General features: G+C 33.6%; 5 protein-coding genes across 11 annotated transcripts; 4 read left to right on the forward strand and 1 right to left on the reverse strand.

The window, feature by feature from the left end:
- Window positions 1-9,824: 9,824 nt before the first annotated feature.
- On the forward strand, window positions 9,825-12,266 carry LOC105763858 (protein BPS1, chloroplastic). Of its 4 annotated transcripts, none has more exons than XM_012582236.2 (3): window positions 9,832-9,988; window positions 10,190-10,255; window positions 10,977-12,266. In XM_012582236.2, exon 3 carries the CDS (start codon window positions 10,990-10,992, stop codon window positions 12,046-12,048), a length of 1,059 nt encoding a protein of 352 aa, XP_012437690.1. In that variant the 5' UTR covers window positions 9,832-9,988; window positions 10,190-10,255; window positions 10,977-10,989; the 3' UTR covers window positions 12,049-12,266. The 4 variants fall into 4 exon arrangements, with proteins under 4 accessions (XP_012437692.1, XP_012437690.1, XP_012437691.1 ...); XM_012582237.2 differs by having other exon boundaries at window positions 9,843-9,988; window positions 10,181-10,255; XM_012582238.2 differs by lacking the exon at window positions 10,190-10,255 and having other exon boundaries at window positions 9,825-9,988.
- A 1,590-nt stretch (window positions 12,267-13,856) lies between these two features.
- On the forward strand, window positions 13,857-18,515 carry LOC105763857 (mitogen-activated protein kinase 4). 2 transcript variants are annotated; one of them, XM_012582234.2, is made up of 7 exons: window positions 13,857-14,015; window positions 14,103-14,343; window positions 16,498-16,627; window positions 17,008-17,145; window positions 17,260-17,592; window positions 17,843-18,026; window positions 18,189-18,515. In XM_012582234.2, exons 2-7 carry the CDS (start codon window positions 14,177-14,179, stop codon window positions 18,359-18,361), a joined length of 1,125 nt encoding a protein of 374 aa, XP_012437688.1. In that variant the 5' UTR covers window positions 13,857-14,015; window positions 14,103-14,176; the 3' UTR covers window positions 18,362-18,515. The 2 variants fall into 2 exon arrangements, with proteins under 2 accessions (XP_012437688.1, XP_012437689.1); XM_012582235.2 differs by lacking the exon at window positions 13,857-14,015 and having other exon boundaries at window positions 14,049-14,343.
- Window positions 18,516-21,268: 2,753 nt separating this feature from the next.
- On the reverse strand, window positions 21,269-27,312 carry LOC105763859 (mechanosensitive ion channel protein 1, mitochondrial). 3 transcript variants are annotated; one of them, XM_012582239.2, is made up of 8 exons: window positions 27,181-27,312; window positions 25,924-26,799; window positions 25,537-25,814; window positions 25,096-25,196; window positions 24,393-24,500; window positions 24,010-24,231; window positions 23,591-23,749; window positions 21,269-22,810 (listed from the first exon to the last, which is right to left on the reverse strand). In XM_012582239.2, exons 2-7 carry the CDS (start codon window positions 26,700-26,702, stop codon window positions 23,636-23,638), a joined length of 1,602 nt encoding a protein of 533 aa, XP_012437693.1. In that variant the 5' UTR covers window positions 26,703-26,799; window positions 27,181-27,312; the 3' UTR covers window positions 21,269-22,810; window positions 23,591-23,635. The 3 variants fall into 3 exon arrangements, with proteins under 3 accessions (XP_012437693.1, XP_052481433.1, XP_052481432.1); XM_052625473.1 differs by having other exon boundaries at window positions 25,924-26,707; window positions 27,181-27,301; XM_052625472.1 differs by lacking the exon at window positions 27,181-27,312 and adding an exon at window positions 26,977-27,048.
- LOC105763861 (putative UDP-rhamnose:rhamnosyltransferase 1) lies at window positions 21,455-23,028 on the forward strand. The gene has a single exon (XM_012582240.2). The coding sequence runs from the start codon at window positions 21,455-21,457 to the stop codon at window positions 22,835-22,837; it is 1,383 nt and encodes a 460-aa protein (XP_012437694.1). The 3' UTR covers window positions 22,838-23,028.
- Window positions 27,313-43,280: 15,968 nt separating the features above from the next.
- LOC105763862 (hypothetical protein) lies at window positions 43,281-49,407 on the forward strand. The gene is made up of 3 exons (XM_012582241.2): window positions 43,281-44,253; window positions 47,713-48,255; window positions 49,176-49,407. Exons 1-3 carry the CDS (start codon window positions 43,408-43,410, stop codon window positions 49,278-49,280), a joined length of 1,494 nt encoding a protein of 497 aa, XP_012437695.1. The 5' UTR covers window positions 43,281-43,407; the 3' UTR covers window positions 49,281-49,407.
- The last annotated feature ends 22,682 nt before the right edge of the window (window positions 49,408-72,089 follow it).

Here is a 72,089-nt window from a genome sequence, read left to right on the forward strand (position 1 = left end):
CTATTCAATTTAGTCCTCTATTCGAATAACCAATCTCAATTATAATAATTCAACTCAAATCATTACTTCCATCTTACCTCAATATCATACTATGCAAAATAGTACAAATATGCAACAATTTTAGTGATTCAAATCATAGAAATACAAAGTGAAGAATCGAGTTACTCACCGTCGGCTCTCGCCTTTTGTAATGGCCTAAATTTAAGATTATCGGAACAATGGTTTCGGGACCACAAATCCGATGAGGAAAATTTTATTTTTCTTATATTTTTATGGTCTATGATTTCACAAAATGATTTCATGAAAATTTCGTTCGAAAATTTTGATGTTTGGGCACTCAATTTAGTCAAAAGGACTAAATTGTAAAAAGTGCAAAAGTTGAGTTCTACATGTTAGAGGTGTCCAATTGTTATGAAACTTTAAATTGGAGGTATTTATATGGTAATTAGACCATTGGTTAAGTGTTTAGACAAAAATGGACATGAGATAAGTGAAATAGGAAATTTTTAAGTTAAGGGCAATTTGGTAATTTAGTAATTAAAATGAATTAAAAAGGAAAAAGATGGCAAATTATGCTCATGTTCTTCATTTGGACAAAATAAGCAAGGGGGGAAGCCATATTTAGGGTTTTCAAGCTTCCAAGCTCCATAGTAAGTGATCCCAAGCCCCGTTTTTAATGTTCTTTACGTTTTTAGAGTCCTAGTAGCTTAATTTAGCTTATTCTAGCAATAATTTAACCTAGGGTTTATATTTGGAAAAATACCCATAGGTTAAAAGTGTTTATTTTGATGTTTTATGATAGAATATGAAGTTATAAATTATGTTAAACAACTTTTGTTAGACGATTTTAAGCAAAAACGAGTAAGTTGACATAATCGGTAAAAATCTCTAATGAACATAAGTAAGTGTTAGAGTGAGAATTTGATGTTGTCATAGAAGAGAAAAATGTTCATCATGTCATAAAACATAAGAATATGAGATGAAGTTTAATTACAGGGCATTGGGGCAAAAATGTAATTATGCAAAAATTTAGGGGCAAAATTATAATTTTGAAAAATTTAGAGTCGAGGGCTGTTTTGATGAATGTGAGTATTAAATAAGTTAAATTTTCTATTTTAGATCAAGAAGAACGAAACTCAAGGTTAGGCAAAGGAAAGAATAAAGTTGAAGACTAAGTTAGTGAATTGGGCTATATTTGGTACTGAGGTAAGTTTACGGTAAATAAATGCAACATTTCAATATTTATTATTAATGTTTTTATTTTCCAGCAACTATGAATTTATTTCATGAATTTACTTGATGATCCAAGCATGAAATGATAGAGAATTAAAATTAAAAAGTCTCGTTGATACATAAGGATGGTACTGGATACGAATGTCATGACATTTGGGTAAAGAGGTCCCATGTAAGACCATGTCCAGGACATGGCATTGGCACCGAGATGAGAGGTCCCATGTAAGACCATGTCAGGACATGGCGTTGGCATAGAGATGAGAGGTCCCAGTAAGACCATGTCAGGACATGGCATGGGCACTGACATGAGAACATCCCATGTAAGACCATCTCTGGGACATGGCTTTGGTATGTTATTATCAGAGAGACCCGAGTATCCTTATTATTCCAATGTAGCTCAGCGGGCTAGTAAACGAATCATGTTCATGAAAGTTCAGTTATGAGCATAAATGACAAGCTCAGGTAAGTTATAAGAGTTAAGAATTTATTATATTATCAAATGATACTCAACATTTCAGTAAGGGAAGAGTAAGTTATGATCACGAGTTAACTAAGTAAACAAGCAAGAGAACTAGAATGAGATTAACTAAAGAGTAAACTAGAGATATAGACACTTGAGTTTAATTATTTGTGTTTAATGTTGTTATTTATTTGCTAGTATACTTACTAAGCTTAATGCTTACTTCTTTTATTTTTTTTCTTTCTCTTATAGTATTGCAAAGCTGCTTCAAGGATCCTAAAGAAGTCGGAGATCGTCTACACTATCAAGAACAATTTCTCTGTATTTTATGATGAAACACGTTTGAGTTATGGCATGTATAGGGACTTAGTTATTTTGCATGTTTGTAATTATGATTTTGATAAAGAATGAGGTGTAAGTATTTGATGATGAATGGTTATTAAAATGGTTAAGTATGAAGGTGTTTGTGGTTATAAGAGTCTAAGTGATAAATTATGCATGGAAATCATGAAAGGGGTAAAATTTTGCAAAGAAACAGAATTCAGGCTGCACAGTGACGTGACTTTGAAAAATCACCTAGGATAGTATATAATGAGTTAGAAGGTGAATGATATATAAATTGAAATCTTATTAAGTCTATTTTCATGGAAAAATAACGGTGTAGTAAAAGGAATTTTATATTTTAAGGTATGTGAATTTTAGTGAGACAGAGTCAGAACTGTTTTTGGAGTCCCCTGTTCTAAGTTTAGAAAATCACTAAAAATGGTTAAAAAATAGTTTTGAGTTTTACTTTATATTTATAGAATCCTTATTGAGTCTATTTTCTGTAGAAACAAGCAGTCGCACTATATGAAAATCCCACAATGAGAAATTTTATTTTTAGTGACAAGAAGTCAGGGCAGTCAATTGGTGAAATAGGGGAGACTTTAACTAATAAACTGTACTAATTGGCTAAGCCAAAAATTCTAAAAATTTTATAGTAGGAAGATATATGAGTCTAGTTTTAGGGAAAATTTACGGAGTTAAGTTTTGAGTTCCGTAGCTCGATTTATAATTAATTTAGTAACTGCTGCGTGATTGAACAGATTGCTGTAAATAGTGAAATTAATTTTCAAAACAAGTTTTTATGCTTCGAATTAGTAAGATAAGATAAGTAATGCCTCGTGCTCGACTCCGGCAACGGTCTCGGGTAAGGGGTGTTACACCTTTCCTTTCCCTCTTGATGGCCATGCGTAGTCTTTAGCTATGAATAATAATCCAATAACACAAAATATTAAATTCCAGTTCAATTCACAATCAATTACAAACTCACACATATTTTGTAATTTATTCAATTTAGTCTTTAAACCCAAGACAAACATAACTTTCAATCTAGACCTTCGGGTTAAAATTCGATTTCACATATATTCATTAGGGACCTTCTATTTTCTATTCCTACCGAAATTTCATGTTAGTTTTACATTTTTTTCAATTTAGTCTCTAATGTACGGAACTATCAATTGAGCTTTAGAATTTAGTCTTTTTCTTAAACTAAGCTTAGTTTCTATGAATTTAACACCTAAAACATCCAATTCTCAACAATGACATCTCATCAAAACTTCACTAATTGATCATTGGGTTAGCTTAATCAAGCTTCCAAGATAAAAAAAAATCTATAAAAATCAAGGAAAAATGGCTAGGGACTTACATGAAATTAAGGCCAAAAAGCATAAAGAAACAAGAATAGTGTTCTCCCTTTGTTTCGATGTTAGGCCAGTTGGAGAAAATAATTTTTCTTCTCTCTTTCCGCTAATTTACATATATATATATAATTTTAATTAGTTTAATTAATTAGTTTTTAATCTTAATTAACCTTAAATTATTTAATTTAATCCACAATCATCATTACCATCCACTAGCACATGGTTAGTAATGGTTTATTAACCATTTTGGCCATTTGAATAATTGTAATTTAGGTCCCCAAGCCATTTACCAATTAAAAGCTCATAGCGATTGGATTATACAATTTAGTCCACAAGCCTTAATTAAATAGAATTTATGCTAAATTAACTATCCAAATTTCAATTCATCTAAATATTAACTCCGTAAATATCTCTATTTAATATTTACGAACCCGACTTACAAAAATAGGGTCCCAAAATTGTATTTTCCGATATTACTGAAAATCGAGTCGTTATAGTCATTTCACATTTTACCCCCTTTACTAAAAAAGTCCACAAATTAGTCTCTATACGTTAGATCAAAGAGCAAACTGGTCATTTCTGTTAAAAATTTTAGCCATTTTTATTATTAAAAACTTGTGTGAGTGATGGAATAACTAGATAGTTACAAGTGACATGTCACGTGTACCTCATGATGACGTACAATGATCAATTTTTAACAATAAAAATAGATAGAATTTTAACTAAAGGACTAGTTTGTTCCTTAATTTAACATATATGGACTAATTTGTTCATCTTTTGAGTAGTGGGCGCAAAATACAATCTGACTCCTTGTACATGGACCTCATGGTACTATTACGCAGTTTAATACAAAAATTTTTGTCTTCCCCCACCATTTGGTTTTATCTCGATCCCCTATCACTTAATTCGTGGTTTCACTCTGTAAATAGTTCAATATCCCTTAAGTCAATCTTCAGATTATATTTTATAAATAATAAAAAAACACTGAAAGACATTATCTCCATATTAAAATTATGATCCAACTAAATTTCAAATTCAATCAAAATGGAATATAACTAGCAAACAAAAAAAAATTAAAAGGGAAAAAGTGTCATGTCACTTATAATTCTATCTTTTAAGAGATGAAAACAATGAGGACAAAATCAATTAGTGACCATCTTTTTTATTCGGAAAAGTGAAGTAAGAAAGATAACATGGCGTGTTAAAGTTTCCAAATCCAAGTGTAACCAATCACATTTAATATAGCAACTTATCAAAAACAACCGTACTCCACCTTTAGGTTTGATTGTTTATGAAGCAATTTAAAAAGTGTAATGATCATAATTACAAGTTTTTGGAGTTAAGGATGGAAATCAACTATGGAGGGTCCCATTTTATTTATTATTTTAAGTTACTTTTACTTTTTGGGGACAATAACAACATCATCATTTCTTTAAAGAATCCACATTTATAGAAAATGGGCTGAAGAAGCCCAAGAAAAATATAGCAGTTCAAAGGTCAAAGTTAATACAAAAATCTTAGTTTAAGTAGTATTGGTATTGTTATAAGAGAACGTGGGTTTAAGTGCATTTAATACGTTTTATTCTCCTATTTTGAGTTCAAGAAGATCAATAAATAATTCTAGGCATTTTATAAAAAAAATTTAGAGCAAAACTAACTGTCGTGCTGATTGAGTCTTAACTCAGTTAGCATTGACATTGTTGTCAGTGCAGGAGGATGTGGATTCGAGTATGCTAAAGTTTATTATCCTCTTTTTTAAGGGTTGGGAAGGGGCTATGGGTAGTTCTAGGCATTATATATATAAAAAAAAGGACTGAAAATCATGATGCTACACTCATAAAGGAAGTAAATACAAAAAAAAGTGTCACCTTGTTGGGGAAAGAGGGGGAGATGTCCAAAAACACAAAGCCTCGATGGCGACCAAAGGCTGGATGGTAAGTGTAACACCCCTCGCCCAGTCCGGTCACCGAACTCGAATTATGGAATGCTACCACAGTTATCAAACATATCACATTCAAATCATGATTTAAATTTCAATTACATACTAATTCATGTCATAATATCATGTATAAAGTGAAATATAAACAAATCAAGTCTAAATTGAGCTTACAAAAATTCTAAAGTTGACTTGAGCATGAAAAATGACCATATTGAAAACTTTTCAAAATCTGAGTATAGGTATCAATACCAAAATTCATTATCGATACCGATTTTACATTCTGCCAAAATTCAAAATTTGAAACAAGTAATTTTGTATTGATACCATTATTTAAATATTGATACCCATTCCCAAGGATCAATACTTTATACTAGTATAGATGCCAAATTAGCATTTTGTCGTTTTAAAATACTATTCATTTGATTAGATATTGATACTCTTATTCAATGTATCAAATGATACCTAAAATGGTGCCTTAGACACCATTATAACCTGCGCAAAACCATTTATAACACAATACATATAATCATCGAATGATCCTAAGTTCAACTAACTAATATGCCATCACCATTGAACCAGATCATGCTATTTCACACCATTCATCTATTCCTTATAACGTGACATTCCAAATATATATTCACATAATATAATGTAAACTATGAACCCGATCAAAATGTCATTATCTTAAATGTTCATATTCGTTATGATTCAAACATATTTGACATCACAATTCATTTGACACTCCTAAGTACATGTCATATATAACCAAATTCAAATGATTAAAAATCTATCGAAATAAGAGATGGATAGTATGAGCTCCTTAAATATTCAATTGGCATAATCCAAAAGACCAAATCTACAAGAAAAGAAAAGAACGGGTAAGCATTATAAAATGCTTAGTAAGCTCATATGTAAAAGATAAATAACTTACTTCAAATAACAAGTACATATGAAAAATTAACACGAATAATAAATTTTACCTAAATCACTAAAGCACAATATAACAAGGTGAGTTATATTCATATTCAAACTCACCCCAACTCATTTAATCAAAATTGACAATAGATCTCTCACTAGGATATCTTTGAGCATTTACACAATTCATCTCATTTTCATTTCACATTTCGTATTACTATATTACCCGATGAAACCTAGTAAACAACTCAATAACGCAAGCATTAATTTCATCATAGGCTCATTTGAGTTGAGCATACAATCGTGTCTAGTTACTCGTACAGTCTAAACTTTTATATTGACACATCAAATAGTTTGGCTAGAGCTATAAATACATGTAAGATTACCAATCCAGACTAAACCTTTAAAACGACAATAGATTACCAATCTAGGCTAAATCTGTGTCACATGTATCCTCGAGTTCGCAACAAATGCCGGAGCTCGGTATAATCGGAAATCAACCTATAACCATGTGTAAGATACATTTATGAAATTTCATCAGGGTAGTTTTCGTCGTACAAGTTCATATTTATCCGTTTTTAAATTAAATCCAAATCTCACCCATTTTGTACTAAATTGCAAGCAAATCAAAGTTCATTAAAATTATATATATTCACATTATAACATACATAAGGTTCAAAATATAAATATACCATATGAACTTACTTGACAAGATCAACAGTCTAATTGTACCACATAGACTAATCAGTAATTTTCCCTTTTCCTTGATTATCCTCAACTTAAGTCAAATCTTGATCCATATAGTAATTAATTTCAAACTATCAATTCCAAACATTCCACAACAACATACTATTATAATATATCAGTTCAATTTCATTTATTGAATATTTCCCAACTTTTATATTTTATTCAATTTAGTCCCTAAAACCAAATTTTGCCATAACTTTCAAAATTGAGCTTTGATTTGAAATTGATCTCAATTTCATTCTTCTACAGCCCTCTAACACTTATAATTATAGAAATTTCATGTTAGATTCAAACTTATTACATTTTAGTCTCTATGTTCAAAAGTAGCAATTTTTACTTTATAAATTAGTTCTTTTACATATCTAAGCTTAAAATTGATCAATTTAATATTAAAAGCTTCAATATTCAACAATGGCAACATTTCAATTCTTTAACAGTTTTGAAAATCAACACACAGGTTAACTAAACCGAACGATAATGATCTCAAAAACATAAAATTTACGAAAAAGAGAACAATTTAAGCTTACCATGCAAGAAAGTAAAACTTGGCCGAATATATGAAGCTTAACAATGGCTTCACTTGTTTTCTTCCCTTCCAAACGGTGGTAAAATGCAAAGTGGAAGATGATGATAATTATTTTTATGTTTTAACACTTTAATTATTAATTTAATCATAATTTTAATATAAATTATTAAAATAAAACTCAACCAACCGCCCACTCATATTAAAAAGTGGTAAATTGGCACTTTAAACCTTAAACAATTTCCTTTTAAGCCTTCTATCAATAAAAATTTATATCAATTAATTTTTCATCAGTTTTATAAATTATCCCTTATACCTTAATCACTAATCATTCAATAAAATTACTGGACTGAAATTCTATATAATCAGTATAATAGACTCATAAATATTAATAAATAATATTTATTGACTCAAATTTAAAAAACGAGATTCTGAAACTACTGTTTTTGATACCATTGAAAATAGACTACAGATGACAACCATTGAAGACAAACCTGATCCTTATCAGTCTCTCATCGTCAGCCTAAAGTTGGGCAACAAAATGAGGGAGAGGTCTTGAGGTTATTATGCCTAATGCATAAGACAAGCAAAAGGAAATAAAATGGTAAGCTAGCAGGTAGGGGTGAGCGGCTCCGATCCATAAGGCGTGCGGTTGCTCACAAAGAAGCTCACATTGCTTCAATTTCACCAATCCATGTCTACATCACCAAAAAAAAGGAAAAAGATTCTCAAAATATGGAACTAATAAAAGGCTTAATTTAAGAGGAGGTCCTTAAATTATGTCTTTTGTTTAAATTAGGTACTTAATTTTTTTTTGTGAACCGGGTACATAAATTATAATTCCATAATCAATGTTGGTCCCTATTGTTGCTCTCTGTCAGAAAAACTCATAGCAAATCAAATTGTATACATGAGCTTAAATTTGGTGTAATTATGTACGTGAAACTTTAATTGTGGTTCAAATGTATATTTGAAACTTTAAATTTGATTTAATCATATACATTTAAAGAAATAAATACATCAATTTATTTGTTATATTGGATAAACATAATTATTTATGTATACAATATATAAACATAAAACGATGTTATATTAATAATTGTGCTAATAATTTACAAGAATTTAATCAAATCAAAATTCATGTATACAATTACACATAAAATCACAGTTGATGCATAATTTTAATTTTTCTCCATAAGAAAAACTAAATAAATGTTTGAGAGATGAGAGGAGAAGATGGAAAATGGGAGGAGATATTTTTATTTTATTCAATATTAATATAATTAATTTTAATGATGTGGCATTTCTTGATTGACCGCAATAAGTTCTTTTTAACCGATATATACGGAAATAAAATTTAGCTACTTCGTTCCACTAAATTTTTAAAAACAATTGGTATAATTGAATGGCTTCCCATTTAATTAAACCTTAGAAAAGGAGAGCCAAATTTAAAATACCAATTTAGAAGAAATCAAATGGGAAATCCATTAAAATAAAATTGTTAAAAAAAGAAAATAATTATCCTACATTTATTAAAATAAAATTATTTATATCAATATAATCACAAATACTTTGGGAACGTGAAACATGCAGCTGGCATGTAGCTGGCAGCTCATTTATGACCGTTGGATTTGCGCCAAATCATGATTGATTTTTGTGCTAAATTATTAAGGGTAAACTACACCCAATGTCACTAAACTATTATTAAATTTACATTTTAGTCACTCAACTTCAAAAAGTTATAAATTAGTCAGTAAACTATTTGAAAGTTTTCATTTATTTCACCAAACTATTCAAGAGATTTTATTTAAGTCACTAGGCTGTTAAGTTTTTTTAACAAAAAATTTGATCAACAAGCTCCAAGAGACGATTCAACAATCGGTATGATAGATTAATACTCATTTAAGAGTAGAATAACATACTTTATATCCAAGTTACTTTGGCAGTTAGTGCTAAATATCAAAGAAGAAAAGCTGAAGTGTAAAAGAGAAGGATAATAAAAGCTTTTGATTGGTGCAAATCGTGCAAAAAGGAAAGACCATACAATAATAATTTTAACAGTCCAGTGGCTTAAATAAAATCTTTTGAATAATTTATTGATAATTTCATAATTTTTTGAAGTTAAGTGATTGAAACTTAAACTTACAGTGATCTAAGGTGTAGTTTACCCAAATATTAAATAGTCAAGTAAACGCCTTTTTCTTGAAGTAGGGCTGACGTCTGGTTGGCCCATTGAAAAATAATTCCCAGCCCTTTAATAATTATCAACAATTTACCTTAAAACCCCCAAAATTCTTCTATCCAATCAATGTCCTCCGCGTATACATTCTGTGACTGACATTCCGTAACAGGCAGTGATTAAATCAAACACTTCCCTGTCTTCAACTACTCCACAAAGAGGAAAATTCAACGAAGCTGAAAAATAATACACAAGTCATTTTGAAGCTTTCGCTTGAAAATTCCCAATAGCTTTACCAGTACAAAGTCAGGTACAATTTTCTATTTTTCTTTATGTTTTAATTTTTAATTTTGTTTTAAATTCGCCGATCTTCGTGCGATTCTGAAGAAATTTCGTTGTTTTCTTTTCTAAATAATTTTTGCCTTTTTAGATGAAGTTTATTAGTTGTTGAAATATTTTTTAGGTTATAATTTATGTTTTTTTTTGTTATTAATTAACAAAGTTTTAACAGATCTGTGGAGAATTTTTGTTTCTGCTTGGTTTAATCGGTCGTTTGGTTTAAGGATATAAACTTTAGGTAAGTTTTCTTGGTTTTTTGGTTTGACTTTATCTTTTTGCTTCAGGTTTATGGGATCTGCTCTAGCTTTCGTGATATCTGGGTTTTGAATTTCGATTTTTAAAGATTTATTTTTAGAGATTTGATTTTCAGGGTTTCCTTGAAATTTCTGGTTTGGAATTATTTTATTCTGTATAGAAATGACTTGGCTGTTTCTCTGTATGAAGTTTGCCCTCATGTTCATGGAGGAAATCAATCAAATCATGTAGAAGTAGAATAGGCCTAGCTAGGATGGATAACCTGAGAGAAAATAAGGCAACTAAGGAGATCTCGATGTATTTGTTATGATTTATTGTTACACCATATCTTTTGCATTTTTTTTTTATGATTTTGATGTTGAATATATGGTCTTGACTGCCATCAATCATTTGGTTGAATCTACAAAATTCAGTACTGATTTGATGCTTATCAGGTATGATGTGGTTAGATCTGTTCGGCATGGTATTGGACATGGTTTCAAGTTAATTTCTCTTTATTATCGGATGGTTGAACTAATGGTCTAATTGTTATTAGTGGGATGATATCAGTTTCAAGCTTTGCCCTTGCTTGCATGGTATAAAGATGATTACTTATGGAAACTTCAGGGTGTTTGATGTCTGTTATAACCATGGAGTTATTGACTTGATTTGGTTTATCAAGTATTATTTCATTTTGATGATTGCCTTTGTTCTTGATCTTGCAGTAAATACATCAAAATGAGCCATCCTCAAGAACCACAACGCTCTTTCTTCCATTTTGGAAATCCTTTCCGTTCACCAAAGGGTTCTCATTTGCCTTCAGGACTTCTTTCTTTATTGGATAAGTTTGAGAAAACCTTGTCAGAGAGGCTGCAGAAACTTGTGCCTAAAGACAAGAGTGACATCCTTAGCTTGTCATGGATGAAACTAGCAATGGAATCACTTTCCGAGATTCACCGTGACATAAAAAACCTGATAACTGAGCTTGAGATCCCTGTGACTGATTGGGATGAGAAATGGATAGATGTCTATCTGGACATCAGTGTAAAGTTGCTTGATATTACTATTGCTTTTACCTCTGAACTTACAAGGCTCAACCAAGGCCATCTCTTACTTCAGTGTGTCTTGCATAAGTTGGAATCCAACTCCCCGGATCAATTCCTGCGGGCTTATTCCTCACTTCATAGCTGGAGAGAGCAAATTTGCTCAAAAAATCGCAGAGTTGAAACATGTCGTCCTGTACTGGACAACCTTGTGGATTCATTGGACTTGCCGAAGGTAAGGAACTCTGCTAAGGGGAAGGTTCTGATGCGTGCAATGTACGGAGCTAAGGTGGCAACCACATATATCTGTCGTGTATTTGCCGCAGCTTTCTCTGGTTCTACTGATAGTTTGTTAGATTTGAATTTGACTGTTCCTGCTACACTGCCATGGGCACAAGTTTTCTATAATGTTCAAACAACTGTGAATACAGAAATTAAAAATATATTTTCTCGTGGAGAATTTACGGTTCTTAGAGAACTTCTTGCTGTTGATAATTGTGCCAATAAATTGTATCCTTTGCTTCAAGACGGGTTCAGTCCTGCTCAAGAGGAATCGTTCAAGCATTCCGTTTCAGATTTGAGGAAGACGGCAGAGAAACTATCGCAAGGGCTGGATAATCTTTCAAAGGTAGTAGATGACTTTTTCAAAATAGTTTTGTCTGGGCGTGATGCTTTGCTTTGTAATCTAAGAGCAGGTTGTACTTCCCCAAATTCAGTTCTGGGAAGAAACACCGACGAGCGAAGTGTGAGGTGAATCATGAATGAAGTAGAGCTAAACTCTTCTGTATACAGATGGTTTAGGTATGAGACCTTCTGTTTTCTAACTAATAGGGATATGCAACCTTGTTTGGGTAATGAAAGTATTTATTGTGCGAGTTGTAAGGTGTGTTATACTATAGTACTTGGTTGTACATGTATTTGGACCATCCTATGTCAAATGCTATATAAAAAGGGCTTATGTTTGTTTGCAAATGCTTGCTTCTTATTGTTATCAATCACCATTTCCCTAGGATATCACTTATAAATGTCTCTATTCTCATTGCAGTTCAGGCCATTTTTGACATATATAACATGTTTTCTGAAGTAAAACATTAGGTGGATGATATGTTCGGATCTGGGTTTTTTTAATTAATATATGCATTATTTTTCTTTCATCTGGATATTATTCTATTTCTTTTTCCTCAGAGTCATTCTCAAGGATGATATCTTCATTTGACAGCACACCAAGCTTAGCTCTGACCATTTTCATGATCCCTGGCTTGAGTGCTTAAGAGATCCTCAGGTTGTATCTATTATGGTAATATGAAGAGATAAAAGTAACATTTAGTCCTTGAACCTGGTAGCATTTTTCAGTTTTGGTCCATGTGATGACTCACCTAAAAATTATAACTTTTAATAAAAAAATTAGGTGATCATGTGGTATATTATCACAGGGATCAAAATTGGGAAAAGTTGTCAAGTTTCAAGTCTAATATGGAATAAAAAAAGTTTCGGGACTAATTTGAGAAAAGTAGTTAACTGGGAAGATAGTATGAATTGCATGTTTAATCAGTTGGATAGTATTGTTGCAGATGCAGCGGCTGGTGGTACTATATATACTATTCTTTGATAGAATGGTCCATGGGACTGACCACCGTCCGAGAGCCTGGTGGCTAGTGCAGATTGGCACTTGACCATGGCTTGCTGCCTTTTGGTCAAAGGACTTGGAGCCATCTTAAATGGCTCTTATTGGCCGAAAGAAAGCAAAAGCTTTAATGGCTTTTGGGGTTATGGCTATGGATTTACGAGTGGTTAGAATCGGACCAAACCGGTTTTTAAGTTAAATGGCAATAGGTGGTAGAGTTGATTTATAATTTGTCAACATTTTTTTTTATAAATTTTTAATTATTGTTGAATAAATATTTAAATAAATTGAATTAGAAATTAGTGATACAATTTTGGATACATTAATTGTTGGTTTTAGTTGATCTGATATAACATCATCTGCTATCTGCTTATCCTGGAAATGCGATGGTGGAATTATGATGCAACATTCATTAAAATTAAATAAAAAAGAAGCTGCAGTTCAGACTCATCTTATACACTAATAGTATGTAGAAATTCTTTTGGATGATTTGTTCTCGTTTAATTCTACATAAAATTATATACTGATTCTATTAATTGATATAATATAAAAATTTTGATGTTAAATCATTTCCTCAGTATCAACTTGTGCATGTGAACTCATATTTCTTAGTATCAAACTTGTAATCTTCTGTTTAACTATTCTTTATATTTAAAAGTAAAATGTAATAATTTAATTAAATTATTCGATCTAAAATTATTACATTATTATTAGTTTAATATAAAATTAAATATGTAAACCTGGATTCAAAAGAGGAGTTAATACAAAATAAAAATAAAATTTTAATTTGATTTTTCTAAAAATTAATAAAATAATCAAAATAGATTCTATAATCTCACTGGAACTTCATTACTCCAAGACGAGAATAACTTCGAGTGTGACGAGCTTTAGACAAAAATCATCTCTTTCCACAGCGATTAACCCAATGCAGAATAGAATCCAAATTTTATTACTGCGGCATTTAATCTTTAGCACCTTTAAGAATAATCCAAATGAAAAAGAAAAAAACCATCAAAATCAAATAACACAGAAAGAAGAAAACTGTGTCAGAAAGTTGAAATCTTCACGAGAAAAGCTCTTTATTTCCAGTTCAAAAGGTCCCACTCATGACTTTTATCATCTTTGGAATAATTTTGAAAATTAATAGTAAACCCTAGACGAAATTTTCTCTCTGAATTTTGCAGGAAAAATATTGTTTTTTTTTTTTGGGTGGTTGGAGTTTGGGTCCGGGTTGAGCTAAAATTCGGATCCAGAAAGCATGTCAATAGAATCAAGGTCTGGGTCAGCTGATCATGGTATCAAAGGAGTAGCAACTCATGGTGGAGGCTATATTAAGTATAATGTTTATGGTAGCCTTTTTGAAGTTTCCAGAAAATATGTTCCTCCTATTCGCCCCGTCGGTCGTGGTGCTAATGGTATTGTCTGGTAAGAAATTAAAAAAGGGGTTAATTTTGCTATTTTGATTGAGTTTTTGTTTATTTCATGATCTGGGTTTTTCTTTTATCTTGAGGTTGCATACGATAATGTTTTTTTTTTATATAGTTTCTTGATTTTAGTAAGTTATTTTTAGATTGATTGAGCTTTGCTGTTGGATTTTGGATTCTTTTGAGAGGGGTTTCGAAGTGTTGGTCATCCAGAGCTAATGGATCGTATAATGAGTCGGTATCATTTCTGAGTCAAGTCGAAGTTTTGTCTTCAGACACTAGAGAACTTGAATGCTTGAAAAAGTCGAGTGATACAGGTTCACAGAATAAGAGTGCCTTACTAGGTCGGACTTTGCGTGGTGCACAAAGCTTGACCAAGTGGTATCGCTCCTCCCTTCTAGTGACCTATATCCTATAGCTTAGGTTTAAACCTTATCATTGGCAAATGGCCACAATTTCCTTTGGGAGGTGACCATATGCCATGTACAGTTCGACCCAGTAGCAAGGCACTTTGGCTCTATAACCTATGCTCTAGACGGTCTCTTCAAGCACTTAGGCTTTCCGCAGGGTCACGAGACAAAATCTCGACTCAACCCGAGGACAATACTAGCCTATTGAGGTGTCCAATGACTTTGGACGGGCGACACTTTGAAAACTTATTTGGAAGGAGCCGGCTTTCCCTTGGCAAGCTTATTTCATGGTGAATTAATTTAATGAATTGACTGACCTTAGCCTTTGGTTACTTTCATGTAGTGTTGCCTTCTAAATGAAAAATGCATCTAAAGCTCAAGTTTTGGCTGTATTAAGGCTTGCTGTCTTTATGTTATTAATAATATGAAGCTAAGATGCCATTGTTGCTTGTTAAGTGCTCGGTAGAAATGCTAGAGAAACAAATTTACAGAGTACTATTTCAATCATTCTTTTCATACTTTCTCTTGAATGCATTGGCTATGTTTATATAGAGACTATCTTATGACTAACTGCTTATTAAACTGACTAACAGACTCTATAACAGACTAACAATTGTAACAACTTATACTACTTATACTACTGTTAACATTCACCCAACTTCTCAAGAGGTAAGACCGAAGCAAATTTTGAAATCGAGCAAACAACGAGGCATACAAAGGTTTAGTGAGAATATCTGTAACTTGATTACAGGCCGGAACCTCACCGACAATGAGAGACCCAGCAGCCACCTTTTTGCACACAAAAAACAAGTCAAGCTCCACATGCTTGAACTTAGAGTGTAATACTGGATTAGCTATAACGGCTACAACACTTGAATTATCACACCAAATTGTCAGAATGTCAGAAGAACGAACTTTTAACTCTGTCAACAGAGAAACCAACCACCGCAGCTAAACTTCGATACTCAGCTTCTGCTGTAGACCTGGAGACAACTTGCTATTTCTTAGAACACCATGACACAGGCGTATGACCAAAATACACACAAAACCCTTTAGTGGATCTTCGATCATCAAAATCAAGTCCCCAGTTGGCATCAGCATATCCAACTAACGACAATCGATCAGACGAACAAAAAACTAGCCCATGAGTGATGGTACCATGTAAATATCTCAAAATACGTTTCAACGCAACCAAGTGAACCGTAGTAGGTGCATGCATAAACTGAAAGACATGATTTACAGCGTAAGTAATATCGGGTCTCGTCAGGACAACATATTGAAGAGCTCCAGCTAGACTCCTGTATTGTAGGATCAGCAAGACGATCACCTTCATCTTTGGACAATGTTGAAGAACTAACCATTGGCTTATGCACACTCTTGGCATTAGTCAACGAACTTCGGTGAAGAAGATCTCGAATGTACTTACGCTGGCATAAATGCAGACTGCCATTAGAAGACCGACCGACTTCAACCCCTAAGAAATAATGAAGATCACCCATATCCTTTAGAGAAAACTTGCGATGTAATTGCTCAGTAGAAACACTAGAGAAACAAATTTACAGAGTACTATTTCAATTATTCTTTTCATACTTTCTCTTGAATACATTGGCTATGTTTATATAGAGACTGTCTTATGACTAACTGCTTATTAAACAGACTAACAGACTCTATAACAGACTAACAATTGTAACAACTTATACTACTTATACTACCGTTAACATTGCTCCTCTGTTTGTTCTTTTTAGTGCCGCCGTGAATTCAGAGACACGAGAGGAGGTTGCTATCAAGAAAATCGGCAATGCATTCGACAACAGGATCGATGCCAAGAGGGCATTGCGAGAGATCAAGCTTCTTCGTCACATGGATCATGAGAATGTAAGTGTACTTTTAGCTCTACAATTTAACATGCTTCACCTATTCGATGGATGTTTTGAAAATGTCGTTTAAGTCAATAAAACCGTAAACGTTATGCTCCTTGCATGCTACAAGGGGTCAGCTTTAATCTTCTTGTTGATTCAATTTCCATAGGAAGATATTCGATTTTTGAAGATAGTTTTAACTATAAAACAAGGACTAAGCTTGTAATATTATGCATGATCTAAATGTTCATATCAGAAACTTTTTCCTATCGTATTTATCGATGCACCAATGGAGGAACAGGTTTATGTTAGTTTCTTACTCCTAGGCTCGACCAAAGTGGTTAATCTCCGATTGTGGAATTTATAGTTGAAATGGTCGGTCCTTTTCTTCTTCAGGTGATCGCCATTAAAGACATCATACGGCCTCCATTAAAGGAGGACTTTAATGATGTCTACATTGTTTATGAACTTATGGACACCGATCTTCATCAAATCATACGATCTAACCAGTCGTTGACGGATGATCATTGTCGGGTTGGTACCAATATTCCTACCGTTTATTGTGTTATTTAGATAGAAACATTATTTGATTTCTGTAGGCAAATTAGAAACCGGACGATTGTTGATTATGCATTGTTAGTTTTGCAGTACTTCCTATATCAGGTTTTACGAGGGCTGAAATACGTACATTCAGCAAATGTTTTGCACCGTGATTTAAAACCGAGTAATTTGCTTCTGAATGCGAATTGTGACCTTAAAATCGGAGATTTCGGACTTGCGAGGGCAACATCTGAAACTGATTTTATGACAGAATATGTAGTTACTCGTTGGTACCGGGCACCAGAACTGCTTCTGAATTGTTCTGAATACACTGCCGCAATTGATATTTGGTCGGTGGGTTGTATTCTCGGTGAAATCATGACTACACAACCCCTCTTCCCCGGAAAAGACTATGTGCATCAGTTGAGGCTTATCACAGAGGTATGTTATCTACGATCTCCCGAGAAACTACCCGAAAGCTCTTCGGATGGTCTGTTACTAGTGGCCCCTTTATTATAAGGTTTTCAGTTCGATTTTGCTTTGCATGCAAAATGCATTATCTCGGACCTGTTTAGCTTAATTCTGTAAAATCAACATTGACTTACCTTCCTGCGTGATCGTTATTTGCTTGCTCTTTTCTAGTGCTGTTTTTTCTTTGACACTACGTAATTTCCTTTTCCTTGGAATATAGCTTATAGGTTCACCCGATGATTCTAGTCTTGGTTTCCTTCGAAGCGAGAACGCTAGAAGATATGTTAGACAGCTTCCGCAATATCCAAAGCAAAATTTTTCTGCTAGATTTCCTAACAGCTCGTCTGGTGCTGTCGATTTGCTCGAGAAGATGCTTATCTTCGATCCCCATAGGCGCATTACGGGTACTATAAATTGCTTATTTCTTTATGCTACTTCAAAATAGCACTGTTCCAAGTTTCTTTCAAGCAAAAGTTCCGATCCCATGCTTAGTTCGGAACAAGCATCGGGAAATCGAACCAAATCATCTCTTATCCTCCTTTTGCTAACATCCTTTTTCGTTGCAGTCGAAGAGGCTCTATGCCACCCGTACTTGGCACCTTTCTACGACATCAACGAAGAGCCCATTTGCCCGAGGCCGTTCAATTTTGATTTTGAGCAACCGTTGTTTACCGAAGAAATCATCAAGGAGCTCATCTATAGAGAATCTGTAAAGTTCAATACAGAACCAATTCATTGAGACTTTTGTGTGTTTGTATATGCCATTTAAGGGTAAAACTAAAATGGAGCTTTTGTACTACGAGTCATGTTATATTTTGCTTCTTTTATTAAAAAAATAAACAAATTAGTCTGTGTATCTTAAATTAAAGAACAAACCGATCCTTTCTATTAAATTTTTATCAATTTTATTGTTAAAAGCGATATAGATGACAATAATTAGACAGATTACATGTGACGTGCCATAGGTACTTTATATTAACATATAGAGACTATTTTTAACAGTAGAAATGGATGAATTTTTAATAGAAAGATCAATTTATTCTTTGATCTAACGATAAAGATTAATTTACTCATTTTTAGTATGAGACAAAATACAATTTGACTTTTAGTACAAGAACTTCTATAATACTTTTGCTATGATTTAAGTGTACTTAGTGAATTTTTTTAATTCAATACTTGGTGACTTTTGTAACATCCTCAAAACCCTTTGGTCGTAAATAATATGAGATAAAATCTTAACGAAATAAGATATAAGATCAAAACAAATGAAAGTTGCAATATATCAAAAGAGAGTTAAATTAAGAAGCATGATATAATGTATTAAGGAAGGGACTAAATTGTAAATATGCAAAAATTTCTATGGCACAAGTATGAATGTAACACCTCTAAAATTGATATATAATAAAAGTAGTAATAAATTGAATAATGTATAATTGATTTTTCGGTAAAATGAGAAAATGATATAAAGATGATAAAGAGAATATTGAAGATAATAATAATAATAATGATGATGTTGGTGATGATGATGATGATGATGATGATGATGATGATTAAGAAGTAGGTTTTAGGATATTGATTTAAAGTAAATGCTAAATTGTAAATATGTGAAAAGTTTTTGGCTCAAGTGTAAATATTTAAATTTTAGGGGATCGAAGTATAAAAATGAGAAAGTTAAAGGACCAAAAGTGAAAACAATCCAATTTACTAAGATATGGAATTGGCATGCAGGGACCAAATTGAATAGGTGAAGAATTGTGAGGGACTAAATCGTAACTTACCAAATTAAGTGATGATTCAAGGATAGAATTTTAAAATATTATAAAGGACAAAGTGGTCAATTAGCAAGAGAGAGAATTGTAGAATGTAATGATGATGTTGATGATATTTTGGTGATATTTTAATTAATTAATCAGTTAAATATTATTTTATTATTATTTTACTTAGATATTTATTATTATTTTATTTAGAAAATGGTAGAATAAAAAGAAAGGAAGGATGAAGGAAATTTATCATCCTTCCAACGTGAGTGAAAGGGTGAGAAAGGATTTTTTTTTCTTTACAATTTAGTCCTTTGCCATAAAAACTTACCTTTTTATCCAAAATTTTTGAAAATTTTAGAGAATATGTTCATCAATTTAGAAGCAATAAAATAGAAGATGAAAGTGGAGAAAATGAGAAGGAAAAGGAAGGAAAGTGGTGAAGATGAGAAATGCATGGAAATGAAAAAATTCTTGACAAAGGTAAGTTTCAAACTAAACCTACTTGTATTTCAATAGATTGAGTTAAAGATGTTTTGAGTGAGATGTACTTAATCTAAATACTAGAAATAGAAAGTATTTGATGAAGAATAGAGACTTAAAACACTAAATTGGTAAGAGAGAATGTGATTTGTATGGTGAAAAGTACTAAGATTAAGAAATGAATATGTAATCTACACATAAGCATAAGTGTCTAAATTGTATAGTAATTAAAAGTATGGCAATTATGCGTGATTGAATGAAAGATAGTACAAAAGAAAATATTTTTATTAAAACAGTTTGGATAGCAGCAGTGACTTAACTTTGAAACTTCACCAAAAATTATAGATTAGAGATTGAATTAAATATGAAATTAAAAATTATTGAGTCTAGTTTTGAGATATATTAATTTTTGTGAAACAAGGTCAGAGTGGATTCGAGTTCCCCTGTTTTGACTTTGGAAGATCATCAAAAATTGTAAAAAAAATTATTAGGGGTTTAATCAAGAATTTTCAACTAATTTTACTGGACATTTAATCAAGTTGTATATAAGTATCCTAGTAATATATATCACAAAACAATCCTAATAGAAAAAAAACAAATCTAATAATAATAACAACATCTTAAAATGAAACAAAAGGGTTAATTCAAGACTAACCCCTCATTAATAGCTAAAAATCCAATTTAATCATTAAAACAAAATCGAATTTTAATTTAGTCACAAAAATAAAAGAAATTTTAAATTGGTAAATAATTCATAGAAATGTTAAAAAAAATCTAAAATTTATCATTTCATTTAAAATTTCTGAAATAATTTATTATAAAAATAATATTTACCGATCCATCATTCTCCATTACAGGTGAGGCTGAAAAGAAGTGGTGCCCAACCGATAAAGTTAAATAAGTCCAAGGGTGACATTAATATATTAAGAAAAATCCTTTGGATCTCATTTGGATTTATTTATTCCATAATTTAACCAAAAAGGGTTTGTTGCTTACATATTTCTGCCGACAGAAAATAACCTAAAAGTTTTGTCGGCCAAATGCACTAATATTAACAGATTAAGAAATCCAACTTGCTGATACTATTATAAAACAAAAACATTTTTAGATATTTATTTATTAGTATAATTTTACCAAACCTTGAAGAATCAATTTGCAAATTCATCCTTAAAATTTAAAATATATAAATAAAATAATAAAATTAAAATATTGTTTTAAGTAAGTTTTTTCGTTAATTTAGTTATTAATTGAGGGAGTCGACTCTTTCCAGAAAAATCTTTAAAGTGCTGTCCATCGAGTAGTCAATCAATTCCCTAACAATTGAAAGTATTGTCCCTCAAAGGGTTTAGTTTTTTGTACTTTGTGGAGAGTGTATCATAGGCAACTACCCTGAGTAGATCATCAAATAAATCAATTGAACTCGATTGGAACAGTACTTTAATTAAAGAATTGGTTTGTAATGTTTTTGAAATTTAAGGACCAAAGTAAAATTGGCCAATAATTTTAAGAGGTTTGATGCAATTAACTCTTAAATTTTCCCCCTTATATCGGTGTTGGCTGGTTAGACTCAGGGTATTGCCTTGGTTACAGATATGGCTACTACACGTTTGCATATGGTGATGGTTCCATGGTCAGCTTTTGGTCACCTTATACCCTTCTTTCAACTCGCTTTACAATTAGCCAAAGCTGGTATCAAAGTCTCCTTCATATCAACTCCCGGAAACATTAAAAGACTGCCCAATGTTCCATCAAACATAGCAACCCTTTTAGACTTGTTGGTCTTTCCATTGCCAAACTTAGACGATGAGCAACAGCTGCCCGAAGGTTGTGAGGCGACTGTCGATATCCCTTTCGAGAAAATCCAGTATCTGAAGATTGCATACGATCTGCTTCGTCAACCGGTGAAGCAGTTCGTCATAGATCAAAAGCCAGATTGGATTTTGATCGATGTGATTCCTCATTGGATGGTGGAAATAGCTCAAGAACAACATATCCCTCTCATTAATTTCTCGGTTTTTTCGGCTTCAGTTTATAGTTTCTTTGTGAATCAGACGTTGACGAGGTCATCCCCGGAAAGTTTGATGTCACCGCCTGAGTGGTTTGGTTTTTCTTCTCCATTGCGTTATCCTAAATCCTTAGCTACTGCCATGCACGAAGGGTTTCATGGGGAGAATGCTTCCGGGATATCGGATGCTGACAGGGTTCACAAAATTTTACAAGCATCTAAAGCTGTTGCGTTTCGTACTTGCCCTGAATATGAAGCTGAGTACTTAAACGCATTCGAGAAGATAACCGGCAATGGCAGCAAACCAGTGTTTCCCATTGGTTTGCTACTACCAGAAAAACCCCAAGGAAGACAAACCGGTGAAATTTTTAGGTGGCTCGATGTTCAAAAGCCTAACTCAGTTGTGTTTGTAGGGTTCGGGAGCGAGTGCAAGCTAAGCAAAGAACAGACACATGAGATAGCATATGGGGTGGAACTATCGGGGTTACCGTTTTTATGGGCACTAAGGAAACCCCACTGGGCTTTCAATGAACTTGATGCGTTGCCTTGTGGTTTTCAAGAGCGTACGCGAGGGAGAGGGATGGTCTGCATCGGTTGGGCACCGCAGTTGGAGATACTAGGACACTCTTCAATAGGGGGCTCTTTGTGTCACGCCGGGTGGGGCTCGATTATCGAAACACTGCAGTTCGGACACTCTCTCGTGGTGCTACCTTTTGTGATAGACCAACCATTGAATGCAAGGCTTCTGGTAGACAAGGGTTTGGGTGTAGAGATAGAGAGAAGTGAAGACGGGTCATTTAGCCGGGATGATATAGCTAAAGCTCTGAGACTTGCAATGGTGTCCGCAGAAGGAGAGAAACTAAGAATCCAAACTAGGGAAGCAGCTCAAGTTTTCGGCAACCGAGACCTGCATGACAGTTACTTCAATAGATTTGTGGAGTACCTGAAGGAAAATGGAGCTGCAAATTAAACAAAAATGGAGGAATGAAGGATATGCTAAGTTATTTATTTCGGACAAAATGTTAGGTACCTTCCGTTTTATTTCAATGTCCACTTAAATAATTTGACTTGCCCTATATGTTGTCCCATGTTATATTACCATTTCCAATGACTGCAATGGCATGAAATTAAACGACACCAAATTCATAGTTGCCCCGATCAGTACAACATACTACTAGAGTTTCTTTCTTGAAAAACATTTTCAACTAGATTGCCGATGTATAAAATATTAGTTCACATGACTTAGAATTGTGGTTTCTAGTCCTACGGCGTGCTATTGTCTACCAAAACATATATATGCAAAGAAAATCCTTTATCAAATCATACCTAGAGGCGTTCATGGCCGGGCAGCTCGGCCAGCTTTGGGCCGGGCTTGAGTTTATGTTTTTCAACCTCAGAGACTGTGCCATACGGTTTATAAATTATAAAAATATAAAAAATAATTTTATATTAGTATTTATATATTTTTTATAATTAATTTAAATAAAAACGTTGTTTTTAAACAGTAAAATAGGCCTTTGGAGGGGCATAAGCACACCGTGCTTGGGTAAGGATTTTTTGGAACTAAGACTCAGCTCGGTCCACGAACACCTTTAGTCATACCCATTTCTTCATGAATCCATGTAAAATGGCGACCCTCCAGTCCCACAACAATGCAAAAACACGAAATCACCAAACACGATTTGTATCTCAAGATATATTCAAGTTGTGGAAGACGTCTAACCGCATAAACTGCAACTTGGGTGCAAAAGATCTCATTCTCTTAGCATCACTGACCGATAGGACATTGGAATGTGCTGCCCAATGTAGCACCATGCTTCTTGATAATCTGGACAGACTGCAGAAGAATATCTTGCTGTGTAGAGTACAATTCATCTTTGCTCTATAATTGCATATCAAAACAGCAATGTAGATATCAGTGAAATGAGAAAAGGTAAACAGAAGTCAGGCTTAAAATGATGAATTTCAGAGATGATCAAATCGCAACAAAATCATAGAATGTGAAAACAATGTTAATAAGTCGAGGTTGAAGGCTAGGTCAAGGCAAGCCAAAGCTCAAAAAAAAAAAAAAGAGTTGAGATCAATTAGGTAGACCAAGCTCATACAAGATGCATCTGAAAAGTACCGAGGATGAGAGGTTACCATATGTCTGAGATTGCATCCAACAGTTAGTTCTGCATAAGAACCTTCTACAAGAGACAGGAAACAGTAAGGGACCTCCTTTCCCAAGAAAACTTTTGAGTTTGATTTCAGCATGCTCTTGATCTCATTTGATATCTCGGGAACCTTGTCCAGATCTTCAATTTGCAAGGGAATTTTGGTCACCACTGCACGCCATCGGGCACGTGACTTGTTTACAATAACCTGAAATTTTACATAGTAAATAATACAACGATGATTTTGGCCTTTTTAGTACGACTACTGTGTGTAAATAAACAAATAAGCATATGCTCATAAGAGTTGATGAGTTGAAAACAAGGATTTCTTCTCTTTCAACAAAAGAAATGAAAAAGAAAAATACCAACCTGACTGGAGAAAAGTGAGTTCGGAACCAGAACCGGAAATCTCTCAGAGTTAAGTACTGTTGTGCTTGTCAGTCCCATTTCAACCACCTGACCTTCTATAGATCCTGCCTGCAGTAAGAACAATTTATTAGTAATCCTGCAGAAAAGAAAAATAAATAAAAGAACAAACTAAAACTTTTAAAAATCACAAGTGGAAATCAAAATTTATCTGGCTACCACCAAAACAAAGGGCATTCAGGTTATATGACAGAGTTCCCGGTATGATGAAATAAATAACTGACATCTCCGCAAAGGTCAGAATTACCCATGACCTCATATATCATGAAGCATGTATCAAATAAACCCCAATTAACTTCAGAGAATTAACTTAAGAGTCAGTAAATAGTGGAATTAGGAGGGAAAGAGCCAGTTCAGGCTAAGTTGAAAGATGATAACTGATTCAAACGGACAACTCAGAATTAGCCAGCAAGAATAATAAATTATTAAGTACAACATCCAACCAAGCAATTTTCTAAGAGAAGCTCAGTTCTTAACAATCTAGGATGAAATACAGGGTTCATCAGATACATTTAGAAATAAAGAAAAAACTATTTTTGTCTTTGTAGACTATAACTATTACAAAAGCTGAGTGGATCCATTCACACGGAAACAAAGAAAACATTTTTCCTTCACTAAAAGAAAAATACACGTTCATTTGTGTTACCTTTATTGTATCACCCAAGGAAAAGGGTTTCGAAAACTGCATGTACAATCCACTGAGCACATTTCCAAAGATGTCCCTGGCAGCAAAAGCAGTAGCCACTCCTATTAAGGAGATTGAATTAGTTATATGATTACTTTGAAGATGATAAACGAGTGACGCATACTATATCTACAAATATGAAGATTCAAGAAACAGCAATTTGGCGCCTTTCTATTTTGGCAATAAAGCACATAAAATTAGCATTTCCTAAACCATTGCATATTCTTAAAAATCATTCTAACAACAAAGATTGATGATAAAACACTAGAAGAAAAGTCTTATTTGAGTTATCACAGATAAAAGCACTTACTTTTTGTACTGTAAACTTAACCAATTGAATGATCTTATTGTTAAAATGGACTGAAACAGATGAGAACATTTGCATTTAACAGAAAAATCTACCTCCTACGCCACCAACTGTCAGAATAGATTGCACAGCTACGCCAGATGCCTCTGCTAAAGCCATAATCCCAATAACAAATAGACCAACAGATGAAAACCTGTCTATAGTTAACAACTTCTCCCTATCAAGCCCTGCTAAAGTCTTAGTAGCCAGTGCACAACCAAGTACGTTTGTTTTCCAACGATGCAAAAACCAGACAAATGAAAGTATAGCTGCACCCCTCCATGCCTGCACAATGTATTGTGATGGAACAGTACTTGGTGCCACCATCATGCAACTGCAAGTCCAGGTATCTTTATTCATTATTCATAGACCCCAAAAAAAATGTAGAAACATGTGAACAAATGGATACAAAGAGTTGAACATAGAAATCCAGAACCACCGACATTTGAGAGATTGCCATGAAGGTAATTACATATCTCACTGGATCCTCCAAAGCTCCCCACAAGCTTTTATCATATGGCACTTGATCCCCAAGCATTCTTCCAGATGGCAGGATTGAAGTTTGTATCGCATACTCATGAAATCTTCTCAAAAGCCTAGGCAAGACCACCCAAGCTAGTATGGTGAGAGTCAAAGTAAACCCAACAGGAAGAACCACATCCTTAAGATACGGATGAGTATCAAGCAACTGATTAACATGAGGCTTCAGTTCATTGGAGACTTCTTTAGCCTTCTGCCTAGTATAACCTATTGCATCCGCAGCACTATGCCAAGCATCTTTGACTTTATCACCCCAACCACTACCAATACCATCACTTTTACTAACATCTACTTCCGCTCCACCAGAAGCAGCTGAAACCTTATCTGCCTTGCTACTGAAAGACAATGACTGCGATTGATGTATCAACACTGGGCTTATCGAAACAAAAGGATACAGACTCCGGAAAGGCAAATTTGATGAAGTCAAGGATAATGCAGACATGGGATTGGATTTGTGATAACAGACCACAACTTTACTACAAATATTCATAAACTTTGCAGCACAACGAAGTTTTGTTTTGTTATAGAAACCATTCACAGAACCATAAGATGGTCTGACATAGTTTTTATAAGCAATTCCTGTAGGCTTCATTAATGAATTGTATAAAGCCGATGACGATTTTGAAGAGGAATATAGGGAAGTAGAATATAACCTCAGTCTTGAAAGCTTAATTCCAATCATTACAGCTACAAAGCAACTGAGAGTTACTCACATGGTTCAAAAAAGTGAACATCTACAAAATTTGAATAACAAACTGAATCCAGAAATAATTCTCAATCTGCAAATAACAAAATCTTCAACGAATTATTATCAAATCTAAATTCAAAAACGTCAATCACAATTTCATGATCAAGAAACTTTGTACAGAATTGAACATTGGAATAAATTTAGACACAGTTAATACAAATTCAATAATAAAAATACGAATTAACAAAAAAAAAAAGTTAGAACTAACGGTTTCCGCGAGTAGATTTCAGTCCAGTTGGTGTTAGATGATAAGTAATTCAAATTCAGATGCATAAAGGACCTAAAGTAATTCAAATTTCTAAGCGATTAGCTTCTTTTTTTTCTTGCATTTTCTCAGCAACCAAACGAAACATGGAGATTATTATAAGGAATCAATAATAAAGTAATAAAAGCTATAAGAAACTTCACTAACCTTTGACGGTAGCCTTTTAGGGTATCTTTGAGGTGAAGCTTCCAAAGAAGAACAAAAGATCAATGGAGGGCGGAAACGGAGGCTTGCCAGAGACTTGTTTAGTTCATGAAAATGTGTGTAAACTCGTTATCGTACACGTTGTTTTATGCTCGTCTGATATTGTGATGGATTATAACAATAACGATCTAACGGTTGAAATTTATCATACCTTGCCTATTCAATGGGTCATTTATAAATCCACTTAGCTATGAATGTTTACATTTTTGTTGATTTGGTCCTTATTTATTTTAGTTAAATTTAACTTTCTCAATCTTTAAAAAAAAAATTTAACTATCAATCTTTTAAAAAGAGTCAAATTATAATTTTTAACAAAATACATTAAATTTTTAAATATGATAGCCCATATGACAATCAATGTGTACTTCATACTATTTTTCAAATTTTTTTATTTTATTTTATTTTTTGGATATTTTTATAATTTTATATTATTTCTTGATGTGATATGCAAGATAAATAGTGTCATATCAACATAAATTATAAATGGATTATGTAGTGGGTTAACACACCAAAATCGTTAAAAATTTAATGTTTTAGTTAACATTTCCATTTAAAAATGATTCAACTCTTTTGAAATATTAACAACTAAATTTAACTCAAAAAAGAATAAGGGTCAAATTGACAAAAATATAAATGTTGAGGGTTAAATTTAGCATTATGCCTATAAATGGATTAATATAACTCTTTTGTCTCTAAACTAAGCAACTAGGTCCATTTTGATGAATACACTTTTTTATCCACTTTGATACTTGAACTTGATGGCTTTTCCTACTCTAGTATTTAAACTTAAATTTCGTAAAAGTGTGATGACATGGCATCATAATATTATGCTATGTCATCACATTTTTACGAAATTCAAGTTCAAATATGAAATGAGACAAAAAAAAAATACACATACCAAAATGGACTTAATTACCATGGCTAAGGGCCAAAAATTACACTAACTCATAAAATTACAAGGCCTTCCTTCCTTTCTCTCTTTTTTTTTTAATCTTAATTTTTTGCCGTAACCAAAATATCCATCGTGAACAGCAATAATTAATCTCATCACCACAAATGGTATCCGAAAAGATAAACGGTAGGTCATGAAAAATCATTTTTTTTCTTTTTATACATATTATTCACTACAAAATTGAGCAACATGAAATAGATCCAACGTTGATCATACAACATTTGTATGGGTTAGGTAATTTTGGCACCAATATTAAATCTGATCTGTTACTGGTTGGGTTACTCATTCAAGTTCGAAAATCCACTCAAAATATGAAATGATTTAAACAAATAAAAATTTAAGCTCATTTAAAATATGAGTTGAGCTCGAGCTCAACAATCAAGGCCAGAGCCCGACTTGGCCTGACCTATTTTCTAATTATCTAATGTATTGTATTATATAATTTATAACATATAAAAATTAAATCTATAGTGATAGATAACATTATAATATAACATTAAAAAATTGTTGAGTTACCTATATATAAATTTTTTAACAAATAAAAATGTATAAAATCACTAATTAACATAAATACTTTTAAAAAACTTAAAAATAAGATGGATGAGTCTAAAATGAGTTTAGATTAGTTATTTACAAATATTAGTAGATTTTGACAAAAGTTTAAATCAGTATTTTACGTCGGGCTAGACCAGACTTAGACAAATATAAATCATATTATACTTAAATCTGATACCTATACAAAAAAGTGAAACATTGTATTTCCCATATTATTCCTCCTATGTTGCACTATTCTATGCATTTTTTAGAAATTTATATTGTTGACTTTGAAAGAAATATACCAAAATTTTTAGTTAAAACATTAAAATCTTGGTATAAGTTTGTAAGTAATGCTAATAGTCAAGACTTAATGATTGGCATCAACACAATTCACTTACTAGTTTTTCATAAAAAAATCAAGTTCTTCCTTTTGTGGCATAATCATAATTGTCAACACATTTTCCTCCAATAAAGTGTTAAAGCAAAAGTTGATTGGGAAAATTGTGGTTTCACCTTTTTTAGTGTAGCACTTAATTTTTTTTCCAAATACAACTATTCATGGAATTTAATTTAAAAAACCATATTTAATATTTAATTAGTAAAATGGGTTTACTAGTCAAGTCTGTTAAGCTTAATTTTTTTTAAGTGAAGTCATGAGCAGATTTCTAGATAGGGCGAGACTGTTTTTGCCCCCCATCCTTTGACATCAACCCGGTATACCCCCAACATAACTCCATCCCAAATTAAATATTAATTACTTACCATAAAACTGACCTGAAAAATTAAAGCTATTAATTATTTTGTAGGGATAATTATACTCTTAATTTATATTGTTGTTGCTATGAAAATGGTTAAGTGCATGTTTTCTCTAATTTAGGATTGTGAGGGATTATAAGATATAAGTAGACATTGTATTAAAAAATTACGAGAGCAAATATTAATATAAATTTATTATTATATAAGGGAATTTTGATAATTATGAGGAACAAGCAGAGACAATTTTCCTAAATATCGGAAAAACCCCACTCCTTGGTTAAGTGAAAACCTATTGAAATTTATTTTTGTCGTCCCTAGGTCTAGTACAAAGAATATATTCCATTTTTATGTAATAAATTTCCAAAATAAAAATAAAAAGTAATAACATTAACATGAAACCTGAAAAATAAAATCAACACCATATATTTAAATATAGAATGATTAATAGTTTTATCATTTCTTCTTTTCCTCGCATTCTCCTTATTTTTCTTATTTATCAACCTGTAAAAAACCAAAATTTCACTTGTCAAAACCTCAAATCACAACATTTACCGTGCGTCATGTATTTACTTTTTATTAATAATTATAGATTATTATATTAATTTTTATAAAATTATTAATTATATATATTTGAAATATTATCTTAGCAACCATCAATACATAATTTAGTTTATAAATCTATATTAATCTTCTTTGTTTCACAAAGATTATAAAGGAAAACATTATTAAGTCTTTATTGATTTTTTATATAGTTTTAAATTTCAAATTTTAAGAATGTTATCCATTGTGAATTTCTATTTAACTTAGTAACTATAGTTTAGTTTAGTTTTATATTTTATTTTATTTTATTTTTGGCATAATTTAATTTGTATATTTTTATAATATTGTCGTGAGTTTAATTTGATAACACTATTAACTATATTTTTAATAATATGAGCCATTAAAGTTACATTATTATTTAACATCAAAGTAGGAGCTTTAAAAAAATTGCATGTCTGAAACTCGGTCGCCGATGGAGTTTGCGATTGGCTCGAATTCGTCGAGTTCGAATAGTGGAATTGGCCGGCCACGAAGAAGGTTAGAAGGCATGTGGATCAACCCCCAAAGTCGAAAGATCCTACGGTGGATAGAAATGGTCAAATAATACTACAGGATCGAATTCGAGGTTTTATTACAAGGAGACGCTAATGGGTGGAGGTGTTAACTTGTTTGAGCATGCTTGAATGGAGGCTGAATTTTAGCTGCAAGTCAGAGACTTTACGACGGAGATGGTGGATGGGATCCCATCAGTTAATTTTTTTTATCGTGTTCACAATTTTATAGAGAAGAAAATGGAGACCTCTTTGGTGATTAAGTTGCTTGGGAGAAATATTAGGTTCAATGCACTCTTTAACAAGGTACAAATGTTGTGGAAACCTAAAAATCTCTTTCAACTTATGGATTTAGAGAATAACTTTTACCTTGTTCGTTTTCTCAACAAGGGGGTCTAGAAAGTGTAGTTATGGGTAGAGCATAGGTGATTTACGTGCACTACTTATCTGTTCAACCATGGACTCTCTCCTTTTCCACTGATAAGGATGTGATTGATAGCCAAGTGGTTTGGATCAGATTACCTGGGTTATTAGAATTGCTTTTACTTAGAATGCCTTTTCAAGGCAATAGGACAACTTATTGGCCTAGTGGTTAAAATTGATGTGAACACTATGCAGGCAAAAAGAGAGGTTTGCTCGTATGGCTGTGAATATTAATCTAATGAGGCCATTGATTCTGAAGATTAAAGTTGAGGGATGATTACAGAGGGTGGAATACGAAGGTTTGCCTAATGTATGCTTCAGTTGCTGGGTGTATAGTCATAGGACGGAGATTTGTCGGGGAGTCCAATTGGGTTCTTCGGTGGGTGAGGTTAAATAGCAGGAACCGGAGTTGGTGAAGGTTACTGTTTAGAAGTCGGTTGAGGAGGAAAGTTTTGGGCCGTGGATGTTGGTGGAGCGCCGACAACGAGGAAGGAGAAAGGACTCAATAGATAGCCCAAAAAAGTGGCCGGAATGTTGATGTGGGTGGATCATGATTTGTTGCTCTTGATACACCGAATTTGGAAAGAAATCCCGGGATTCAAGAGGATATTACTAATGGACAGTTGGAAAATTTAATGGATTTGGCTCAAGATGTGTAGCTAGGTGTGAGGAGGGATGAAGTGGTGGCTAAGGATATGGAGGCTAGGGTTTCAGTGGGTAAAGGAAAAAGTAAAAGTAAAGGAAAGGGGATTGGTGTTGTTAGTGGGCTTAAGGTGGCTCGACAGGCTTTGAAGTCTTCTAATGGCTCTAGTAGGTCGGTGGGTAATGTTGCTTCTAAGTTGGACAATGGGAAACATAAGGCTGTCTAGCCTTTAGTTTGTGTTAATGTAGAGGGCCCAAAGGGAAGGAAAATAGGCCTTTCATTTTTTGCGGTTACGGTCTGGGTGATTTTGACCCAGAATCTTCTTTAGCTTCTAAAGTACGTTTCCAGCAGAGTAAACCACCAAATGGGGCGTTGAATAATTCGGGGAATAATATGATAGAGGTAAGAGTAGTTATGGAGGAAACTGTTGGGGCGGTTGATAGTATAGTTGCGCGCAATAATAGTGATGAACATTTGGCTTCGTGCAATAAGAAGATGGATGCAAATTGTGGAGGTAGTGTGGTTATTTCCTCATGATTTTTTTATGTCACTAATGGATGTGTTTTGGTGTTTTAGTTTATTGTTATTAGCTATGGACACAAAAATAATTTTTTGGAATTTTCAAGGAACGAGACATATTCGATTCCATAAAATTGTTGCTAAATATAGGTGGGAGTTTAATCCATATGTTTTTTATTTTTTTGAGACTCGGATAAGTAGTGTTCGAGCGGATGGGATCATTGGTAAGTTGGGATTTGATAATTCTTTTAGGATAAAAGCTTTGGGTTTTTTTGGAAGGATTTAGTTTCTCTAGAAGGATATTGTTTTAGTCGATATTATGGCTCTACACCATCAGATGATTATTATGAGAGTTTGTGACAGTGTTGGTTCAACTGAATTTCTCTGTTCAGCGGTTTATATGAGTCCACAAATATCTTCTAAGAGGTTGTTATGGGACTATTTAAGTTTATTTGCTTTAAGTATTGAGGGGCCTTGGTTGGTTGCAGGTGATTTTAATTCTATTTTGCATGCCTCAAAGAGGGTAGGAGGATTTATGATTGTGCGTAGAGGTTGTAGTTTGTTACAAAATTTTGTTTTTGATCATGGTCTTCGGGATTTATGTTGTATTGGGTCCAAGTTTACCTAGAGTAAAGCGATTTGTAATGAAGACTGAGATGCGTCTTTTCCTAATTGTAGAGTGAGGAATTTTCATCGACTTAAGTCTGATTATAGACCCATCCTTGTGACTTTGAATTTGACGATAAATAATGGTACTCGTCTATTTCGATGCCTGGATTGTTAGATGATTCATGGAGATTTTCAGTCTTTAGTAAAAAAAACTAGAAATGTGAGGATTCGATTGTGGAGAATTTGGAGAGGCTTCGGTCCATTATTATGGATTGGAATAAGAGAGTTTATGGGAATATTTTTTAACGTAAAAAATAATTCATTGTTGAACTCAAACTTGTTCAACGTATTTTGGAGTTGAGAGTTTCTGACAAACTTCGTAATAGAGAGTTGGAGCTTAGACAGGAAATTGCTGAGGTTCTGAAACATGATGGGATTTTATGGTTCCAAAAATCTCGTGCAACGTGACTTGTTAATAATGGAGATCGTAATACATAATATTTCCACAGTCGTACCTTGGCTAGACAGAAAAGCAATCTAATTGAAGGCTTTAAAATCAACGATGATGAGTGGTGCTTTGATAATGATTTGTTGAAGCACCATGTAGTGGGGTTCTTCACTAATCTTTTTCTTCAGATTATTCAATTGATAGGTGTTTTCCGTGCAGAGGTTGGTTTCCTAGTTTGTCCTTGATGGATAAAAATGCACTTGATTGAACTGTTTCGGATATTGAAATTCATAATGCTATGTTTGGTATGGCCCTTCTCAAAGCACATGGAGTGGATGGTTATCATGCTAAGTTTTACCAATTACATTGGGATGTAGTTGCTCCTTCAATATGCTTCATGGTTCGTCGAGTTTTGAAAGGTCATCTGATGAATCCTACTCTTAATCGAACCCTATTGGTGTTAATCCCGAAGGTTCTTGAACCCGAACGAATTACATAGTTTCGTCCGATCAATTTATGCACAATACTCTATAAAATTATCAGCAAGACAGTGGTCAATAGATTATGACAGTTGATGGGGCACCTTACTAGTTCTAATCATGCTAGCTTTGTGATTGGGTGAAGTGCCATTGATAATATTGTTGTTGCGCAAGAAGCAGTTCATTCTTTAAGGAATTTTAAGGGCAAGAGGTTTGTGATAGCTATGAAGATAGATTCGAAGAAGGCCTATGACTGTATCAAGTGGGACTTTCTAGAGGATACGTTATTGGAGGCGGGGCTTCCACATTTGTTAGTCAAGGTCATTATCCACTGTGTTTCTTTTTCTTCTTTTTAAGTGCTTTGGAATGGTACTCTTACAGAGGAGTTTAAGCCTTTCCGAGGAATTTGACAGGGGGATATGTTGTCACCTTACTTATTTGTACTCTGTATGGAGAGGTTGAGTCATCTTATTGAGGAATCCATGGCACAACGAAGATGGAAATGCTTTGGTTGTCTAGGAGTGGGCCATCTTTGATGCACCTATTCTTTACAGATAATCTGTTTCTTTTTGGAGAGGCTGATAGGGGGCAAGCTTGCTTAATCAATGATATTCTAAATATTTTTTTCCATTTTTGGGGGCAAAAAGTCAATAAAAGTAAGCCCCAAATTTTCTTTTCTCTTAATGTTCCAGTTGATATTGTAACTGATAATTGCAACATAATCAATTTTAAACATGTGAATAATTTGGGTATGTATTTAGGCATGTCATTGTTCTAAGGGAGAGTTGGAAAGTAGAATTTTGATTTTGTAGTGGATAAAGTTTGAATGAAGCTCAATGGATGGGACACAAAGAAGCTTTTTCTTACAGGTAGAATTACGTTAGCTAAAGTTGTTTTGTTAGCCAATTACTTTATGGGTACTGTTCATTTGCATGTCTCTATATGTCGAGAAATTGATAAGCACGCTTGAAACTTTATTTGAGGATCAACTTCATTGGATCGTAAACTGGCACTTTTAGCTTGGGAGGGCTGTTGCTGTCCTGTAGAAAGAAGGGGCCTTGGATTGCAGAATTTAGTTTATCAGACTGAATTTTTTCTTCTCAAACTAGGCTACCAGTTATTGAAAAATACAAAGGCCTTTTGGGTTTGCATTTTGCAGAAGAAGTATAATATGGATGGGGAACTACCGGTGTCTATTACAAGGACCAATTGCTTTTTTTATTTGGAGGTCTTTGTCAAAGGTATGGCCCGAGGTTCTAAAGAATATCTTATAGACCATTGGCGATAGTAGAACGACTAATTTTTGGAATGACATTTGGCTAAAGTTGCATAGATGGCTTCCTAGCTCAATTTTAAATTATATTGCAGCTGTGATTCCGCCATCACTGACAAGTGCGTCAGATCAGTTGATTTGGAAATGGATGGTAAGTGATAAGTTTTCATCCAAGGAAACGTATAAGAACCTGTACCAAATTGATTTTAATGGCTTGACTATTCGTCGAAATCTAATCTGTGGCTCATTTGGCAGAATAGGCTTCTAACTAATGGGGAACGAGTGAGAAGGCATATGTCCACTGATAGCTGTTGCCCGAGATATGAATGTGGGGTTGAAACCAGTATCCATGCGGTGATGGATTGCTCTTTTCCAAGGGCAGTTTGGATGACGTTAATGTCGAGATAGAGTTAATAATTTTTTTGTTCTCTCTACCTCTTAAGGATTGGCTGGAATGGAATTTGAAAGATGTTACTCTTTATTTGGATGATGGGATCATTTGGAATTCTTTATTTTCCATTATTTGTTGGCGACTTTGAAAGAATCGAAATTTGTTTGTTTTTTCGAATGGCCACAGTTGTGTGCAAGAAATTGTGGGTAAAGGCACAAGTTAGACGCCAAGTGTTTTATCATCGTGTTCCGAACCTTCTTATTTTCATCCAATGGCAATAGATTCATATTGGGCACGTCTAGAATAGGGTTATATTAAACTTAATATTGATGGTGTTGTATTCTCTTCAAGGGCTTGTGCCTCTGTTGGAAGCATTATTAGAGATGTTAATGGGGTGCGGCAATGTGGTTTTACAATGACGATTAGAAAAAGTACAATATTTCAGGTGGAAACAAGGGCGATGCTTGAAGGGCTTCGCTTAGCATGGGATAAAGGATTTCGGGAATTGGAGTGTGACAATACCTTGTTGATTGAGATTATTCTTACTAGAGGTGTCGTGGATAACAGGTTGACAGAACATTGAATGATACATAGCATGCTTATTTGTCATTGGAAAGTTTATGTCAGAAAAATTCCTCGGACTCAAAATACTGTGGCAGATCCATTGACAAAAAATGTAGATCCCGAGTTATTGCAATTTTATCTATTAGAGGATCCCCCGCTGTCAGTTAGGGAGCTTGTAATGACCCATTTTTAGTGAAATCGGAACAATGGTTTTGGGATCATAAATTCGAAGTCAAAAAATTTATTTTAATATTATTTTAATATCTACAGCATGATAGTATTATAGTATAAAAATTTTGTTAAGAAATTTTACCGTTTGTATGGTCAATTTGTGTGAAAGGACTAAATCGCATAAAGTGCAAAAGTTGTGTTCTATTAGCTAAAGGTGTTAAATAGCTATAGAACTTTAAAGTGGAGGTTTTTATATGGCAATTAGACCACTAAAGGTGATATTGGATGTGCATGGCTTGGCAATTTTGTTATTTTTAAAGTTAGGTAAGGTTAAAATAGTAATTAGGTAATAAATGAAAATTTAATAAAACAAAAAAAAGCCATATTTTTTCATCTTTCTCCACCTAAAATTAGAAGAGAAAAACCTCCATGAAAGCTTGAAAATTTCAGCCAAGCTATTCCCTTGCATGTAAGTGATGCTTTGTCCCGTTTTTGTTGATTTTTATGTTTTTAGAATCGTTATAGCTTAATCTAGCTAACTAGGAGACTAGTTTACAAAACTATTGAATATTTTGAGATTTCCATTGATAAAAATGCTAGGTTTTGAAGTTTAATGGAAGAAAATGAATCTTTGTTGTTAGTTAAACAACTTTTGTTAAGAGATTTTTAATGAAATTGTCAATTAGGGGTTAAATTATGAAATATGAGAATTATATGTTAAATGTGTGAATTTTTGGAATATATGGGCTGCTATAAGCACATATAAAATTCGGCTAGGCTTAGTTGTGGATGAAATTGTATGAATTTCATTTTTATGAGCCTAGGGACTAAATTATAAATAAGTCAAAAGTATAAGGGAAAAATGGTAATTTTGCCATAACATGAATTTTGGATTGAATTGAATAGAATGATGATTAAATTGGTTAAATTTTATTATTTAGATCAAGAAAAATAACGTACGGAATTAGATCGGGGGAAAGATAAAGTTGTGGATTAAATGATCGTATTTTCGTCGTACGAGTTAAGGTAAGTTCGTGTAATTATATTGCGTATTTATATGCTTGAATTGAAATATATGTGTGTGAATGGTTTAATTATTATATATAATCATCGAGCACATAACTGACGAGGTACGAAGAATACCGAGCCTCGTTTGAACCTTAAGAATTCGTAGGATACAAATGACATGTCATTAGAGTTATCGTTTTGGTTGAGGTCCTACATGTGTTGAGGACTCACCACATCTCGTATGAGCTTACCGATATTCAGCTCGGAAGAGCTTACCGTTTATCACTCGTATGAGCCTATATGTACATGAATTGACAGATTACAGTTCAGTACACCTCGTGTGTACTACGCATCTAACAAGATTTTAAATGGTTCAATGAGCATAGTATTATTATGAGATTATACAAGTTCGATACGAACTAGTACATATATTTACATGGAGATAGTTTATATATATGATATACGGATATATGGTAGAGATGTTACATGTACATGGAATTTTAATAATTGTTGAATTCATACATGATTCTCGGTTTTTATGTGTATACATGGCTAACTTGGTGAATGGTTATGTGATAGGCTTTGGCCAAATTGAATTGAGTTATGCTTTGAGTTACTTACCTAAAATTGTGGTTATATGGTAAGTTTAATTCCATGTTTTACGAACTTACTAAGCTTAATTGCTTACTCTGTTTATTTTTTTGTGTTTTATAGTGTCTCAAAGCTCGTTCGGATTGGAAGTTGTCAAGGGTCGCATCACACTATCAAACAATATTTTGGTACTTTTGACTTATATATATATTTGGGTTGGCATGTATAGGTCTTTTGGCTATTGGAAGACCATATGTTTGTTGTAACAGCCTGATTTAGGGCCTAATCAGAATACCATATGTTTGTTGTACTATCAAACAATAAGTTTCGGGATACCATAAGTTGTCAAGGGTCGCATCACACTATCAAACAATATTTTGGTACTTTTGACTTATATATATATATTTGGGTTGACATGTATAGGTCTTTTGGCTATTGGAAGACCATATGTTTGTTGTAACAGCCCGATTTAGGGCCTAATCGGAATAGTAGTTTTGAGACCACAAATCTGATAAAAAAATATTATTATCATTATATGTTTATGGTCTACAAATTTACGGAAAGATTTCGTAAAAATTTCGTTCGAAAATTTTTACGTTTGAGCACTCAATTTAGTCAAGAGGACTAAATTGTAAAAAGTGCAAAAGTTGAGTTCTATTTATTAAAGGTGTTTGATTGTTATGAAATTATAAATTGGGGGTCCTTATGTGGAAGTTAGACCATTAGTGAGTTGATGGAAAAAAATGGACATGAAATAAGTGAAATAGGATTTTTTTTAATTAGGGACATTTTAGTCATTTAGTAATTAAATGAAATAAAAAGGGAAAATAAGGTAAAAATTGTGTCCATCTTCTCCATGCTTGGCTGAATATTTCTTAGTCTCCATAGCTAGGGTTTTGACCATTTTCAAGCTTGATTGTAAGTACATCCTAGCCTCATTTTTAATGTTCTTTGCATTTTTAAGATTCTCATAGCTCGGTTTACCTATTTCTACTGTTATTTCGAGCTAGGGTTGAAATTTAAAAAATTACCCATATGTGAAATGTATGTATTTTGATGTTTTATGGTAGAATATGAAGCTATAATTTATGTTAAACAATTTTTTCTAGTCGATTTTAAGTGAAACCGAGTAAAATAACATAATCGGTAAAATACTTAATGTACATAAGTAAGTGTTAGCGTGAGAATTGGATGTTGCTATAGAAGGGAAAAGTGTTCAGCATGTTATAAAACGCAAGAATAAGTAATAAAATTTAATTTCCGAGCTTTGGGGAAAAACATAAATATGCAAAAGTTTAGGTACAAAATTGTAATTTTGACAAAAGTTGAGTTGAGGACTATTTTGATAAATGTGAATATTAAACAAGCTAAATTTGCTATTATAGATCAAGAAAGACGAGAAGTCAACCTCAATCGGGAAAAGAAAAAGATCGTGGATTAAATTACAAAAATTACAATATTTTGCACCGAGGTAAGTTTGTATGTAGATAATATATTATTTTATTTATGCTTAAGTGTCTTATTATTTTATTTAATATATGTGTTATATGTGGAACAAATTTATGGTGCAAATTATAAATTAAGATTGGTTAGAGAAGAATTGGTAAAAGATTGAAAAATAAGAATTTCTGTTTGAAACTCGGAATAGAAAAGATATGAATGGTCGTAACTAGGTCACGTGTGGTACGAACTAAGTGTAGGCCACTACGTGTACCAGATTGATAGGTCGCATATGTGGCACAAACTAAGTGCAGGCTACTATGCGTACCGATAATCTGTTATGACACAAGGGTGGCACGGACTATGTGCAGGCCATCGATATTCTGTTGTGACACAAGGGTGGCACGGATTGTGTGCAGGCCACCAATAACTTGTTAAGATACAAGGGCGGCACGGACTATGTGCAAGCCACCGAGAAATCTGTTTTTATTCCGATATGTTCAAAGGGAAATTTATTAAGTGAAATACATGATATGATGAAATGACTATGTGATTTATAAGTGCATATATGTGTGGAACTGAATTGAATATTGACTTGAAAATGGAAAAGTGAATTTTGAATGAAATAGTGATTAAAAGTAAAAGGTGAAATTATGAAAAAGTAGAATTAGCAACAAAACTGTTTTTGATAAGAATGAGTGTGACTTTGAAAAATCACAAAAATGGTGTAAATTGAATTAGAGAGTGAATAAGATATGAAATAAAATATTAATGAGTTTATTTTTACATAAAAGAAACAGATCAAGAAAAGAGTTATATATTTTGAGATATTTGAATTTTAGTGATGCAGGATCGATTGGTTTGAATCCCTATTTTGACTTTGGAAAATAATTAAAATTGTAAAAATAATTATGAGTTATAATTTATATTTTAAAATCCTTAATGAGTCTATTTTCAAAGGAAATAAACAGAAATATCATCCAAAATCTGTACAATGAGATAATGCATTTTTAGTGAAGAGAGGTCAGTGATGTTGAGTAGTGAAACAGGGGTGATTTTAAAGAATAAACTGTACTAATTTGCCAAGCCAAAAATTCTGAAAATTTTATGATAATAATATATATGAGTCTAGTTTCAAGAAAAATTTACGGATATTTATTTGGAGTCCTGTAACTCCAGATAAAAATAATTTAGTGACTGTGACGCATAAAAACAGCTTGCTGGAAATTGTGCAAATAATGAAATTATGTGTGATTTAAATTATATCATCTATGAAAACATGTTAGAAATTTGTTTATTAATCACATACTTACTTACTAAGCTATATGCTTACCCCTCTTCCTTTTTCCTTGTTTTATAGTGTTACCAGTTCAACCCGGAATTCGGAAATAGTTGGGAACTCATCAACACTATCCACATATTTTGGTATTTTGTAATCAACATTTCTAAATTATGGCATGTATAGATGACTTAAGTAGATGCTGTATGTTACAAAGTATTTAGTTTAAATGTTAGTGTATGTTATATGATAAATTATTTTTATACAATGCTAGTGATGATAGTTAAAGTGTTGTGTATAACTTGAATATAATTGAAAATATAAATGTTGGTTGGAATACTGGAATTGGTTGGATTATGATCTGAAAATGTGCAGGTGAGGTAATGTATTTATAAAGAATACTATGTCAAAATTTTTGTAAAAAAAAAAATTAATTTATCGTATTTGTGTTCTAATGATACTTCATACTTTGTTCCGACGAGGAACACGGGTAAGGGGTATTACATTTGTTGTGCTGCCATTTAATTTGGCTTGAATTTGGTTATGTATATATGTAAATAACTATAGTTTATGATCTATGGAAGTTATGTGAATGTTTTTATTTTGAATTGGTATTTTGGGTACCAAATGGTTGAGATTTATAAGTGGCTTACATGCTAAGTTTTAGGCACAAAGATTCCATATATGTGCTTGACCAATTAGGTACATTTGGATACATAGTTTGCATGATTATGAGTGGCCATTTGAGGTGCCTATATGTATCATGATGGTAGGTGATATTATTACATGTTATAAACTTGACATTGGTTGGTTTTGAATGCCTATTTATGCCATGGTTGTATGAATATTGATATGTGTAGGATGACACCAATTTGGGTGAGAAATATGACTTAGAAAATAGCCTATTTTTGTCTACAAGGGCAGAGACACGGGTGTGTGTCTCAGCCGTGTGTGACACACGGCCAGGTGACACGGTCGTGTATCCCTTGTAACTTCCTTAGAAATCAGTCAGTAGCTTCACACGATCTAGCACACAAGAGTGTGGCTTGGCCGTATGGCACAAGTCAGTATACCTTCCAGTTTTCACACGGCCTAGCACACGGTCTGGCACACGGGCGTGTGAGGCCATTTCGAAGGGTACACGGCCTAGCACACGGGAGTGTGGGTTGGCCGTGTGACCCAAGTCAGTGAGTTACATAGTGTCAGGCACGGGCTGGGACATGGCAGTGTGTCCCTATTTCGAATGCCTACACGGCCTGAGACACGAGCGTGTGTCCCTTGCACTTTGAAAATTTGCAATATTTTTCTAAAAATTTCTTAAGTACTCGATTTAGTCTCAAACCACTTTTAATATCCATTTTGGGCCTTGAGGTCTCGTATTTGGGACCATATGAATGTTTATGAATATATTTTGAATTGAATGAGAACTGTACGTGAAATGTTTGATTGATTGATTTACAAGTTCGATAATGCTCCATAACCCGATTCCGGCGTCGGATACGGGTTAGAGGTGTTACAGAGCTACTTATGGTGGATTCTAGTGTCACGGGCCGCAGTTCAAAGCCCGTGACCATCACACCAAATGCATCCAATGGAGGTCTATTGTTTAGATGGGGATCATTTAGCCCACGAGAATTGGCCCGATTCAAAGAACTATTAGAGAAGCCTGTCAGATTGAAGCTTGGTTGGCCCGATAATGAAGATATGGCAACTTAGGCTAATTTGGTAACTAATATTAGAAGATTGAGGGAATCATATCTTGTAAAGATTAAATTAGATTTGATATGGCATATCTTGTAAATCCCTAAAATAAAGGGATATGGTTAATCTCGTCCGTCGATATAAATGTATCTTAACCGTCGGTTTTGAGGGAGCTGAACTATAAATAGAGAGCCTCCTCTCATTTGTACTCACTCCATTCATTATTTCATTATTCTTTATGAATAAGAGAATATTGAGAGCATTTACTCAAACACTTTGTATGCGCTCTTTCTGTTGTTCTTTGTAGCGTCTTTTGGCATAAATCGCTTCCGCTCTTCAACTTGGTGCCTTGGAGGAGTTCTTAAGGAATCCTCACTTGAGTAAAGGCTGACTTAGGTGAGTTTGGACGAACGGATCACCTAAGGCTGCACAGATCGCAAAATGAAAGGTGTAGCCCCGTGACACTAGGCTGTCTGCTTTGAATTAAAATGCTCTTTTGCCTCGTTATTGCTATTTTTTTTACTAAAAGAAAAAACAATAATTTGTCGTCACTTAGTTAACAATGGTATTATCCTAAAAAAATATTAATTTGGATTGAATATTAATGCTATAAAATCTTTCATAAAAATATTATAGAAATGAAAGATAAAATTATGTCAAACTAAAAGGATTAATTTAAATTTCAATATATTAAAGGGATTAAACACAAAATTAGACCAAATTCAATCTAGCAACCAAGAGAGCTTAGAGATTATTTTAAAACAAAATGATTGGATTTTAAAGGGAAATTAAGTCTAGTTTTCCATTTATATTTTTTATTGATTCATTGCTATCTAAATTTGGATTTCGTAAAAGTAGGATGAGAATGACACTATAAAATTACATTTTATCATTATTAAAAATTAAAAATATTTTTTAAGTTTTAAGAGATGATATGGGATAATTTTTAAAATCTCATATCATCACATATTTACATGATTCAAATTTAAAGACTAAAATAGACTTAATTTACAATTCATGTGCTAAAATGGACCCCAAAAAATAGGTGCCAAAATGGGCTTGGTTAGTAAATTCAAGGACCAAAAATTAAATTAATCCAATTTTAAGGGCTGCTATTTAGCCTTATATAAAGATTCAATATTCCCCCTGCAACTTCAGCTTATAATTTCTCTCCTTTTTCACCACTCCTTCCCTCTGGGTATTGAACTAGAGCAAGGAATCGAAGATCAGATTTTCACTGTCTTCTTCAGCACCCAGAATCTACCCCCCCTTTCTTTTTGTTTTAAATTCCCACCATGAAAAACAATCCAAAGGTTGAAGATAACTTCCCATGGGATCAAACCATGAGAAACCATTTCACCACTTTCCCCAAATTTCTTCTTTCTTCAATCCTTTTAATTTCAATTCTCTGCATCTTCTACACCGTAAGTTTCTCTAATTCATCAAATAAAGACCTGAATATCATCACCGCCGTCCACGGCGGAAGAGAGGAGGTAGCCGTAGCTCCACCGCCTGTTCCATCTCCAAAACCAAGCCCCTCATCGAAAACAACTCTTCATCAGATAGTTTTCGGCATTGCAGCCTCAGCTCGATTATGGGATCATAGGAAGAATTACATCAAGTTATGGTGGAAACCCCAGATGCGCGGTGTCGTCTGGTTAGACAAGGGAGTAAAAACCGGAACCGACGACCATCTTTTGCCGCAAAAAATGATCTCCGGCGATACTTCAAAGTTCAAATACAATAACCCAAAGGGTCACCGGTCGGCCATAAGGATAACCCGTATAGTATCGGAGACTTTAAGGTTGGATTTGGACGATGTGAGGTGGTTCGTTATGGGAGACGACGATACGTTCTTTGTACCCGATAATTTGGTCCGGGTTTTATCGAAATACGACCATAATCAGTTTTATTACATCGGAAGTTCGTCGGAGAGTCATTTGCAGAACATTAATTTCTCTTACGGGATGGCATACGGCGGCGGAGGTTTTGCTATTAGTTACCCTTTGGCTAAAGCACTTGCTAAAATGCAAGACCGGTGTCTACAGAGATACCCGGGATTGTACGGCTCCGATGATCGGATTCATGCTTGCATGGCTGAGCTCGGTGTGCCACTCACCAAGGAACCGGGATTTCACCAGGTTTGCTTCTTCTTTTTCTTGTTTTTATCAATTAATTATTTGGATTTATATTTAATTGCACAATTAAAAATTAATAAACACTAATAAATAAAATAATTATATTATTTTTAATAATTTTTGAATACATTAAAACATAAACTTCAATTCCATACTTGAGTTTTCTTTTGCTTAATCAAGTACTTAATTTTGGTTTTAGCATCTAATTTGATACTTTAATTTTTTATCTCAATTAAGTATCGATATTTTCTTGATAAGTTTGGGTTTAACTAATGCACTGTTTGTGAGATTATTCCCAAATTTATTTGAATAAACAAGTAAGCAAACCTAATTCACTCAATGATGAAAGTTGTAAGTGTTTTAGATGATAGTACAATAATTGAATTTGAATTTGTTAATAACCTAATCTAATTATAATCCTACTTCTTTGGGGTTTTATTTAAATGTGAGTTGTTGAATTTATTTTAGGTCCTTAAAATATAAAAAGTGAAATTCTAATTCCTTTTTGGGTTTATTGAATATTACAGTTAACTATAATATTTTATAGAAATAATATAAATTTAATCTTTATATTTTTATCAATAAATTTGAACATTGATATTTTAAAACAGTTAACTCCTTTTTAAATAAAAATATTTATTAAAATATTAATTTTAACGATATTGGCATGACAGCCGTGTGGTAATCAGTGTATACTTCATGTTGATTAAAAATTTAATGTTTTAATCAATATTTCCGTTTAAAAACTAACAATTTAATTTTTAAAAAGAATAAAACTAACTTGATAAAAGATGGAAATATTATGAGTTAAATTTGACATTACGTTCATTTTATAAAAAAAAAATCCTAAATAATTAAATATTATTTGAAAAATAAATAAGCATAGGAAAATCGGTTGTTAATTAATTCTCATAAATGATCGTATATCACGGCATTGACAAGGCACACAGCTTTTGAAAGACTTGTGTTTTTATTCACATGTTTTTGAGCATCATCATCGGCCATGCTTATCACTTTCTTGACCGCCCCTTTTGAACCTTAAGGACGGTGGAACCTAAACCCAATTAAACCCTACCATTTGTTCTTGTCTCATCCTTCTATCTTTTATTTAAAGATTAAAATTCAATGGATTTAATCGAAAATTTTTAAGTTTTAGTCTTTGAACTTGAGAATATAATTTAGTGTGGTCTGATAAATGTAAAAATTTGATGACATCACGTTGTCAAAATTTGACAGAATTCAAGTTCAAATACTAAAATAGATTTAATAGTTAAGTTAAAACACTAAAGTGAATAAAATCACATAAATATATCAAAATAGACTTAATTGCACGTTCACGGACTAAAAGTTATATTAACCCAAATTTTTAAACCAAACTATAAATAATACATCATTATAGTTATTAAAAGTTTTATTATATATGGATATTTTATTGATATAATATAAGAATGTAGAAAGAAATATTGTCGTAATAAAATCAATTATGGGTTTTATCATTAATGGGTGGCTCTAACTCAGTCAAATGCTTAAATAATAATATAGATTAAAATGTTAGATATTCAAATTTAACATAACTTCATTTCATAGTGTTGTCAATTAAATTTAAAAAAATGATAAATCTCAAAATTATATATGAATTTTAATTTGGTATAATTATATACGTGAAACTCTATTTATAGTTCAAATATATACATAAAACTTTAATTTTGATTTAATCATATGCATTTAAAAATAAATACATCAATTTATTTTTATATTGGATAAATATAATTATTTATGTATGTTTTATATAAACCTAAATGATGTTATATCAATAATTGCGTTAACAATTTACAAGAATTGGATCAAATCAAAATTGTATGTTATTGCACATTAAACCAAAAAGAAAAGGTTTGAGTTTCTAAAATTAAATATAGAAAAGACCGAGATTCAAAAGTCTTAAAAGTACGGGGAGTTTGGGGCATAAATAAACCTATTTTATTTTAGAAAAAGAAAAATTGGACCCCAGTTTACACATGTAGCCTCGCAGAGACGTTTTCGATGTTATGCTCTCCTTTTTGTCTTTTAGTAAAATTTGATTCTTCTTGGTCCACGTGTAGGACAATAACTCGTAGACACGCGTTAACTTCAATGTTGGCTTTTACCTCCCTAATCTCCTTGTATTAGTTTTACCTGTAAGCTTAAAATATGCATATATTAAATAAATCATTAAAACATAAATATTTAAAAAAATTCAATTAGTCTAATACATTTCTCCGAACCAACCATGACTTTAAATCTTTGTACACTTCATATATTTGGAATTAAATTCTCCTACTTTTATTTTCAATAGTTTAGTCAATAAAAGATCGAAATTAAAATTTAATCATTTATCTACTATGCAAAAAAAAAAAAAACATATTCACCCTTGCCAATGCAAGAAGGTCCATTTATATAGAGTTGTATAGATTTGGATGGACATAATTAAAAAAAATTGTAACATCTAGTTAATTTGAATTTGATTAATTCAAAGTCATGGAATTTTTACTTATTAATTTAGGGTTTTGTTATTTCAAGTTTGAGGTTTAAGTCATTTTGAATTTAAATTTTTAAATTGTGAGTTAATTTTTCAATTTGGGGCACATAAAGGTTGGGTCATTTTAAGTCATTTCAGGTTACTTTTTTGGTCATTTGATTCAATCTTTTTAAGTTATTTTGGGTTTGGTTATTCTAGTTTATTTTAGTTTTTAGATCGCATCATTTCTAGGTTTAGGTCATTTTGATAATTTATGATCACTTAGATCATTTTAGTTTTGAATTAAGTTAATTTAGATTAGAATTTCTAATCCTTTTATAGTTCAATTTAGGCAAGTTCAAAGCTGTTTTTTTTTTTATGGTTAAGTTAGATTAGTTGAGCCAAGATGCCACTGTTTAGGTTATTTTGGGTTCAAATTATTAAAAGTTGTCAATTAATTTTCAAATTCAATTATCTTGTGTTTAGTCATTTCAAACCATTTCGAGTTCTAGTCTTTTTTTTTTTGTTCTGATTTTAGTTGATTTTCCATTTCAATTCATCTTGGGTTTATATCACTTCAAACCATTTCCGAATTGAATTTAAATGGTAAAAAGACTTTTGCAATCCCTCTTAATTTCAATATTGAGCAAATTGGTCTCTTTTAAGAAAAATAGAGCAATTTAATCATTATCAATTTAAAAGTGAGCAATTAAGAACAATCAACAATAACATTAATATTTTCTATCAATTTAAAATAATTTTATTAGTATAATAATAAATTTAGCCCTTAATATTTACATATTTTATTAATTTAATCCAAAATAAAAAAATCAACAAATTTAACCCTCCGTATTTACACATTTAATCAATTTTATCGATTTTTCGATTAAGTTTAGATAATTTTAAATCATTTCCGGATTAAATTCAAATTATTAATTATTTTTAACGTGATCTATTTTTTTTATCAGTACGACGTATTTGGCAACCTCTTGGGTCTCTTATCTGCCCACCCTGTTGCTCCACTGGTCTCCATTCACCACCTAGACAAGGTCGAACCCATATTCCCCAACATGAACCGGGTCCAAGCCCTTACACGTCTCAATATCCCAATAAACCTTGACTCGGCTGCATTGATGCAACAATCGGTTTGCTACGACAAAACCCGGAGTTGGACCGTTTCGGTCTCGTGGGGCTACACGGTTCAAATATACAGAGGCATATTCTCAGTGAGAGAAATGGAAATGCCGGCCAGGACTTTCCTCAATTGGTACAAAAGAGCCGATTACACCGGTTTTGCTTTTAATACCCGACCCGTTACCCGACATGTCTGCCAAAAACCGTTCGTTTATTACTTGTCTAAAGCGTCGTACAACAAGGTGATGAACCAGACGGTTTCCGAGCATGTTCAGCACCAAGTTTCGAACCCGGATTGCAAGTGGAAGATGGCGGATCCTTCTCGGATTGAGAGAGTTGAGGTTTATAGAAAACCCGATCCGAATTTATGGGACAAGGTAAATTCTTTGTTTACAATTATGGTTTTAGTTTCTAATATGAAATTTACTCTTTTTCTTTAGGGACAAAGCAATGTTTAGTCTTTGAACTTGACAAATTTTTTCACTTTGGCCCCTAAATTTTTTCCCGGTCCACCTTAGAACTTGGCAGTTTTTCTCCATTTGGTCCCTCAACTTGGATTTTGTTAAGGTTTAATGGTGTGGCACTATGATATTCACCTGGTTTTTTTAAAATATACATTACTTTTTTTTTTGTATTTTTTGGATTATATCAAAGTGCCATGTCATCCTACCTTAACTGAATTCAAGTTTAAGGACTAAATTAGAAAAAAGTTATTAAGTTCCAAGATTAATATAGACTAAAAAATCATGGACCAAGTAGAAAATAATTGCCAAGTTCAAGGACTAAATGTTGCTTTATACTGTAACTTTAATTTGGTTGCTCTATTTTATGATATTATTGTTAGTTGTTGTCTTTAAACCAATAGCCTGAAACTATTTGTAAGACAATCTTAATATTATCCATTGAACATGGTTGATTAGTGATCAAATAATAGTAACATCATTACTTCAACGGTGTTATTAATTTGGACATAAAAAGACTAAATTCATAGTTAGATGTTGAGAAATAATGGTCACTTAAAAGATCAAACTTTTATAGACCTATTTCGGTAGGGACTTTTTCAGGTTAACAATGATTGATTAACAACTAAATATTTTCGATCTTGTTCAAGTAAGAACTTTGAAGAGTGATATGATTACCCGTAAAAACCCTTGCCTGTGATGGTCCCAAAAAAGTTTATTCTTTCATAAAACTATTTGGAAAAGTTTAACCCTAACTCATTCAAGGTCTCAAAGGTTTAAGCCCAAATCTAGCATCGATGGGTGATTGACCTTGTTCTTGTGTATGTTTTGTGCAGCCTCCAAGGAGGAATTGTTGCAGGGTGTTACCTACAAAGAAGAAAGGCACCATGGTTATTGACGTTGGAGTATGTGGAGATGATGAAGTCATTGAATTGCGATGAGCATTTTTCTTTCTTTCTTTTTTCTTCCTTGATCTTTAATATAATTTATTTACTATTTTTCCCTTTTTTTTAAAAGAAATTTTAGACCACATAATAATATAATTATCCATAGTGATGGAAGTTTTTACATTGTTGATTGTTTGAAAAATTTTAAAGCAAAATTTCACAAAATCGGATTAATATGAGTCAATTTGAATTATAAATATTGAAATACAATTTTAATAATATGCTAAACAGTCAATCTCGTCTAAATAAATTTGGAAAAGAGAAAAGTCACGATTTTTAAACACTAGACTTAATCAAGGGTGAAGTTATTGGTTTCAATTAATTCGATATATAAGAGGGTTTGGATAAAAATATTACGTTTAAGTAAAAATAAAAAAATCATTTAAAATACGAGATAGGTTTAGCCTGGCTATAATATGTTAATTGTTTTTTATTTTCTTATATATTATGTATTTTATATTATATAAAAAATTAAATGTATAATTTTATAATGTAATTATTAAAAATATTTAAGTTGCTTATGTTTAAAATTTTAATAAAAGTAAACTATAAACGAGATTAACAAATATTAAATAAAGATAACATATATCTTCCTTTACAAAAGAAGTTATAAACAATAGAAGCATATTGATGGGCGTCGAAACATAAATTCCTATGATAAAATTACAATAAATGATAGTATAGAGTAGTAAGGTCGAGTCCACAGGGATCGCGATTTAATAAATGGATAAATAAAATATTTTTTAAGCTTAGCATTAGCATTGGTGTACTCCAATCTTGAATCGATCCTCGAAATAGATTTTCCCTTCCAATCAATAAGCTAGTTATAATAATTGAGGATCCCTCAAATCGCCAACTCTTCCTCTCATAGTCGATCCCGGTATCACTTGCAAATCAACCCTTGTCAAATTTCCAACCACGTCGTACATACCCGTTGTCGAAACCATTTTTTTGAAAACAAAAATTTAGTTGTTGGCTTTAAAAAAAAATTGGGAGTCGCCACCAATCTTTTATTAAGGTGTGATTGGATCACCTAAAAAAACGACTTTGGTTTACGAGTTTCAGAAAAACGGATTCGGGAGTCAGTTACGTACGAGGAAGGATTAGCACCCTCGTAACGCCCAAAAATTGGTACCAAATTGATTAATTAATGTCTTAAAGTAAAGAGTTAAAAAAAATGCGATCATTAATTAAATTAAATTATTTATTAAGATTTTCTCATTTAAAAAAAGAAAAACATCACACCCAATGCGTTAGGGCACAACATTTTATTCTCTTCAAGATGAGTTAGTCCAAAAAACTCGTGTAATAAAATTTAAGAAAATCTGATTGTTTAAAATTTATGAAGAAATCGCAGCCCAATACGTTAGGGCACAATTTCCTAAAATCCCAAACATTCAATATTTCCTTTATTTTTTAAAAAATCTTTGTCTCGAGAAATCAACGTGTCACATCCAATACGTTAGGACACAACATATTGAATTCCCGTTGACAAGTTTTATTTTGTTTGATTAAAGAGCAATCCTCGATTGTTAGATACGTAAGGGCTCAATTTTCTTGAAAACCTTAAATACAAGTATTATCTCTATTTTGAAAAACTCTATTTTTAAATTCGAGTAAAAAGATGGCGTAATGTTATATTGTATGTATGAATGTCACAATAACAAGTACAACAATGGCATATAAATAATATAAAATAAATAAACGAAATGAATATATAAAAAAATAATCCATGACATGCAAAAATATCAAATAAATAAAGAATATAAATGTAAACACAATTAAATAGCGAATGAAGAAAGCAAGCAAAATAAATAAAGAAAAGAAGGTATATAGTATACACATAAAAATTATGAAGATTAAAACATACATGTGATTTATAAAACTTTGGATTATAAAAATTATATAACAAAATATATAATGCAAAGAAAAATATAAACGTATAAAACATGTGTTAAAAATATATGTATTTGAGCATTTTAAAAAAAGAATAAATATACAAATTTATATATATAAATGTAAAAAACATTAGTTAAAAAATATAAATATATACACACGTACATATATACAAATATATAAAAAATCGAAATTAATAAAAAATAAGTACGTATATATATATAAGAGAAAATGTACATAAAAGAAAAATAAATACACATATATATGGATCAAAAATAATTACATATAAAAATAATAATAATTACATTATTGAGATTAATTAAAAAAATGAAATAAAATAAAATAAACTAAATTGAACTGTAGGTGACAAATCTGGGGTAAATCCGCAAATAAATAAATCCCAAAGGACTGTATTGAACGCGCATATAATCATGGAGGGACTGGAGGGGAAATTTAAAATAAATTAAAAGTGAATTTAAGAAAACAAAATAAACTTAATTGCAAAAATATTAAAAGGCGGAGGGGCTGAAAGCGCAATTTACCCCTCCGCTCAAAAACACACGGATCCTAGGCCGGGTCGGGTTGGATTCGGGTCGGCCTCCCCAAACGATGCCGTTTTGGGCGTCTGGGGGCTTTCCAAAACAGTACCGTTTTGGTACCCTATATAAGCCCCTATTCTTCCAAAAAAAAAATCACATTAAACCATTTAAAAAAAAACCAAAATCCTTTCAAAAAAGTCTCAGTCCCCTGTTCTCCAGCCAGGGCTCGGTCATCGGCCGGTCACCAGCCACCGCGCCGGCCGTCGATCTCCGGCTCCGGCACCGCCGTCTGCGGTGGCAGGAAAAGGAAAAAATCTCCTATTCAAACCTTTCGAAGCCCCTGAGCCCAAATCTGGGTTTAAATTTTCCAAAAACCGACAAAAGCACCCTAAAAAAACCTAGAAACCTTTCGACTTCTAACCGTCTGTCCTCGGAGACGAACCTCGACCGTCCCAACGGCGTTCTGGAGGTAAGCGAAAGTAAGTTCTTTCCTTTTTGTTTTATTGTATTTTAGCAAAGTAAAAAATAAAAAATAAAAGAAAATATAGAAGAGGACGATGCTAAAATATCAACCTTTTGATTTCTTGATAGATTTTTGTACTCTTTGATATTCTGTTCGCTGTGAAAATAATAACTTTTTGTTTGTATTGATTTTCGAAAATCCCCCTTTCTACAATATATTGGTGGCTTTTTTATAGCCGAATCAAAAAATAAAAAGTAAAGAAACAGATCTATTTGATTCGATTTACAAAATTTTTGATTTTCTTTCTATTTTTGCTTTCTTACAGGTGAAGATCGTGTGGGGCTTGTGGCTGCGGCGCTGTTGAAACCCTAGGGTTTCTGACTATCATCCGGGGGTTAATTTGGGCCCCTGTTTGGCTTGGGATTTCGGGCCTTGTTAATCTTGGGCCTCTGTTTAGTTTGGTTTGGGCCCTTATAGGCCTGTTTGTAATTTGGGTCTTTTAGACCCAGGCAAAATCTGGCATGTACAGCTGCCCCTCTTTGCTCGTTATTGTGTAACAGGAACAGAGCAAAAACTATAAAAAAAATGCCCAATTTTGCCCGGTTGTGCTGGACTTTAGTACTCTTCTTCTTCAAGTAGCCTCATTCTCTTTTACTGAATCTTTAGAGGTATAGGAACTAATGCCTCAATCTACTCCACTGCAATTTCATGGGGATAAGACTAGATGCGGTCTGCTCTCTGCAACTTTAGAGAGATAAGATTTGCCATCTTCAGTTTGCCTCACTACCAATATAAAAAGACATATCTGTTATCTTCGATCTACTTCAAGCTAATACATGAAGATAATATCTGCTTTCTTCGCCAATGTGGGAATACAAGATCTGCATCTTCGATCCACTTCCTACCAATACAGGAAAATATGATCTGTTATCTTCGATCTACTTCACGCCAATACATGAAGACAAGATCCACTTTCTTCGATCAACTTCCTACCAATATAGGAAGACAGGATTTGTTATCTTCGATCTACTTCACACCAATATATGAAGACAAGATCTGTTTTCTTCGATCTACTTCGCCACCAATATGGAAGATAAGATCTGCATTTTCGATCCACCTCCTACCAATATAGGAAGACAGGATTTGTTATCATCGATCTACTTCACGCCAATACATGAAGACAAGATCTGCTTTCTTCGATCTACTTCACGCTAATACATGAAGACAATATCTACTTTTTTCGATCTACTTCGCCACCAGTATGGGAAGACAAGATCTGGTCTTCGATCCACTTCCTACCAATATAAGAAGACAGGATTTGCTATCTTCGATCTACTTCACGCCAATACATGAAGACAAGATCTGCTTTCTTCGATCTACTTCGCCACCAGTATGGGAAGACAAGATCTGCATCTTCGATCCACTTCGCTACCAATATAGGAAGACAGGATCTGTTGTCTTCGATTTACTTCACGCCAATACATGAAGACTAGATTTGCTTTCTTCGATATACTTCGCCACCAGTATGGGAAGACAAGATCTGCATCTTCGATCCACTTCGCTACCAATATATGAAGATAGGATCTGTTGTCTTCGATCTACTTCACGCCAATATATGAAGACAAGATCTGCTATTTTTTAGCCTGCTCCACTGTTGCCCAGGAAGATAAGGCTTTATGATTTCATTGATCTGTTTTTTGTGAAACATGACCTGTATGATGAACCCAATTATGCCTAAGATGAGGATGGCATGATAAAAAATGCATCAAATGATCTTAGCCAGACATGTATGAATGGTGTTTGCATGAATGTAGAATGTTTTTTTTGTGAGAATGTTCCTTATTTATCACTTAGGTTATCATTGTCCGAATTTTATTAAGACTTTATCACTGACGTGCTACAACACCTTCCTGCTCAGCTAGTGTTTTCAAAGAAACACTTAGTCAGATTGCCCCCACTGTAAACCTCAAGGTTCGATCCACTGGGATACAAAATTTGGCTTTTTCGCAATCTTTTCCTATCAAATCTCAATGATGCAGATCATAAAATACCTTAGTTCTTTACACCATTCCCCAGGTATCATACTAAATTCTTATGCGCAAATGAAGAATTTATTTTCTAAAGGGAACTTATCCCATGAAGCTTTGTCACCAATCAAGACTTCTTGTCGTCTCGTTCAATCAACATTTGGACAACAAAATTTCTAAAGAACAGTCTTAATTTAGACTTTTCCTTCTTTGACATTTCAACTTTTACAGTTGGTGCGTTCTAAACAATAGCCCCATTTCAGGTTACTAAATTATTTAGAAATTCCCGGAGTAATATGCAAAACTTCTTTTGTGAAAGTTTATTAGTCCATCAATCATTATTCTATGTGACATGTTTTCAAAAATAATGATCAGGGCATAACTCGAAAAATAGAAAAGGAATTTATTGATAACAAGTGTCTTGAAAAGAAAAAGTATTCAAGAACAGCAAAGAATGAAGTATTACAAGAACAAACAAATTCAATACAAGTAATATGAAGACTAGGTGTGTTGGATATCGTAGCTTGAACTTCTCCGTGCAAACTAAAAAACATTTTGGATTTAACATGTGTTTAGGGGATCTACAGTACTTTGTCGATGCCTCAAGACGTCGTATATCCTTTTCCTATTAATTTAGGTGTAGCTGAATCACCACGTGCCCTAATGTTTGAGCCGCCCTTTTCGGGTTTTCAACTCAAGTCCCCTTCGGTCTCAAGGTGCCCTTTGCAGGTTTTCACCTTGGCCTCTCCTTTTTTTTTTCGAAGCGCCCTTTGTGGGTTTTCACTTTGATTCCTTATTTTCCTTCAAGTGAAATATTTCTTGACTAAATCTGAATTTACAGGATTCGATAAATTTTTGCCATCCATTTCACTCAAAATCAAAGCGCCTCCAGAGAAAGCCTTTTTTACAACATAAGGTCCCTCCCAATTTGGCATCCATTTCCCTCTAAAATCCTTTTGTAAGGGGATGATATTTTTCAACACCAAATCCCCCTCATGAAATTCTCTGGACGAACTTCTTATTATAAGCTCGCATTATTCGCCTCTGATACATTTGACCATGACAAATAGCTTTTAGTCTTTTCTCTTCTATCAGGTTCAACTGATCATACAGAGATTGGATCTATTAGGCCTCATCCAATTTTAATTCAGCCAAAACCCGGAGAGAAGGAATTTCGACTTCGATGGGTAGGACTGCTTCCATCCCATAAACCAAAGAAAAATGTGTTGCCCCAGTAGAAGTCCTGATAGATGTTCGGTAAGCAAGAAGAGCGAATGGTAACTTCTCATGTCAATCATTGTAAGTTTCAACCATTTTCGCCAGAATTTTCTTGATATTTTTGTTGGCCGCCTCTACTGCACCATTCATTTTCAGACGATACGGTGATGAATTATGGTGTCTAATATTGAACTGGTTGCAGACTTCCACTATCGTGCTGTTATTCAAATTCAGCGCATTGTCAGATATGATCTTTTCAGGCATTCCATATCGACATATGATCTCTTTCTTCAAAAACTTACTGACTGTTGACTTCGTGACATTAGCATATGAGGCTGCTTCTACCCACTTAGTGAAGTAGTCAATAACCATGAAAATGAAACAATGTCCATTAGAAGCCTTTGGAGATATTGGCCCAATGACATCCATTCCCCACATGGAAAAAGGCTACGGAGAAGTCATAACATGAAGAGGTGAAGGAGGTGCATGCATTTTATTCCCATAAATTTGGCATTTATGGCACTTCTTGGCATAGTTGATGCAATCTCCTTCCATGGAGGACCAGTAATATCTGAATCTCATGATCTGTCTAGCCATGGTGAATCCATTGGCATATGTTCCACAAATACCCTCATGGACTTCTTCTAAAATTTCCTAAGCCTCCACAACATCCACGCATCTTAACAGGACTCGATCTTTTCTCTTTTTATATAGAATCTCTCCATCTAGGACATAATCAATAGCTAACCTCCTCAATGTCCTCTTGTCATTCTCCGTTGCCTGATTAGGATATTCGCGATTCTTCACATATAGCAATATATCTTAGTACCAGGGGCGATTATCATTCTCCACTTCTTCGATACTATAACAGTGAGTCGGGATCTCGTAAATACTAATTTGAATAGGCTCCATATCCTCTAACCTATTCACTTTAATCATGGAGGCTAAAGTGGCCAGAGCATCAGCCATCTGATTTTCTTCCCGTGGAAGATAACAGAAGGTAATATTGTCAAGTTCTTCAATCAATTCTAGAACCAATCTCTGATAACGGACCAACTTAGGATCTCTTGTCTCTCATTCCCCTCTTAGTTGGTATATTACCAATGCTGAATCTCCGTATACTTCTAGTGTCTTAATTTTCCGCTCTATGGCTGCCCGGATACCCATGATGCAAGCTTCGTACTCAGCCATGTTATTAGTACAATAAAAGTCCAATTTACTAGTGAAAGGATGATAATCTCCATTTGGAGGTACCAGGACTGCCTCAATCCCATTGCCTAAGGCATTCGAAGCTCCATCAAAGTTTAATTTCTAAGAATGATTTTCTTAGGGATTCTCTTCAGCATTTGCCACATACATCAAGTCTTCATTCGGGAAATCAAAGTCTAGAGGTTCATAATCTTTTAAAGCTCAGCTAGCCAAGAAATCTGCTATCGCACTCCCTTTAATGGCCTTCTGAATTACATATACTATATCGAGCTCAGAGAGCAAGATTTGCCATCTACCTATTCTCTCATTCAACGCCGTTGACTCCATCATATACTTTAAAGGGTCTAATTTTGAAATTAGCTAAGTCATATGATAGAGTAAGTATTGCCTCAACCTCTTTGTCGTCCAAACCAAGGCACAACATAATTTTTCGATAGACGAATATCTCATTTCACAATTAGTGAATTTCTTACTGAGATAATATATTACATTTTCTTACTTTCCAGTCGCATCATGTTGACCCAACACACATCTCATGGAATTTTCAAACACCGTTAAATACAAAATTAATGGTCTATCTGGGCTAGGCGGTGACAGCACTGGAGTATTGGATAGGTATTACTTTATCTTTTCAAAAGCTTCTTAGCATTCTTCATTCCAAACACCTGGATTATGTTTCTTCAGAAGACGAAATATGGGATCACATTTCTCGGTCAACTGTGAAATGAACCGAGCAATATAATTCAGATGTCTTAAAAAACCTCGAACCTCTTTCTGAGTACGTGGTGGCGGTAAATCCCGTATTGCCCTAACTTTGTCTGGGTCAATCTCGATTCCTTTCTCACTGACTACGAAGCCCAACAACTTTCCTGATCTGGCTCCAAAAGTGCATTTTGTTAGATTGAGTTTGAGCTAAAATTTTCTTAGTCTTAGAAACAACTTCCTCAGGACCTGCATATGTTTCTCCTCTGTTCTGGATTTGGCAATCATATCATCAACATAAACCCCAATCTCCTTGTGCATCATGTCATGGAACAAGGCTATCATGGCTCTTTGATATGTTGCTCCTGCATTATTTAACCCAAAGGGCATCACTTTGTAACAGAATGTTCCCCACAAAGTAATGAACGTGGTCTTTCCCATATCTTTAAGATACATCTTTATCTGATTATATCCTGAGAAACCATCAATGAAAGAAAACAGTGAATATTCTGCCGTATTTTCTACCAACGTGTCAATATGCGGTAATGAGAAATTGTCTTTTGGGCTAGCCTTGTTCAAATCTCTGTAATCCACGCACATTCATACTTTTTCATCTTTTTTTAGGACTGGAACGATGTTGGTTACCCATTCAGAATATTTGACCTTCTGTAAAAACCCAGCCTCAAACTGCTTCTTGACTTCCTCCTTTATTTTAAGCACAATATCAAGCATCATCCTTTTGAGCTTCTACTGAACTGGCTTGCAATCCTCCTTTATGGGCAAGCGATGTACCACAATGTCAGTGTTCAATCCAAGATCCTGGTATAACCATGTGAAGACATCTTTGAATTCTTGGAGTAATTCAATGGCGTCTCGTCTTGCCTTTGCGGAGATCTCAGTTCCAATTCTTACATCATTTCCTTCTTCCAGGCTCACAACTTCTATTGTTTCCTTGTGAGGTAGAATTTGTTTTTCCTCCTGTTCTACCATCTTTAACAAGTCTAAAGATAAACCACAATCTACGTCACCTTCAAAGTCATGCGATCCCTCTAAACAAATGTTTTTTTCAAAAGGAAACTCTGAGTTTGTAGCAGCGTCATTCACGTCATTGATATATAGGGACCTAATATGGTTACGAAAGAATGTATGAATTTATGTGTAATTATTTGTGCAATATGACTATAAATGAATGAATAATTATATAATATTTACTCGTATGGAAAGAATAAAGAATATTTGCTCGAAGAATTGCAAAAATATGTTTTATTCAAATAACGATGCTTGAACGTAAGCCTTTTTCACAAAAGAGTTCTTATTATTTCTAGGCTAAAACAACAAGTTTGTTCTAAATATTACTCTGAGACAATTCTAAAGACTTCAGATATTTCTTCCGTAGTCCAATTATCTAGAATACTCCTAGGCTCATAAGGGCAAATGTCTGACAAACTTTCTACTTCCTTTGTACCCTGACAAATGGCATTGATGTGCACATTTTCCAGTGTCTTCTTGATGCTTTCCTCAATTGATATCCTTCTCTCAAAGTGGATAATACCCCTAGACGCGAAGGTTTTGGATATGTGGGGAATTATCATTGGTTCCCACTTAATTTCCTCCCCATTTAAACGCACCCTTCTTCTTTCTTGCCTTCTTTCCAGCTCCTTTCTTCCCTGTCCTCTATCTGACTTGTACCCTTAACCAAAGTTGTCTTTTTTTTCATTTAGCACTGGAACCCCAATCTTCCCTTGAAGGTATTTCTCTAATCTTCTTCTGGGTAAAGCTCTTTTCCCCAACAACAATTGCAAACCCATCTCTGTAGTTTTGGATATTTTAGGCACCAAAATTTTACTCCATTCAGGAATAAATGTTGCATTTACAAATTCCAGAGATCGAAAGGAACATTCCACTGCATCGTCATTGGTTTTCACATACGGCGCCTCATTGGATACGGCCGCTATAATATCCTCTTCAGCGTTTATTGTCACCAACCGACCTTCTGACACCAACTTTAATTTCTGATGTAACGATTAAGGCACGGCCCCCGCCGAATGTATCCATGGTCTCCCTAGTAAGCAATTGTAGGAGGGTTTGATATCCATCACGAGAAAATCCACCTCGTAAATTGTTGGGCCAATCAATAAGGGTATCTCAATTCTTCCCATGACTTTTCTTTCTGTACCATCAAACGCCCTTACTATATTTTGGCATGTTTTCATTTGCGAGCTGTCTATGGGAAGCCTGTTAAGTGTGGATAATGGCAACACATTCCAAGTTGATCCATTGTCAATCAACACTCCTGGCAATGTATACCCCTTACATCATGCAGTGATATGCAAAGCCTTGGTAGACCCCATGCCCCCAGGTGGTATTTCATCATCATTGAAGAATATGAAATTATTAGCACTGATATTATTGACCAATCGATCTAATTTGCCGAAGAAATATTGTTGGCCACATAAGTCTCGTTCAGCACCTTCATCAACGCACTTCGGTGTGCTTCTGAATTCAAGAGTAAGACTAGTACAGATATGCAAGTCGGTTGCTTATGTAACTGTTTGACGACATTATACTCACAATGCTTCAAAATTTTGAGGAATTCCACAGCCTCTTCCTCTTTCACCGGTTTATTGATGGATAACGCAGGCTCATCTATTTTTTGTTCTACTGTTATAGCCCTTCCTTTCACAGGTTCTGGATCGGCACTCACACCCTGGTACTTTGCAGTCTCCTTTCCAGGGACAGTTGTATTGCACTCGTAGTTCCAACGAACCCTCCTACTATCTTGGTAAGAAAAGGTTGCAGGTTTCTTTATTATAATCATTGGTGTTATTGGCATTCTCACTTCATTATTCTTTGGTCGCGAAATGATGACCACCGGCTGCGTTACTCTTGGCACCTTCGTGGATTCGGATGTGCAGATACTCCCTTCCTCCTTAACTTCTTCGTAAAACTTCATTTCCTTGTTATCCATCATGCCTTGAACCAAGGCTCTGAATTCTGTACATTCTTGAATCTCATGGCCCTCCTCATGATGGAACTCAAAGTAGTTTTCCACCCCTTCAAAGCTTCTCTCTAAAACAAATAAGACCCTTTCTACCATCTTCCTCCAGACCCATCTCAAAGGAATTTTCACTTCTGCATATCTTCCTTGATTTTTCTACTCATGCTCCCACCTATCATGTTCACTCCACTATTATTAGGTAACGGATTCTCTATCTTAGGCGAATCATCCAATTTAACAACGCCCATACTTATGAGTTTTTCAACCAGCTTTTTGAACACCGTACAATGCTCTATGGAATGCCCCACAATTCCCGCATGATAATCGCATTGTGCGTTTGCATCGTACCACTTGGGGTACGGAGGCTGTAGAGGTTCTAAATAAAATGGAGAAACTACGTGTGCATTGAATAACTTTTGATACAAATCCTTATACGACATTAGAATGGGCATAAACTGGGGCTTTTCCTTGTTTTGCCTTGTGTCGGCTCCTTGTTTGTCAACAGCCACCTTTCTCAGTTGATTCACCGTAATCGTCTTTGAATAACTGGTATTATTGACATCGTTTTCCTTTTTCTTCGAGGCTGACCTTCTACTACTTTCTCCCACATCTATCTTCCCGCTTCTGATAGCATTTTCTATCATTTCACCATTCATAATTATGTCGAAAAAACTTTTAGTAGCACTTCCAAACATGTGAGTAATAAATGGGGTCTTTAATGTGTTAACAAAAAGCATTGTCATCTCTCTTTCTAGAAGAGACGACTGAACTTGGACAGTAACCTCCCTCCACCTCTGTGCATATTGTCACCATGTCAGTCACATGACTGTATTGTTTTATGAATGCCTGTGCTAAATCTCTCCACGAATTAATCTTGGCACGGCTCAATTGATTGTACCACTTGCACGCTGCCCCTGTAAGGCTGTCCTAGAAGTAATGTATCAGCAGTGGGTCGTTATTAACATGCCCAGTCATTCACCTACAAAACAGGGTAATATGAGCTTCGGGGCTACTAGTTCCGTTGTACTTCTCAAACTCTGGCATTTTGAACTTGTAAGGAAATACTAAATCAGGAACCAAGCTTAATTTTTTAGCATCCATTCCATAGTAGTTCTCGGCACATTCCATCGCTCTAAATTTCACTTCCAGCCACTTGTACTTTACCTCTAGCTGTTTTGGCAATTCATCGTTCATTTTCTCCTTTTCAGCTGTTTCATCGAAATTAGGGATAGCAGGATTAACAAGGTTGTCTCTGGGGTTAGAGCTTGATCCAGCCTGAAAATTCAATGGCGTTGTAGTGCCGACCTGAAATTGCTGAGGCTTAATGGTGACAGAGGATTTGTGCAGATATACCTCAACTTGCTGAGGGGTAAAGCTTGGAGGATAGACAAGTCCCTCAGTGTCTCATTCTTCAACATTAAGCACAGAGTTTTTCCCTTTATCAACTCATCCAGTCAACAACTGAGTCAACTTATCCATCATATTCCCCTGAGATTCCGTTATTTTATCCATCACTTTTTGTTGAATCTTCTCAAGCTGCTCATTCATTTGTTGTTGAAGCTGATCTTGCATTTCCTTTTGGAATTGTTCTAGCCTCTGGTCTATGTCTTTAGTTTTCGATCGAGTACCGTAGCGGTGTTTGGTAGGTTGGTTGGTTTCCAAATTAACTGAAGAATAATTTAAATTAAATAGAATCTTTTTAATACATTTTTAATACATATGAAGCAATGCAGTGCATGAAATGAATGCAAAAAGGCATCAATTTTGATTCAATTCCATTTAAGAAAACTTTACTAGAAATTAAATTTCTTTACATACAGTGAATTACAAATAAGACTTTGCCCTAGTACCCATAACTCTAATCTTTCTAAGTAACAAAGCTAATTCTTGCCCCCGATCCGATTCTAATTCATACTTCACACTCAGCAAGTCAGCCTATACTGCTAAAGTCTGTATGTGATCAGCTACTCCTTGAATCTGGACCATAGCTTCCTCCGTAAGATGATCTCTGCTCCTAACTTGACTCTGAAAGTAGTGGAGCTGTTCATTATTACGACTTTCATTTGCTTTCAAGTATTTGATCTAGATTTCACAATTTCGCAGCGCCGTTTCTAGCTCTTCGATTCTTTTCTTCATTTCCTCAATCTTGCTCAAACTTGCTTTCAACTCTATTGCAGAATTTTGATTTCTATACTGATGAAGAGATCTTTCCAACTTGGTCACCCTATCCTTTAATTCACTTTTTTCTCTCTGGCTATCTGACAAACTCTTTTCTAAAGCCTCGTTTCGTATCTGCTTCTCTTGGAATTTTCATCCCCACCTATCGGCTTTGTCCTTTTCTTCTCAAATTTCTTCATGCCATTGCTCTGAAGTTTTTCCCAGCCCGGCAATTCTTATTGACAGACACAACTTTTTATAATCCGACTTCAAACTAGCCAACTCCTCATCGGCCTTGTTTTTCTCTTTCCTTAATTTCTCAGTTTCAAGCTTATGAACGTCTATGACTAATCTCAAGTTTGTTTTTTCTTCCTCCATCTGTTCTATCTTCTTTTCTAAATCCGCATTTCTTCTTTCAAAATCCTGTCTTATAATTTCCAACTCAGAAGGGACGACTCGCAAAGATTCCTCTATTGACTGGCTATTTTCCTGATTTATCTTAGGTGTATTATCATTAATCCTCTTAACCCACCATTCATGATACTCAGGAGTTGTCATCAGACCCACAGCTAATCTCTTCATTCGGCGAGTCTGTTTTCACGCACTAGACATCTCTTGAATCTTCTTTCTATAGCCATCATCCCTATACGAAAATTCACAATCAGCTCGCAGGTATAAATTGTCTTGACCTATATTGCCTTAGCACCAATAATGGGGCATATCCAACAGCTCCCCAAATACCAAGCAAAGGAACCCAATCAAAACTACCATACCTATACAGGATCTCATCTGGAAGCAACCAAGGATCTCTCCACTCAGTGAAGATTTTGAGGAATTGCCATCCACTTCTCCTCTGAAATGTCGTCTCTCCTCGGCGTAGCTACTATCTCCTTTAGTGGTGAATAATTTTCAAAGAAAATCGGATACGAAACTTTATACACCTTCCAAAAGTGACTATGAAACCATGCGAGTAGAAGTTGTGCACACCCAATAAATCTTCCCTCTCCCGCTTTTCGGCATGCACTCAATGACCTGAAAGTTTCTGCCAAAATTCCCGAAATTGGTATAACCCTTTTATCAAGCCGGTCGAATAAGTCGGTGACTGCTTCATCAACATACCCCAAGGCTTTGAGGAAAACAACCAAGCCATATATACTTAGCGCAAAGACATCTAACCTCTTCCTCACGTTTGGGTGCGTTAAAATTGCATATTTCAAACTCCTCTAAGGAACGCACTTACTATCCCTCTTTTGCTTAATCCGTGCAGCAACCCACTGCTCACTCATCCCTATTATACTCATCAGCTTCTTCGAAAAGGTTGGCACATTTATCACTCTCGAATAGACCCTGTCCACTTAAAACTTTGAACATCGGAGTAAAGCCACATATTCTTCTATCGTAGGCACCAAATCGACCTTCCCAAATGTGAAGCAACTGTAAGCAGTATTCCAAAACTGGGTGAGGGTTCGGAACAAACGCTTGTCTACCTTCACGTCAAGCAAATAAGGCAAATCCCTATAATTATCATAAAATAGCTGTCTAACCTCGTCATTCCACTGATCCCATATTTCCTTCAGCTCTTACAAACTATTTTCAGTTACACTGATACGAGTAAAGTCCCACAATTCTGATACATATCCGTCAGCCAAACTATCACCATTTTCTTGCTGCATTGTTTCAGACCAAGTACGGACAACCGCATTATCCTCCACTTTATCAAGAAACCCTTTTTTCCATGATAAGCTTTCTATTTAGCAACTGAATATGAACTGACGCCTTTTATGATGAAATGAAATGCCATGTCATGCAATCAAAATAAAACACAAAAAGTCAGTGTCATATAACAACATAAAATGTAATCAAGAAATAGTAAAACACCTAATTGGATATCTACTATGGTTCAGTATAGTTCTACCTAATGTAGATTCCTAAGGTTCACTATATGAAGTTCGGCTTCTAGGGCAAAGGTACCCGAACCAGCGGATTCCTCGATCTTCACCCATTATAGGCTCATATTGATCAAGTTCGGTTCAGGGGAATACATTTTCCCTATGACTATACGGAGATGAAAATCTCATGAAGGCGTAGGTACCGATGTACTCCGAAAACGATCTATTATCCTATACGGAGGTGAAAACCTCACGAAGGAATAGTTTCTCACTCCCACTTAGAAGGGTAAAATCACTCGACTCATGTAATGTGTAATGCAAATAATATTTAAATCAATTAAGTAAAAAAATAATGAATGTAAAAGGATCTCATAAAATTTTTAAAAAATATTTTCTCGACCATAAGACAAAAATTAATCAACTTTGTGACTCGACTCTCTTATTTAAAAAAATGTCCCCAGTGGAGTCGCCAAGCTGTCGAAACCATTTTTTTGAAAACAAAAATTTACTTGTCGACTTTAACAAAAACAAAATTTGGAGTCGCCACCAATCTTTTATTAATGTGTGATTGGATCACTTAAAAAAACGAATTTGGTCTACGTGTTTCAAAAAAATGGATTCGGGAGTCAGTTACGTACGAGGAAGGATTAGCACCCTCGTAACGCCCAAAAATTGGTACCAATTTGATTAATTAATGTCTTAAAGTCGAGAGTTAAAAAAATGCGATCCTTAATTAAATTAAATTATTTATTAAGACTTTCTCATTTAAAAAAAGAAAAACATCACACCCAATGCGTTAGGGCAAAACATTTTATTCTCTTCAAGATGAGTTAGTCCAAAAAACTCGTGTAATAAAATTTTAAAAAAATATGATTGTTTAAAATTTATGAAGAAATCGCAGCCCAATACGTTAGGGCACAATTTCCTAAAATCCCAAACATTCAATATTTCCTTTATTTTTTAAAAAATCTTTGTCTTGAGAAATCAACGTGTCACATCTAATACGTTAGGACACAACATATTGAATTCCCGATGACTAGTTTTATTTTGTTTGATTAAAGAGCAATCCTCGATTGTTAGATTTTACGAAGAAAATCGGAACTCAATACGTTAGGGCTCAATTTTCTTGAAAATCCTAAATACGAGTATTATCTCTATTTTGAAAAACTCTATTTTTAAATTCGAGTAAAAAGATGGCGTAATGTTATATTGTATGGATGAATGTCACAATAACAAGTACAACAATGGCATATAAATAATATAAAATAAATAAATGAAATGAATATATATAAAAAAAATCCATGACATGCAAAAATATCAAATAAATAAAGAATATAAATGTAAACACAATTAAATAGCGAATGAAGAAAGCAAGCAAAATAAATAAAGAAAAGAAGGTATATAGTATACACATAAAAATTATGAAGATTAAAATATACTTGTGATTTATAAAACTTTGGATTATAAAAATTATATAACAAAATATATAATGCAAAGAAAAATATAAACGTATAAAACATGTGTTAAAAATACATGTATTTGAGCATTTAAAAAAGAATAAATATACACATTTATATATATAAATGTAAAAAAACATTAGTTAAAAATATAAATATATACACACGTATATATATACAAATATATAAAAAATCGAAATTAATAAAAATAAATACGTATATATATATATATATATATATATATATATATATATATATATAAAAGAGAAATTTGTACATAAAAGAAAAATAAATACACATATATATGGATCAAAAATAATTACATATAAAAATAATAATAATAATTATATTATTGAGATTTATTAAACAAAATGAAATAAAATAAAATAACTAAATTGATCTGTAGGTGACAAATCTGGGGTAAATTCGCAAATAAATAAATCCCAAAGGACTGTATTGAACGTGCATATAATCATGGAGGGATTGGAAGGGAAATTTTCCCTTTCCCTCTAAACGGCGTCGTTTAATAGGGACCAATTTGAAATTTAAAATAAATTAAAAGCGAATTTAAAAAAACAAAATAAACTTAATTGCAAAAATATTAAAATGCGGAGGGGCTAAAAGCGCAATTTACCCCCCCGCTCAAAAACACGCGGATCCTAGGCCGAGTTGGGTCGGCCTCCCCAAAACAACGACGTTTTGGGCTTCTGGGGGCTCTCCAAAATGGTACCGTTTTGGTACCCTATATAAGCCCCTATTCTTCCAAAAAGAATCACTTCAAACCATTTTTTTAAAAAAAAAACCAAAATCCTTTCAAAAAACTCTCAGCCCCCTGTTCTCTGGCCAGGGCCCGGTCATTGGCCGGTCGCCGGCCACCGCACCGGCCGCCGATCTCTGGCGCAGACACCGCCGTCTGCGGTGGCCGGAAAAGGAGAAAATCTCCTATTCAAACCTTTCGAAGCCCCTAAGCCCAAATCTGGGTTTAAATTTCCAAAAACCGATAAAAGCACCCTCAAAAAACCTAGAAACCTTTCGGCTTCTAACCGTCTGTCCTGGGAGACGAACCTCGACCATCCCAACGGCGTTCTGGAGGTAAGCGAAAGTAATTTCTTTCCTTTTTGTTTTATTGTATTTTAGCAAAGTAAAAAATAAAAAAAGAAAAGAAAATATAGAAAATGACGATGCTAAAATATCAACCTTTTGATTTCTTGATAGATTTTTGTACTCTTTGATATTATGTTTGCTATGAAAATAATAACTTTTTGTTTGTATTTATTTTCGAAAATCCCCCTTCCTACAATATATTGGTGGCTTTTTTATAGCCGAATCAAAAAAATAAAAAGTAAAGAAACAAATCTGTTTGATTCGATTTACAAAATCTTTGATTTTCTTTCTATTTTTGCTTTCTTGCAGGTGAAGATCGTGCGGGGCTTGTGGCTGCTGCGCTGTTGAAACCTTAGGGTTTCTGACTGTCATCCGGAGGTTAATTTGGGCCCCTGTTTGGCTTGGGATTTTGGGCCTAGTTAATCTTGGGCCTCTGTTTAGTTTGGTTTGGGCCCTTATAGGCCTGTTTGTAATTTAGGTCTTTTAGACCTGCGCAAAATCTGGCATGTACACCCGTAATTTAAAACTTCGACAGTCTTGCGATCTGAAAAGCCCAACTCAGAATTAACAGCCTCAACTGTGTCGGTCATTTAAATCCGGTCACTATCTCCCTTGACGGAATCTAATTAGCTTTTCCCAATTGAACACGCCAATTTTTTCGCAGGATTTTGAATACAACACCGCCGACTCAACTTCCTAATTGTACACCGAACGATTCCAACCCAACGCGCGCTTTTTGATTTGAAATCAAATCAACTTTGAGGGGACAAATTTGTACTATCCCATATACCGGAGAGATAGCGAATATTGAATTGTAAAGTATTTAGTATGGGTTCATATCTCACGGTTACTTTGTTGAAGCGATAACTGGGCTAAGGCTAAAAAGGGTTTAGTTAATCATGAAAAAAATCATGCTTTGAAAATAAATGATTTAAATAAAATTGTGGAAAGTAGAAAGGGAAAAAGCCTTGGAAGGCAATTGAACCAAAAGGTTGAAAACAAAAGAAAGAGAGAGAGAGAGAATGAAACAGAGAACTGAGTATGACGCAGGAATGGGGAAAAATAAAGAATTTTATTAAATGTTAAAAGGGTAGCTACTTCGTATTTATATATACTTTTAGTGTTAAAATTTAGTTAGATTTTTCTTAAATATTATCACTAAATAATCCTAAATATTATCACTAAATAATTCAAAATTTAAAAAGCAAATTTAAACTAATTACAAAATTGTAACAATATAAAAAAATCTTTTAATCTTTATCCAACTGCTTTTGAAAAAAAATCTTCAACCTTTCAATCTTTATCCAGTCATCTTTGTATCTTCAATCTTTCAATTAATCCCTCCTCTTTGCTTTTTGTTCCAAATTAGCCCCTTTTTTGTAAGAGTTTGAATTCAACACAACTTCTTTCCTGATAAGAAAATTTTAAATTTAATAGTATTTTATCCGATAATTAACCAAAAATAAATATATTAAAATACGAATTTATCTTACTATCACATATCTAAAAGAGTTTGGATTTACTATTTATAGATATAAATACTGTATTTTAATTTGGGTTAAATTTTGACAAGTATATTCTAATTCGACTTAGCCAATAATCAAGAGATAGGATTCTCTCATGATTTGTATATAACATCTTTTCTTTTAAATTTTACAAATATAAATACATATTTAATTAATTATAAAATAAAATAAAATTTAATATAAAATATAAACAAATAAAAAAGTGAAATATAATTGAATAAACTGATAATTACACGTAATAAAATTGGAATAGCATGAATCATTGTGATTTAACCAAAATGATTTGCTTTTTCTCCCACTGATGTTGTCAACAGAAAAATATTATTAGCATTGAGATTAAACTCAACATAAGTAGCACACTAAATGTAGTTAGGTTTAAGTCTTTTTCAAATGAAGAATTTCGTGGGTGGTGGGAGTTTAAGGTCTACGACTACATCAATTTCCTCTACTCTAATGAATTTTAGTTTAATTAGTGTAAAATTGTGAGGTTAAATATGTTAATATTCTCATCAATTGAGTCTTAGTTCGACTAACATGAATATTGTTATCAATGTAGGAGGACGTGGGTTCGAGCGCGTTGAAGCGTATTATTCTATTATTTTATGGTTCGATATTTATAAAGATATAAAAATAGTAGAATAATTAACTTAAATTAGTCTCGAACATAAAAACATTCTAATTAAGTTTTCAGAATATATTAATATCATATTAATCAAGTCCTTTTTTCAATTCAAATATTAGGGTGAATGTAAAAAAAACAACAACTAAGATTTGACGTATTAAACAAACACTTCTAAATTCTATTGACATTGTTTTTTTAACACATTAAATTCAAATTGTCTATGCAATAAGTAAGCATATGTTTACAATTTGTTCCATGGGTTTCAGATATGCTTTACGTTAGATTCAAATTATACTTAACACAATTAGATTGATTGAATGACGTGATTGATACAATACAAATACTTTTTTTTTTGAAAGTGTTACAAGCAAGTACAATCAAAGTACAAATACAAATGTATGTTTGAGGAACCACAAGTATCAAACTATTACAATACACAATATCGTAAGAATAACAAAGCAGAATTAAACCATTTATAGCACTTCCGGAATAAGAACTAATATAATCCAGACTAAAGCCAACAAATTGGACAAAACTCTATACATGGCAAGCGTGTCATGTGCTTAGAGATTTAGCCAAACAACTGTACAGCCTTAAGCTTGGAAACTAGGGGTGTGCATTCGGTTAACCGACCCGAAATAGCTATAACCGAATTAATCGACCTTCTAAAATTTTTAACCGTTAACAGAATCAAATTTTTTTTAAAAACATTAACCGAATCAAAATTTTTTCAGTTAATTAGGTCGGTTAACCGAATTAATCGAAAATTGTATGTTTTTTATTTTTGGTTAAAAATTAACTGAATTACCCGAATTGAATCACTACATAATTAAAAACATTACATAAGTCTTTGAATCACTACATAATTAAAAACATTACATAATTCTTGAAATTAACACATAATTGAAATGTAAGTCTTTAATATTCTCCATTTATATCCATTTCTTCTCACCAAAAAATCCCCATTTGCATTAAACCTAAAAAAAAAACATGTGTAATTGGGTAGAGACTTAGAGTTAGACTTTAGTTTTATTTTTATTGGGTTGGTAATTGGGTAGACTTTAGTTTTAGTTTTCTTAGGTTGGGTAATTGGGTAGATTTTAGTTTTAGTTTTATTGGGTTGGGTTGGTAATTAGGTTGGGTAATTAGGTTGGGTTGGATAATTTTATTTATTAATTTTTTCGGTTAAACCAAATAAATTCGGTTAACCGACCGGTTCGAACTGAATTAACCGTTAACCGAAAAATCATAAAAAAATTAACCGACCTCGACCAAAAAAATTTGGTTAACCAACCGATTAACCGAATTCGGTCGGTTAACCAAATTTTTTCGGTTTTACCCGAATTATGCACACCCCTATTGGAAACTCGATCACTAGTATGCCTAAGTAAGCTTTCGAGTGAGCGCCTTGCTCATTAAATTGGATCGTCCATAAGAACCTTGGCAAAGATAACAAGAGAGCAAGAAAGCTATTAGAGAATGTGAGACTCTTATTTCTCAAATGGCTCATGTGTACAAATGAGGGTGGGGGTGTCCCTCTATTTATAGGCATAGCCTAAAAACATCAACGACTGAGATTGAGATATAAGGTCCACTAAGGACGGTGGAGATCTAATCTCTACTATCTCTTAGCTACTCATAATAAATGTTATACAAGGAGTATGATCAAGTTTGGGCAATTCTATCTACATCTATCTAGAATGCTCCAAGGCTCTATGGTCCATGTAGGCCACAAAATCCCCTTTAAGTACGATTGAGCCTTTTGGTGCTCTTTGGTGGCCTGAATGGATGCCAAATTCTACTAGGACGTCTCATTCTCCCCCATTTGATTAAGTGACATCCCCATTGCTCCTTCTGCATGGAAATCTTTGATCTTGTCCTTGAATTGCCACAAGGCATCCCTTAGTTCCCAACTAGCCTGGACATCAGGTAGCCTCTTCCACTCTATAAGGTACTCTTGCCTAGGCATGTGATATTGTTGCCTATAAATTCAGTTGGCAAGGATGCATGCGACTTCTTTTTCATATGTCCTGTGAATCTCAAAATCAGTCGACAACCACCATAATGCTTCCATAACGGTTGACCTTCAGGAACCCTACGACAAGGTCCATTGAGACACTCTCCCAATGGTGCTCGTGTTGAAAAATCGTGTTAGGAAAATGCAGTGGAAAATAAATTTAAGGAAAAACCAGAGTTTTAATTTTTTTCCCAAACAATAACTTGGTTGTGATATCTAAAGTAATAAACACTTAATCAAACCTGTACATTTTCGATTCGTCTACGATGAACGCTTCGACCGAGTAGTCTTCTCTATTATCCTCAAGCTCATGTTTGCCAAGTGTGAGTCTGCTTCCAATCAGAAAATTTTTCACAAAAATTACTAGTAAGGTAATTTCACAATTTCTCTAAATTTTTGGGCCAAGTTGTTGATAAGAAAAATATCTCTAGAAATTTTCTGAAATAATTTCTTCAGAAAATTTTCTCTCTACAACTTTCTCTTGAAAGTGTGTGTAAATAATGACCCAAGACTCTTTATATGGAGAGAGTTTAGAGAGTTCAACTTTGATTAAACGTAATCACTTTAATATTAAATTAATATAATATTTATCAAGATAAATATTATATTAAATTTAATATTAAATCTTATTAAATTAATAGAATATTTTTTAACAAGATAAATATTAAATTAAATTTAATATTAAATCTATTAAAATGTTATTATTTTTGAAATAGTTAATATGAAATCAAATTCTTTAGTAAAGTCCTAGTAAGAGTGTAGTTCTTCCACTACTCAACCACCGAAGACCCGCCACCGACCATTTTTTGGCCACCAGAATGCCACCGTCACAATCGTCAGCACCCCAAGCTGGTTCGATTTCTGCTAGTTCAGTCCAACCACCAATTAGACTGTCAACCCGGTTTTACATACTAGGCCCGGTTCGACCAGTTTGGGTCTTAGTCTCAGTTTTGGGCTCCCGGGCTCAATTTACGATCAC

The sequence above is a fragment of the Gossypium raimondii genome, chromosome 12 (assembly GCF_025698545.1).
Source record: "Gossypium raimondii isolate GPD5lz chromosome 12, ASM2569854v1, whole genome shotgun sequence".
NCBI lineage: Eukaryota > Viridiplantae > Streptophyta > Magnoliopsida > Malvales > Malvaceae > Gossypium > Gossypium raimondii.

What these genes read in the sequence shown, in the direction of transcription:
- LOC105763858 (XM_012582238.2), top strand. Translation starts at nt 10,990, where the DNA reads ATGAGCCATCCTCAAGAACCACAACGCTCTTTCTTCCATTTTGGAAAT.
- LOC105763857 (XM_012582234.2), top strand. Translation starts at nt 14,177, where the DNA reads ATGTCAATAGAATCAAGGTCTGGGTCAGCTGATCATGGTATCAAAGGA. An exon ending in GGTGCTAATGGTATTGTCTG is followed by an intron (nt 14,344 to 16,497) that starts GTAAGAAATTAA and finishes TGTTCTTTTTAG; the next exon opens with TGCCGCCGTGAATTCAGAGA. An exon ending in TGACGGATGATCATTGTCGG is followed by an intron (nt 17,146 to 17,259) that starts GTTGGTACCAAT and finishes TTAGTTTTGCAG; the next exon opens with TACTTCCTATATCAGGTTTT.
- LOC105763861 (XM_012582240.2), top strand. Translation starts at nt 21,455, where the DNA reads ATGGCTACTACACGTTTGCATATGGTGATGGTTCCATGGTCAGCTTTT.
- LOC105763859 (XM_012582239.2), bottom strand. Translation starts at nt 26,702, where the DNA reads ATGATTGGAATTAAGCTTTCAAGACTGAGGTTATATTCTACTTCCCTA. An exon ending in CCTTGGGTGATACAATAAAG is followed by an intron (nt 24,501 to 25,095) that starts GTAACACAAATG and finishes TTCTTACTGCAG; the next exon opens with GCAGGATCTATAGAAGGTCA. An exon ending in GATGCAATCTCAGACATATG is followed by an intron (nt 23,750 to 24,009) that starts GTAACCTCTCAT and finishes ATGCAATTATAG; the next exon opens with AGCAAAGATGAATTGTACTC.
- LOC105763862 (XM_012582241.2), top strand. Translation starts at nt 43,408, where the DNA reads ATGAAAAACAATCCAAAGGTTGAAGATAACTTCCCATGGGATCAAACC. An exon ending in AGGAACCGGGATTTCACCAG is followed by an intron (nt 44,254 to 47,712) that starts GTTTGCTTCTTC and finishes TTTTTTTATCAG; the next exon opens with TACGACGTATTTGGCAACCT. An exon ending in ATCCGAATTTATGGGACAAG is followed by an intron (nt 48,256 to 49,175) that starts GTAAATTCTTTG and finishes TGTTTTGTGCAG; the next exon opens with CCTCCAAGGAGGAATTGTTG.